The following is a 72,089-nucleotide window of genomic DNA, read 5'->3' on the forward strand; positions in this document are numbered from 1 at the left end:
AAAGGATCTGTTGAATATGCTTTACATATGACATTGACTAGCTAAAATCAAGTAAAACTTGAAATCAGTTGTACAGTTGCTTCAATATCACATTTATTTACAAATGGAACAAAACATTACAAAGTGGGTAACTCACAAGGAAGTCTTGTATTCCTTCTTTGGTTTCACTGTTAGTGCCCCTTTGTTTAAACATCGTTTACTTCTCCTTTTTACTGTTTATGGGAATTTATGTGAGTTTCATTTCAAGTAATGCTTTTATGTCTCCTTGTGCACATAGCTCTATGGTTAGCTTGATAGATTGATGGATATGTTTTTATTTATTTAGTGTTAACACACTTTGTCAAAATTGTTCCCCAGGTGATTAACCAAATACATGTGCTACGGTCTTACTTGTGTCCCCTCCCGAGCCCCTTTATTTTACATAGTGAAGCTCACAATGGGCTTGATGTCCTTGTAAGAAGAGGCAGAAACACCAGCGTCCTCTCTGTCATGTTGCCATGTGAGGACAGATGGACAAGCCAGGAAGAGAACCCTCCCCTGGCACCTGAGCTTAGACTTCCCAGGTTCCAAAAGTGAGCGAAACAAATGTTGAAGCCACTCAATCAATATCATTTTGTCGTGGCAGCCCAATGTGACCAATATGGTAAACACCAGCTTTGAAGACACGGAGGCACTCATCTTGTCTTAGTTTACAGTAATAGGGATTGTTTTTTTCTTCTCTATTACTTTCTATGATTATTTTTATAATAAAGTAATTGTAGTTCCAGAAAATGATCTCAGAAATATGCTCATCTTTCTTTCCACTGAATTAATTTATGCAATGATTAAATTATATTACTATTGTAGTGGGACATCTTCAGTTATTGTTACCTTTAGTAGTCTTAATATTTTTTAAACTCCTGTATCTTATTGGTATAACATAGATAATGTGGATCTGGAACCATCACGTAACTTCAATGATGTTCTCATCTTATTTATCTTCAGTTCCTTCTATTGTGTAAATATTTATTATCAAATCTAATCACCCAGATAATCTATTTTGCATTCCCTGTCTTATTCTGTCTTACACTCAGTGACTGATGGAAGTAGAAATTTAAAGCCTTTCTCTAATATCTTTCAGTCTTATATCGGGTGGTTTTAAAATGGCTGATTTGAAAGGAGAAGCTGAGATAGGTATATTTAGTTTTAGTTGATAGAATATGTTTGTGTAGTTTATAGTCAAGTTCATTTATGTGACATGTTATCGACCATAGTGTACTAGTATATGGTGATTATGCCAAAGATCTTTTCTCTCTGATTTGAGGGAGCAAGTCCATGTGTGGTTCTAATGTGAATATTTTCTTCAGCGAATCTATGGATGGTACGTTGACCAAGAGAGAAAGCAATGTTTGAAACTGCAGAGGAAAAAGTTGATGTTAAGGAAATTCTCATCATGTTTAGAAATGTATAGTTTGAGAACCAATATTGTAACACTGTGAGTTAAACTGTACTTGCAACATTGGCTTCCCATATATTGGAATCCCAGTTAATGTCTCATTGCGCCACTATCGATCTAGCTCCTTGCTGATGTGCCTGGAAAAATTACAAAAGATGGTTCAAGTGCTCAAGCCTCTGCAACCCAAATAGGAAATAAAATTGTTTTCCAGGCTTTGGTTTGCATCAGCCAAAGCCATTACAGCCATTTCAGGAAAGTGATTTTTCTTTTTCTTCTTGTCACTTTCTGTTCTCTCATCACTCTATCAAATAAACAAAAAATAAATCTTAAAAATGAAACATTTTAAATTTTATTTATAAGTATAATTGGTCTTTTGAGCATTTATGAAGAAATGAGTATCATTGTGATAAAAATGTATAATGTATTTCTGAAAGCAATTAAACAAAATAATACTTTTTGCTGCTGGGAAGGACACAAAATTGAATTTATTAATCTGTATGCTTAGTGCCCAAATGTGTAGTAAGACTGTAAATATAGAGACTGGTGTGATAGCCTAGTGGCAGAGATCTTCCACCTTGTATGCACCAGGATTCCCTATGGGATCCTGGCGGCCCCACTTCCCATCCAACTCCCTGCTTGTGGCCTGGGAAAGCAGTAGAGGATGGCCCAAAGCCTTGGGACCCTGCATGCACATGAGAAACCCTGAGGAAACTCCTGACTTATGGCTTAGGATCAGCTCAGCTTCAGCTGTTTTAGCCACATAGAAGTGAATCAATGGAGAGAATATCTTCCCTCTGTCTCTCCTTCTCTATGTAAAATCTGACTTTCCAATGGAAATAAATAAATCTTTAAAAAGACTGTAAACTATAGGATTTATGTATGATAGCGTGTGTATTTAATATACTAAAATATTAGATTGTGCTTTATCATATAAGACCTTTTATGTCCTGTTGAAGTCTGGTGCAAATGAGTTACATGGATTGCAAGATGCAAACATCAACTGGTATGCAAAGAAATTATAGCCAGTGACAAAAATGTTCAAATATATTTATTAGTGAGTCAGTGTAATAAAAGAGAGCCAGGATATTAACTGGCACTTGCAAGGTGAGGATTTAGCCACCACGCCAGGTCCTATCTAATTTTCTTGTGCTTGATTAGCTTAGCCTTGCTTAACCTCGCTCAGCTCTACCCTACAATTTAGAATCAATTATTTACAAAGGTAAGTAAGAGAAACAGGAAAAGGAAAGGTGTCATCAGGCTGAATTCCTTTCCTTAACTTTCTGAGATGGAGTAATCTTTAGGTTCCCCCAATCTTCTCACCATTGCACTCTATTAATTACTATGCTCATTCTTTATTATCTATTTCCACTGACCAGCATATTGCATATACTAAGACAATACTTACTATTTTGCTGTTGTTCATGGCTTTATTCCAAAGAGATTTAGAAAGGGAAGTATTTGCTTGTACTTGAGGATCAAGAATGGTTTCTCCAACCCACAATTATGAAAAAAAAGAATGACTGCAACATTGTAAATCCTCTTGGGATAGAGAAAAATGATCTATTCAAAATTAAGAAAAACATGAATGATTCAATCTTGATTGGCTTGGTGTTTTTCTTTCTTTTCTACTAAAGTGATCTCTCCTAACATATCTTCTTCAATGGCTTATAAAATAAAAGAAGCATAACTCTTTTGTAGAATAATCTCTATTATGAAATCATTTCAACATAAGATCCAGAAAAAGAACTGGATTTTATCTCCTTCAATGATCTATTCTTTGTTACACACTCCTAATTATCTTCTGTCAGGAGGATGGCACCTCGTAAAGAGGAGGCTGTTCAAGAAGAAAAAATGGAAGCTGAATGGTAATTGATCATAAAGAAATATTACATTACGCCTTATAGTTAAAAACAAGATGGATTAATTATGTACACCATTGTTCCAAATGAGTATTGAAGTTGGGAACCATTATTGGGATTATACTATGGATGTACTCAGGGATCCGTTATTGAAAATTAGCTTTGTTTTGAGCATTGTTCTATGTCTTACAGATATATCATAAGATAAGACGTGTTCGATGTGAAAAGAGCTCTATCCAGTAGGGAAATCAGTCAGCATATGAAGAATTACTTTGCAATGTGATAAATGCTTGTAAAAATGTGTCAGGATTCTGGGGAACTCAAGATTCATTTATCCTCTTAGCTCACTGGTATTATTAAGCCTGGAGGAAAGATACGCAGGTGCTGCAAGATTTTATCTTGTCATCACCGCTATTGAGTAGCAGGAAGGATTTCTTCCGTGATACCACCAACAGTTTCATGTGAATTATTTATAGACAAATATCAGAATTTACTGGAGGGTGACATTTAGGGATGCGGTTAATGATTTTTGGCCAATGAATGAAGATAATGAGTCAGTCAAAAACAGGATGAACTGCTAATCATAACAAGCTTTGGAAATTTTCACAATTATACAAATCCTTTTCAGTCTGCAAGCTTTGGATTAGCGTTTTCCCTGTTTGCACATATGTGAAAAACCTGTCTCAAGCTCAATATTTTTAATGCAAATGATATATGTCAAAGTGGTGGTGCTTAAAGGAAGTATTTTGAAACATGTTTCTTTTTTAAGTGGTTTTATCTTGTAAAGGTAATTGAGGAAATAGCTTTTCCATTTTCCTCTAATTCTTAGGAATAATATACATTCTGGGAATAAATTGTTTCTAATTTTAGCTTCACTAGATGGGAATAGAAAAAAAAAGTTGCTGATGTTTGTCACAACAAAGTTTCATGTAACACTTTTTTGTTCCTTCAATTTGGAGAATTAATTCAGTGGAAGAAAAGATCTGTGTTAAAAATTCCAACAATATAGAGCAAGCATTGAAGATAAATTGACAAAGGAGACACTAAAAGTCAAAATCAAAAAGCAAATTCTTGGCTGTGCTTATGCATGCTTCCTTTTTAGATCATGTAACATATGCATAAAAACACAAATACGTATGTTTATGTAATCAAGTGTGATTTAGCTCCAACAATTTCCTAATTGTGGCTATGTAGGTAACTTTGCTATGATCACAAAAACTCATTAAAAATTATCCATTCATTCCTTTATTCACGTGTTTAAGTGTATCAATTCACACTATATTTAGAACTAGAAGTACAATAGAGAATTGAATAGACATGGTAATATAATCATGGGGTTTAAAATTTTGTAGGTAAGGCTAAAAAAATGAACCTGATTGCAAGTGTGATAAGCATAAGTGCCTTTATAAGGAACAGCCGGATACCATGGGTAGGAAGTGATATCAGAACCACCAAAGTTGGTCTGTGGTAAGGATTTGTAAGCACACATTCATCTGCATGTGTGTGTGAAGATCTTTTCCAGGAGGAAGGATGCTTAAAATGAAAGGGACACTAGTGGTGTGGCACAGTAGGTTGTCATCGCACTTCAGCTTAGCCATTAAGGGACTGAACCAGCAGATGGAAGATCTCTCTCCCTGTCTCTGCACTTCTTTTTTTATTCTTAAATTTTTACATTTAAGTAAGTCTTTAAAGTACAAACAGGACGCATAATCAAAGAATATAAGCTCTGTCCCCTACAATGTTAGAAAATGTTAGGAAGCCTTCCATAAAATGATGACATTGAAGGCAATAATTTCTTTTGTGTTCTCAGGTTAATAATTTAAACATTCATGTTACTTGTAGCTTAAGCATCTATTTTGTTGTTGTTGGAAATTCAGTGACTGTTGAATAATTCTTTAGTAGTTACACTGTGTGTGTGCTTTATAATTTTTATGACTCTAGAATACCCAGACAGTTCATAGCTATGACTTACTCATTAAAATTTTGAAGTGTATCCAGCTTAACAAAAGCCTTTATCTGGGGAAATTGGGAATTGTGGATGAGTGTAAAGCTAGAATGCAATAAAATGAGACTTTTGACTTCTGAAGGATGTGTTGATGGAAAAAATGTAGTTCTGTCATTTGTATTTCTTTTGTGCAGGAGAACAGAGAGCACGAGTCCTAGGATAGCAGGTGCATTGGTTTCTTTCAAGGTCTGAGGTGGAGATGAGTTCAGCAGGAGAGCAAACGCTTGTGACGCGGGGAACTGATCACTCCAGTAAGCCAACTGACAAAGGCTTCATATCTGTCATGGTGTGAGAAGCAGAGTCATGGATAAAAAGGGGAAATTATATTGAAACATGTGGCTTATGCAATATTTGTTCCACAAATATTTTGTCATGAAAAGATATAATGCCAATATGGGTTCCAAAGTCTAGGAGAACTGGCAGATGTGAAAAATCAATTAGTTCATCAATATGGATAGTTATAGTTAATGGAAAGTAAGTGTTCATTAAGAGAAACTGAGCACTTGGACTCTAATGTAATCCTTATCTGAAGTTAGAGATGACTACTGCTATTAGCCTAATGTTTTAGAACGTTACAATGAGATTAGAGAAAAACAAAACCAATATTGCACATAGTTCACTTACGTAGTAACTGCTATGAGTCAAGAAAATGTGTTTGGTTTTTATTGAAAAATTTTAAATAGGTAATTTATTTAGTATATGTTTAGATAACAGAGTTTCAATCTCGCAAACCATTTAGGAGATCCTTGTGGGGCTACTGTTTCCTTGTGTTGAGTGACACATTTGTCAAGACTAAGAAACACAAGGAAGTCCATCGCTGTTAGCTAACCTCTGGATTATTTTTGAATTTTGGCTCTTTCCTTTCTGAATGTTTCATAATACACTTCAAAGTATCATCTTATTTCAGGTTATGTATGGCATCTTAAGATGGAGTACAAAAATATTCAATTCACTAAGTAGTATGGTGGTGGAAAGAAGGATGAGATGGAAAAAGCATTAAGGTAGAGTTTTAAAGATATGATCTTCATATTTGGTCTCGAACATTCAGATAAAATTATTGACACAAAAAGTAAGAGGAGAGCATTGAAGACCAACAGAAAAAACACAGTAATATAAGTTGCAGTTGGGTGAGTTCTGAGTGCTCCAACATGTTTGAAGTACATCACATATTTACAACAATGAAGTAAGGTAGGAGGAAACGGTGAAAAGCGAAGGGCATATTTATGGACATTTAACGTATGTTACTGTTTTCAAAGCATTTAAAATATTTAAGCAGATGAATAGTGGTCAGCTTATAAATTTAAATTATATATATATACATGTATTTATATATATGTATTTAAAAATCAGTTACCAATAGATAGATTGATAAATTGAAAGATAGGTAAGTATATAGATAGATATCTTGCATCTTTTGGCTCATTCCCCAAATGTCAAAGCTTATGCAATTAGAAGCCTGGACCAAGGAGCTTCTTTCAGGTCTCCCATATGGATACAGGGGCCCTGCAATTGAGCCATCCTCCGATGCTTCCCTAGGCACAATAACAAGGAGCTGGATCAGAAGTGGGTCCTCTGGAACATGTACAGCACCCTATGGGATGCTGGCATAACAAGGTGTAGGCTTTACCAAATACATTACAGCCCCTGATCTTCATATTATCGTCTTTGAAAATTAAACTTATGGTATATTCAAATACAAAATTTGGATTTAGCCTAAAGAGAATATTTAGGATTAGAATTTAGGTCACAGTCTTAGAAAAAATAATGAAAACATTGAAGAACTGAACCAAATGTATCCTAATAGGTATCAAAAAGTAATAATTGAATGACATAAATGAATTTAAGTTAACAGTATTTAAAATAGATTGCAATTTCAAGTTATTTATTTAGTCACTAAGTAAGTGTCATCAATCAAAATGGAAAATGAAGAAAGTTAAATAGAAAAGGGAATAGAATTGTAATTTCCATTTTTTCTTGTCTGAAAGGTTTTTTTTTTTTTTTTAACAACTATCAACAGGATCCCAAGAGATAATTGACAAAAGTGACATAGGGGTGATATCTGATATGATGAAATAGAATGGCAATTTCCTCCATTGCCTTTATAGTTTTAAAGTCAGAGAATGAAAGAGTAATAAGACATTGTATCATGGAAAGAAATGAGATTGAAATGTAAACCGATGCTGAGAGGCAATGGATAGAGGAAGACTGAGGAAGGCTGCAATGAATGACAGATAAAGAAAAGAGAAAATTTCAAAAGGGAAAGATTGCAAATTTTGCCAAATATTTCACAGCTATTGCCTAAAAGAGTGGAAAACATTTCAGCTTTAGCTTCATCATACAAATATTGTGGAGGCCATCAATCCAACTCTCAGAAAGAAAGGCCTGGGACACCGAAAATCAGCAGCACTTCCTGAGAGCAGCGCAGTTTGGAGGTGATACGCCACATGGCCACCCCACAATCTGGGACGTTCGGAGAGTGACCAAAGTGAAAACTGATATCTAATGCATGGAGTGGAATCTAAGGGGGGTAATAAACTAATAGTAAGACTCAACTGGTCATGTTGACAAATGATGGAGAGGGAGCATGGATTAGCCTGGGAATAAAAAACTCTTGGGATATCTCAATCTTATTGGTTTTACCTCCCATAACATCACCTAAAAGGCTCTCGTAGGGAAATAAAAGTGTAACCGGTGAGATATAAGCCTAGAGAATGTTTCAATGCAAAGGCCTTCCTAACAGGAAAATATCAGAACTTTATCCCACTTGAGGCATTTTTGAATTCCAATCCAGTGTAGTTCTTTTTTGTTTGTTTGCTTTCTTTTTTTGCTGCCACATTAGGGTAAAAAAGGCTAAAAAATTATTGTGAAAGCCACAGCCCAAAGATACAAGCCCACCATAAGAACTATATTTAATCATAAGATTACGGAAAGTGTTCCCAGTTGCCCTGTCAACATCCACAGGCTACAACAAACAATAAGGGATTGTGGTTGAATGTTCTGCATATAACAGGTCTCCGATAACCAGTCCAGAGAGAAGCCCCAAAGTTAAACAGGACAAAAGTAAGCAAAGTGAAGAGACGTAGAAAAATTTGGCACCTACAGGTATAACAGACATTGAATAAAGTACAAACCCTAGACGCATTCACATATTATCTTACACTAAAGAAAATTTCTGAATTTCTATTCTCTAATACATCACATACAGATTTCCACAAAAAAGTTACATGGCAAGGTAAAATATAATGAACAAATAAGAAGAAATAATTAAACTCACAGTGTAAAGAAACAAAAAAGCATCAACACAAGACTGAGATCTTTTTTTAAGATTATCAGGCAGAGATTTAAAACAACTGTGGCTAACATGTGGATCTGTCACAGAAAAAACAGACAACCTGCAAGAACAGATAGAAAATATAAAAGAAAGGAAGAAACACACTATGGAAAACCTTGGAAACAATATAAAACAAGTTACAAAAATGAAGAGTGCCTTTGATGGGGTTTTTGGAGGGCGGAACATAAGCAAGGAAGAGTCAGAGAACCCGAGGCTTTAAACAAGAAGATGTGAAACACAACTGAAACCCAAAAGAAAAGAAAAAGAAGGACATGACAAGGGAGGGAGAAGGGGTGAAAGAGAAGGGAAAATAAAACATCTAAGAAATAGGAGAAAATGTCAAAGTTGTAACTGCATGTTTGGAGTGCCAGAATGAGAAAAAGAAAAGAATAAAAGAAAGATTTGAGCTAATAATGGTTCAAAAATGAAATGACAGATACCAAATCCCAGATCCACACATGCCAGGAATTGTGTATAGTCAAATAGGGAGCAAAATAAAATAATTATAAAGAGCTCCTCATTAGAAATCCTGCATCGAAAAAAGAAAAAGGTAATGGCATGAATATTTACACTACGGAAAAAGATTTGAAAAATAAGCTAAATCTGGAATTTTATATTCATGGAAATTATTCCCAGAAGTGAAGGAATAATCAAAAGAGCTGAGAGTTTTCAACACAGTAGACCTATCTTGCGAGAAATGTCAAGGAGAAAGAAAATAACTTATAAGATAAAAAAAAAAAAAACTCAGTAAGAAAAGAAAGAATTAATAAAGATAACAGAATACCATATTTTTCCTACCCTTAATGGACCCAGTAACCATTAAAAGCACCAGTTGTGACAAAGAACTGGGAGATTATGGACTTCGAATGTGTAGATGGCAAGACTTCATAAGGGGTGGGGACAAAAATGGAGACTACTCTGCTGTATCTTTCTTATCCTACATGTGAAGTGATACAGAGTGCATTACAAACCACGGAAATCATAAAAAATGATGAATTGTACAATTGATATGTTAAGAGAGAAAATAAAAGGAGTCCTAGAAAATGCTCTCTTACAACCAGAAAAGGCAGAAACAAGTGGAAGAGTAAATACCTTGAAAATTAATGACAGCCAATAATAGATACTTATTCCATCTCAGCAATAATTGCCTTAATTGTGAAGAGTCTAAGCATATGAATTATATGAATCAAAAGATCCAGTTCTATGCTGTCTCCAATTTCCTTTTCTTCAGATAGGATAAACTCAAATGCTTATTATACCAAGGGATGTTGGACTGGTGCTGTGTACTGTGTTAAGTTGTTGCTTGCATCGTTAACATCAACGTGCTCGTTTGAGTTCTGCCTATTCCCATTCAATTTGCTGTTAATGCTCCTAGTTGCCTGCCACTCCTGGTGGGGAGCATGGATGGATGTCTTGGCTCCTAGATTCAGCAGGCCACCCTCTTGGCTGTTGTGCACCTTTAGAGATCAGTGCAAACCTTCATCTGGATCTGATCAGCGTTAAAGGATGGCTCAACCTGATAGCTGACGATGCTTTCTTTTGTAGCTCCTCTGATGCAAAGGCAGGAAGCCTTTTGGCCAATACCACATCCTTAACCAAATTTATGAAAACAGAAATCACACAAAGTAGCTACTTAAATCACAATGAAATTAAATGAGAAGGAAACAATATAAAGAAAGATGGAAAATTCTCAAATATTTGGAAAGTAAATAACATGCCTCTAGATTACACAAAAACTTAAAAGTCTCAAGAGAAATTATAAAATATTTTGAGCCAAATGGCAGTGAAAATATAATTTGTTGAAACATACAGGATGCTGTGAAGGCAGTGTTTAGAGAGAAATGTATAGTGTTATATGCATATATTAGGAAAACAAAGATTTAAGGTCATAAATGACTTTAGGTAGGGAGCTTTCATCAAACAGTTGAGCTTGCCAATGATTGCAGTGCAGTGAGGAAACTGTAAGTGGAAAGGAATATACCCGTGAGTATAAACCAATGTTTCAAGAAATACGTCCATGGAGTATTCCTTATGGTTAGCAATATTAAACATCCCGTCATGGAAATTTGATCCAAATGCCTTAATGGGATATAATATTTAGGCATTGGTTTCTGCTAACACCTTTGTATTTTCATCAGTATCACTCTTATCCTGTTATCATACTACTCATATGATAACAGGACAGACCCAGAAAATCACTGTGTATTTCAGTGTAAAGGCAGAACAATTAGAGTATGGAGTACATAGCATGGAAAGAAAATGCTCAAGATGATAGCACAAAGAGTCAGAGTTGATTCCACGTGCCCTTATTTCTTCAAAATACAGTGCCTGCCAATTGTGTCTTTATAGGTCTTGACACATTGGACTCACTGCTACTATCCCTGTCAAGTTACACTCAGGAGTCATGCCTCCTTCCTCTCCTATCTAATTGCTCTCAATTCAACAGTGGGACTTATGATTGGAGAAGTTTCCATTCAAAGTCCTTTACTTCTTGCAACATTCTTACTAATTAATATTGAGAAAGAATTGTGGGGAGCGGGGTGCTGAAGCTGTTCCTGGATTTGGTAGGGGCCATTGCAAGATGGCGGCTGGCCTAGAGCCAGTAGGTCTCACCAGCAGGTAAACAGGAAGTAACAGGGATTGGCTAATGCCCCCCCACCCGCTGCGATTATATCATTGCTACTGGCCTATCAGATAGTGCCAAGTGGACCCACAGGGAGAAGTGATTGGTGGAGAATGATATAAAAGTAGCTGGTAAAAGCTAGGGAGAGATGATGGATGGACAGAGGGACAGAACAGACGGATGGGTGACTAAGAGAGATAGACGGATGGATGGACAAATGATGACGACGATGATGAGGAGAAGGACTGGGGCGACCAGGAGAAAGACTGGGGAAAGAACGACAGACGGAACGGGAAGTATGGGGCAGCAGAGAGGGGAAGGAGGGTTTAGATCTTCGGGTGGAAAATTTAAGGCGTGCGGGGAGGAAAAGCAGCAGAGAGGGATACAGAAGTGGTACAGGAGTAGAAAAGCAGGACAGAGAGATGGGGAGATAAAGTACAGGAAGAAGAACGGGAAGGAGGGTGGTGGAAAGAGGGCTGGAGAAGCAGAGAGGAAAGCTTAGACCAATGGGGACAGGAGAGGCACAGATAAGGATTTAAACATGGCCGCTTTTGGCAGTGAGGGGTCCAGTTGCAGTTCCGGCTTTTTCCAGACCCTCAAGAGCGTGCCTCATCAAGAATAAAATCTGGCTGCTGTGTCCCTTAGTGGATTACAAGGCCACCTGTAATGCCTGCATCTCATTTGGGCACTGGTTGGTGTATTGGCTGCCCCACAACTAATTTAATTCCCTGGCAATAAACCTGGTAAAGCAACAGAAGGTTACCAAAATGCTTCAGACCCTGCACCCATTTGAGGAGCCTGGATGAATCTCCTGGCTTCTGGCTTTGGTCCAATTCAGTTTCTGTCTTTGAGCTGATTTGGAAGGTGAATCAGCTGATAGAAGATTCTTTTCTTCTCTCTCTTTGTCTCCCTCTGCTTTTTTCCTGTCTGTAACGTTACATTTCAAATAATTTTGTTTTTGAAAAAGAATATCTACAGTGTGTTGGAGTATTTAGGTTTGAAAACAACAATAAGAAAATTAACACGTCATTTCATATCCATGGGGGATTAATTTCGGGATGTCTTGTCTACCCCAAAATGCAAGGATAAATCCCTATTACAAAAGGCATGCAAGCTATGCCTTTATCCCAAATAGTTTAAATCATTGCTAGATAGTTTTAAGTGTGCAATACAACATGGATGTTATATAAGCAAGTAGTTGTTGTAGTACAGTATTGTTTAGGGAATTACAAAAAGAAAACAAAGACTGTGCCTGTTAGAACAGATGTAATTTTTCCCTAGTGCTTTTATTCATGATAGTGAATATAGGATGCTATGTCTAATTACATTGGCCTACCAAGTTCTGAGTCAACTGAAGAGTTTTACAACTTCATTTTCATCTACTCTGCTTATTATTCAAGCTTGGTGTGACGTTCTCCTCACTTTGCATTTCTCAGACTTGGTTTCCCTAAAATAGTTCACAATATTTGTAATAACACCTTTAATTTTTCATTTGTCTTTTTTTTTTTTTTTACTATCTCTCTTTCTACATTCATCAATAAGCTTCTGGAGGTTATGGATTATGTTTGTAGCCCCAACAATGTCCAATAATTATATTTTAAACACATGTAGAGCACCTGATATCAATGGGCTTGGAGTATGTGGAAACGGAGGAGTGACATTTGTAATATGACAATTCACTGATGTCCTTCTGAAAGCACCAAGGTCTTCTAGAACTTTATAAAATGCATAACAAAGGTTAGTTTAAATAGAAATTATAAATATTATTTTCTGCTTTCCCATGTCATCACTACAAAATTCTGAAGTGCAACTACCCATGTATCCTGTTTTTTCATTGATTATTCATATATGAAATGCAGGACATCTCTAACCTCCTTTGAATTACACCACTGTCTATATTTTTGTTAATGCCTTATTAACATGGCCATTAATCATTATGACTTATTTAATGTCTTTCATAATAAGGGCAGTCTTCATGGCAAATTTATCTTGATTGTCCCAACAGCATTTAGCTGTCAGTGCTATTATTCCAAATATCTATAGAGACAACTTGTATTTTGGTAATCTGCTGAAAATCACAGTCAGTAGATGAGGCAGCCAAGGCTTAAGCTCAGGACTATTCATTTTCAAGATTTAGTTTTCTTTTTGCAGAACCTGGCAATCCAAGCCAGTGCTTTTGCACAGAACTGATCATGCATTTTTGAACTGATTAATCCCCTTTCATTTTACCAATTGAGCTTTTCTTTAATAATAAATAGTAACAATATAAATATGGATACTAAACGTAAAAATCAAGCATTGCAATTCACTTGACATTTTAATTTGAATGCTGAGAAATGTCAGCATAACTTCTTTCTTTGAAAAGCTGGAACACATAATTGATTCAGTCATATAATTCCCATTAAAAAAAAGAAAACTATCGGAATAAAAACATTTACTCCACTGAAATGAAGTCTTTGTTTTGGTTAGTATCATGGCTATGTATTTTAGTCACAAAAAAATATCTTCCCAATTTTCCCAGTTTTGGCTGCTCTTTACGTAGAGCCCAGTTCTGTCCCTCTCCCCACTTTCTTGCCTTGTTTACCATCCGTCTGGTCCATTGCCAGCTTCGCGGAAGTTGAACACTGTCTTTTGAAAGCTCATGTCCTGCCTCTATGGAATGCGGTACTCGGCTCCTTGATGCTGAGACTGCTTTCTGTCCTAACAAAACCTACATTCAGACACTCCTTCCGAGAGTGGCCTTTGTATTTTCACACGTCGTGGCACTCACTCCAGGACATTTAGCTGTTCTGGTTTCCATTTATGTGAAGTGACCTGAAGTACCGCTGGGAATCCTAAGGGCCAGGTCAGGACACAATGGGCGCTGATCCCTCAGGGTTCCCTGGAAGACAGGGCTGTCTCTCTTATGGTTTCATTCTCATTCATTTCAGTGATCATCAGCAGGCGCTGTAATTCCTACTCCAAAGAGAATTGTTTATCTCAATCCTTAATAAAAATTTAATAGCAAATAGAGTGCTTTGGTGAGAATTCACGTTAGAGATATTTTATGTCTCTGAATATACCAGTATATTATGCACTTGAGTAATCTATGGTCTGTTGTAAATAAAATAAACAGCATATATTTACAGAGCTGAGCAGGGAGCATTTTATGACGGTGTTCTTGAAACTTTCACACTCTGATCAGTAATAGCTCTTCCTCTTATTAGGGTGCATCAGTAAGTTGCTTCTCTAATTAGCTACAAACTTTTTGTTAAATAACAATCATTTCAGGTACCATTCATGACTAAAACAAATGCCTGGGAAATGATTCTATTAGTACAGAGGTAAATTAATCCAGTTTTAAGCCTAAAATTAAAGCAAAATTAATACCCTGACCCACACAATGTAGCATGCTGTCAGCAAGTTTGATTTGTATTTAAATCCCAACAAACTGGAATCCACTAAAAACACACATAGAACTAAAAACCAAAGATGTTTCTCAGATTTTATACTTGCTTGGCAAGCCATGATTGAAAGCAGTTTTGGGAGAGATGAAAATACCAACCTCAGTATCCTTTCTTGGATTCAGTTGATCTGAGCAGAGGATGTTTCGAAGGCTTGCTCTGTATAGCACTGAAGTCACTGACTAGGTTTGGATGACATATAGAGAATTGTTTGTATAATAGTAATGCATCATCATCGGGGAAACTGGCAGTACAGGAAACCAGGAGTGTTTGTGAATGTAGATTAAGAGAAAAAGGCTCAAGAAAGAGAATGTTAAGGTATAATAGATTTACTGTAACTAATATAATGGATCAAATTTAATAGGAAGCCTAGGACAATTTAAAGACAATGGGAGTGAACCTTCAGTTTTAGTCTCAACTCTACCATTTGCTAGCTGTGTAACCATTTAGCAGGGGGATGACCATGTGGCTTCCTCTGAGATTTCTTAATATCAGTGATGGTGTGAGTAATCAAATGTAAATAGAACCTCAATTCCAGCAGCTGACGCGACAGGTTCCCGCGAGCTTCTCACTTCCCTTCCCTCTTCTACCTCTCTCTTCCACCTCCCCTGTTCTTGATGCAATGCATCCTGCTCTTGTATTCCAGGTCTTTACACTGTCCTGCAGCCACATCACTTGGTGTTCACTTTCCAAGTGTGGGTTATGTCTATTTTATTGGTCCCTGTCACTTTATGTTGTCTGTTGTAGTTAGCTAGAAGAATAATGTGGTTCTTTTAAGTACCCTAAGGATTGCCTTTAATTTACCTGACAAAGATGTAAATTCTACACCTACTGCAGTGTTATTAATATGGAAAAGCTATTACACACTCATTTTAAAACTAGTGTGAGTCCCTCAGTGAGTAGAAGTTACATGAAGTCTGAGATGTTCTTGGATTTGAAGCATTTTTATATAAAATTTCCAAGCAAGGTAGTTAGTATGAAAAATCAGAAGAACAAACATGGAAGTGTGCATTGAATTACTGTACTACTGTACTAGACAAATGACGAAAGGTCTTTGTTGAGAATCATGTTCTGATTACACAAAGAGCTCATTATATTCATGCCATATAGTTGTCTTTGCTTTAGGAGAGCTTCTCTAAATAAATAAATAAATAAATAAATAAATAAATAAATAAAGGGTTGACAGGGAAAGTGAAAGAAAAGAAATTTATCATGCAATTGGGCACTCTTAGCCTCTTCGAAACTAGATTTTTGAAAGGAACCTTGGATGATGCCGTGAAATACTCATATGGAATATTGAATAAAAGGTGCAGGATACCAAACATCAATTTTAGTATATGATTTAAATTGTATAGCAGACAAAATGAAATGTATCAGCATGTAACCACATGTTTACATAATTGTGTATAGTAAAATGCCGGTGACTCTTATCTTGGTGTTCTATGATTGTAATAGTGTTTTCAATAAATTCTTAATTACTTTTATAACCAACCAAACAAGCAAACAAACAAAAACAAATGGAGTGTATTTTTTTAAAGATTTATTTTTATTATTTTTTTATTGGAAAGGCGGATATACAGAGAGGAGAGACAGAGAGGAAGATCTTCTGTCCGATGATTCACTCCCCAAGTGAGCACAACGGCCGATGCTATGCCGGTCAGAAGCCAGGAGCCTCTTCCAGGTCTCCCACGTGGGTGCAGGGTCCCAAAGCTTTGGGCCATCCTCGACTGCTTTCCCAGGCCACAGGCAGGGAGCTGGAAGGGAAGCAGGGCTGCTGGGCTAGAACCAGCGCCCATATGGGATCCCGGGCGTGCAAGGCGAGGACCTTAACCACTGCGCCACCATGCCGGGCCCCATGGAGTGTATTTTTAATACAAAAACATTTTCTCCCTTACAGGTGATTCTTTTCTTATGGGACTATTTGGTAATTTCTGGAGATACTTTGTTGTAACAAAAGTGTATGTGGTAAGCATCTAGCCAGTAGGAGCCCAGGCATTTTGTTAAACGTCCTACAACGCACAGGACAGTCCCCATTAGGACAGGATTATTTAGCCTCAGTGTCAGTAATGCTGAAGTTGAGAGTGGCAGTGATGGAGGGAAACATCCTGGGTACGGTATCAGCTTATCTAACCATGTTACCTCAGCTGGTGGAAGGGAGTATTGTGCAGGTGTTCGAGCTTACACTGGAAAATGTTTACTGAGATGACAATGTCACTAGTGGTTACTAACCAAGGCTTCCTTACACAGAAGCTCTTCCATATATTCCAAATCATGTTCTTCTTTGTTACATGAGAGTTTATCTTACATTCTTATGAAGAAGAAAGATTCTTTGGATATAAGATCAGCATTTGGAAAAAACTCATTTGTAAGTACTGAATCTAAATGTTGTTTTACTTGTATCTGCCTACATTCAGTTTTGCTTAATACTGTGTCAATCTGCACATATGTTCACTAGCTCTGTCATTTATCTGTCAGCTATTACTTGCACATTTCTCTAAAGTACCACAGTGTTTGCGTTTTGTTTACAAGCCAAGAGGAAAGTTGCTCCTGGGATCTTAGGAACTCAGAGGATCACAGAAGCAACCTGGCTGTGTCTTACCTCTGTCGTTCCCTGCACGTGGGTTTATTTCTGTCTAACTTCCATACATAATGAGGCTGTGGCTTTTGTAAGTTGTTGAGTGACATGTTTTATAATTTCATATTTGCATTCATGACTGGTTAACCTTACAGCAGCAAGGTCTGTGGAATGCCATTCATTCATCTTTAGACAAAATAGCAGATAGTGATATGGGTTCATTGTATTAATGGCTCAGCCAACACCAATGCTTGTGATATGGTGAAGTGTAACTTGTAGTGAGAAGAAAGGAATGGTAGTGAGCAATCAAAGACAACAGCTGGTATGCAATTGTGCCTGAGATATTTAAGAAAATCATAGCTCACTTAGGATCATCATGGCTCTATGAACTTTTGAGATCAATGCCAATCTAATAGATTGTGATTCTCTTGAAGGTTACATTTAATATTTTGAGGCAGCCTTGCTTTTTTGTTTAATTATAAACATTTTGGGGGGGTGGAAAATTAGATTCATTCTCTATGAATGCAACAATAATAAGGCACGTATTAATGTTTCAAGATTCTTTATTTATTAAACAGGATGTACGATCAATACAATACATTTGAATGGGAAGTCAGTCAGTTTTACACCAACATATTATAATATCAATCTCAAAAAGTGTACCTGTCTCTTGATATTTCAAGAAAGTGTGTGTATGTGCTGTGCAGTCCCCATATGATCAAAAAATCGTGAGGACAAAGCCACTTCACCTGGATAAATTCAAACAGCACCAAGATTGGCATTTTGTGAGGTATTTTCTTGGCATTCTTCCAAATTATATTTGGAGTAAAATCACAACCAAGACAAGTGAGAAATTATTCTGCATTGATGCAGTCCTTGTAATGATGCATTTTTTTTTCTTTTTAAGATTTATTTGACTTTTATTGGAGTATCAGATATACAGATGACAGAGACAGAGAGGAAGATCTGCTGTCCGATGATTCATTCCTCAAGTGGCCGCAACAGCGGAAGCTGTGTGGATCTGAACCCAGGAGCCAGGAGCTTCTTCCAGGTCTCCAATGCGGGTGCAGGATCCCAAAGCTTTGGGCTGTCCTTGATTGCTTTCCCAGGCCACAAGCAGGGAGCTGGATGGGAATCGGGGCTGCTGGGATGAGAATCGGCATCCATACGGGATCCTGGCATTAGGTCATGGTGCTGGTCGCCTTAGTGATGAAGTTTTGAGTGGCGGAGGTCACGGACAGTAATGACAGGAGACCTAGATGATGCTACACTGAAATGAAGGGCCAGTTCTTACTGTGGATGGGATTCCTTTCATTCTTGAGGAAGAAGTACTAAGCAAGACAAGCAGGAATCAGATCCCTCTGGCGGAGAGTGACAGGGTAGATGAGGCCAGCAGGTGATTCCTGCGGAAGGGCACTGGGTAGAACGTGTCAGCTTTTCTCTGTGAGCCCAGCAGCACACTCAGGCCTGTGTTCTCCAGGACAAGCGAGGCTGGGCCTAAGGAGTGCCCCTTCCTCCCACCAGAACATTGCATCTGCTTACCTGTGGCTGCAACAATTCTTTTCTCCCGTTTAATTTTTAGCTTTATTTTCATGTAACTCACCCAGCATAAAGGTCACCCATTTAAAGTTTAGAAATCACCATTTTAAGTGTATTGAAAGAGGACTGTAGCCTTCACCACAATTAACTTTCAGAATACTTTTGTTAACCCATAAGAAAGTCTATATATATATTAGATTCCCCCCCTCCCCTTTTTTTCCCCACATTTGATGTCAGGCAAAATGCAAATCTATTCAATGTTTTCATTCTGGGCATTCTATTGTAGTGGAATTATATTTTATCTGACCATATAGACTAACCTCTTTCACTCAGATTAATATCTTCAAGGTTCCACTACGTAACATTCAGCAGAACTTTATTATGGCTGAATAGCATCACTTTTCTGATACGATGTTGAACACATTTGACTATTATAAACATTGCACTGTGAATGTTGACACAGCATGTTTGTGTGGATGTATGTTTTAATCCTCTTGTGTTAGGGAATAAAATCATAGGTCATACATTGCATTTAACCTTTGACAGAAATTCTTATTTTCAGGTTTATTTAAGCATTGTTACATTCCTTCCAAGAGAATGCAGGAGTTCCAGTTTCTTCCGTATATGTCACATCACATTTCATTAGCTGTTGTTTAACTTCTAATTGCCCTCATAGGTGTGATTAGTACATGGCTTCCATCTGCATTTCCCTGAAGAGCTTTAATTTTATTTAATACACTTAAACCACTTGTAAATCACCTTTAGGGAAGGAATCTTATTGTTATATTTTAACTGGGTTAATTACCTTTGTTTTTGAAATACAGGGGATCTTTATATAGTCTCAATACATGTCTTTGTACACATTTCTCCTTCTAGAAATATGATTTGCCATATTTCTTCCTATTTGAGTGGCTGCTTTTTTGTTTTCTTGAAATCAATCTTAACTAATTAATCTTTTCCAATAACTGGGGTGTTTTCAATACCTATATACTTTTGTCAAAAAATTTATTTTAAGGACATAGCATTAGAGAAAAGATGGAAGAAAGAGAGAAGACAATGAGAGCGAGAGTGAGAGCGAGAGAGAGAGAGAGAAAGAGAGAAAGCATCTTCCATTTACTGGTTCACTCTTCAAACACCTAAAAAACCCAGATTGAGCCAGGCTAAAACAAAAGCCAAGAATGCCATCCAGGTCTGCCACGTTGGTGGAAGGGCCTCGGTGAGGAGGCCGTCATTGGTTTCCTCAGTTGCATTATCAAGAGGCTGGGGCAGATTAGCCGGGTCTTAAACATGCACTGTTACAGGCTGTCTGTGTCACAACCTCAACTCACTGCAGCACAGTACAGACCCTATTTATTTATTTTAATATTTTGGACTTCTTCCTCTTTAGTTTCTCATTCTGAAGTTCCCATAATGTGTGCTTCACTAAGGCCTTGCATACTTCTCTCCATTCTTTTCGTTTTTCATCTTCAGATTACATAAGCTTTTTGGATCTCTTTGTAAATAAGGTGATTCTTTTGCCAACTCCCATCTTTTGTAGTGTCTTTGCAGTGGATTTTTTCACATGAGCCACACCTCTGTACTCCAGAACTTTTGCTTGTAAAAAATTGCTCTTCTTTATTTGACAAGACACTGGTTTCATATGCATTCCTAGTTCTTTAGTCATACTTTCCTTACATCTGTAAACAGTTCCTAGAACGGCTGCCTTGAAGTCTTCGACCACTAAAGTCACTATTTCCAAGTCTTTTTCTATTGAATGATTTTATACCCCTGAGTATAGCCCACACTTTCCTTTTTGTTTTTATCATTTTTTTATTATTAGATTTTTGACAATCTTTACATAGTTAATTAGGGTAAAGATGTTCAAGGGCTATAGGAAAGTGGGTAAGACCATTATTTCCATATTGCTTCCTTCATGTTTAAAGGGGGGTATTAAGGGAGAAGGACCACCCAATTTCCCACCCTCCCCAGGTCCCGGATGTAGGGCATGCTCCAAGGTTCTTGCTCAAGTGGTTTTGAGAGTTCACCAGTTATGAATCGCTGCCAATCTTGCCACTCCAAGCATGATGAGGTCACCGAAGAGCCCACTGATTGACATAGTCCATCATAGAACCTACGTTTGCCCTTTATTTCGCTGCCAACATATAGCTGAGATGGTTGATTGACCTGTTCTGTCTTCTCTCTTTTCTTGGTTAGGGTTCTGAGTCCAGCATTTCGATTGGGGAGAGCTCCAAAGAAACTTTGTCTGAAGTGTTCTTGGACCAGATTCTTGTTTGTACTAGCACAGTCTATTGCCCTGATCAGCTGGTGGTTGCGATCACTGGGTTGGTTCTGTTTTCAGCCCCAACTTCCACTGGAACCAATGAGTGTTACGGTCCAGCCTGGTTCTGCCCAGCACCTACTTGGCCCTCACATAAACAAATGGGAGCTACAGCCTAGTTGGAGTGACCTGCAATAACCCCACCAGGCACACCCCCTACCCTGGTTTGCCAGTATGTGTAGCAGTAGTCCAGTCTGTCCCAAGTCTTTTTCCATTTCCCCTGCAGCCCCTGTCCTAGTTTTCGTGCCCTCCCGTGGAAGTGGTCACCCAAGAGGGATGAGCCCACTATTTCCCTCCCAGGACTCTCCCACTCCCAGATTATGCACTCTCCAGGTATTTCTGTGGTTTGACTTGACAGAACTAGCTCCCAGTGCCAGCTTCTGCCAACTGATGCAGTGGCTAAGCCCAAACAGCCCTCACCCACTCTGATTCTGTTTGCACCAGTAGGAATAATCAGCCCAGCCTGGCTTTTGCCTGATGTTGTCCACATGAGGCCCACAGGTGTTGTAGCCCTGCTTAGTCTGGTCTGCCCCCATCCCAGCTCATGCTCTCCAGTGGGAGTAGCTGTCCAGCAAAGGAACTACTCCTTATTCCCCTGCTGGCTCCGCCCCCTCCCATCTTGGTTCTCACGCATGCTGGTTGGGCACTGCATTCACATCCAGTACAGGCTACCTCACCTTGGCATTCCATGTTGTGCACTGGTCTTTATCATGACCAAACCTGGCTCAACCCACACTGTCCTGGTGTTTGGATTTGCCAGTGGATGACGTGGACAGAATCAGCCTGGTCTTCCCCTGACCCATGCCAAATGTATGCCAGTGGGAAACTTTCCATGGCCTGTTCTGGGCTGTTTTCCTATCATGTTTCTTGTGCTTACCTGCAGGGTCTATGTCCTGCCACAGGAGTTGCCCAGGCTCCTCCATCAGAACCTCTCCCAATGCCAGATTTTATGCTTACCAGTGGGTCCACGAGCCAGCCCTACTCAGTTCACCTCCTGTCCTAGCAGGAACAGTGGCTTTTCCTGACTGGCCTTCAACCCAAACTGGTTCTTGCTGTTGGATGGTTCAGCCAAGCCATGGTTCGTCCATACCCACATATGGCTCACACATGGCTCAGTAGGGGTTGAGATCTTGCCTATTTCGTCCCACATCTACCTTGGTCCTCCAGGATACCAGATGGTGTTGGAGTCTGACCTGGCTCAGTGCATCCAATCCCAGTCCACACTTTTGCCAAAGGGAGACAACAAACATTTACCGTTCAGAATGCAGCCCCCATTCCAGGCCACGTGCCCCTTGGTGGGGACCTGAATCCAGCTGGGGTTGTCCCCTTAGCTCCCCTACCAGGTCTGTTCCCAGCCATAGATCACATGCATGCCAGTGGTTGCTCTTACTCAGCTTAGCTCAGCCCCTCACCTCTCCGGACCTCTGCCTTAGACATTGTGGCTTAGCATTCCTGGCTCATGCAGACCAGTAGGTGCAAGAGCCTAACTTGGCATGACCTGTGCTTCATCCTGGTCTCTAGTTTAGCTTGTGGGCTAAGGTTTGCTCAGTCCTGCCTTGTCCACCCTGTTCCATTGCTGATTGACTAGTATTTAGAGGTCAGCATTGTTCAGTGATTGCAGGTTTTTAAAGGAAGAGTTACTGTCATTGGGAATCTTTACGAGTGCTTCACGTCCTAGAAGCACAATGGGTTCAACCTGGAGCTACGTAAACAATGATTCAAAGAACCAAAACCCCAGAGTGCTCCAGCCGGGTAGCCAGCAGGCAGAGCCTGACACTAACTGGCGCACTGGCCGCCCAGGGCCAGCTCACCACGTGCACGTGGTGGCTGTCGTCTGGGATCCAGGCATGAGACATCCCATCCTGAGACCCACCACCCACACTTTTCAAAAAGATTAATTTTATTTTTGTTGGAAAGTCAGACATACAGAGAGAAAGAGAGACAAAGAGGAAAATCTTTCATCCTATGATTCACTCTGCAAGTGACCTCAACAGCCAGAGCTGTACTGATCCAAAGCCAGGAGCCAGGAGGCTTTTCCTGGTCTCCCATGTGGGTGCAGGGTCCCAATGCTTCAGTCCATCCTCGACTGTTTTCCCAGGCCACAAGTAGGGAGCTGGATAGGAAGCAGGGTGGGAAGTGGGCATATGGGATTCTGGCACATGCAAGGCAAAGACTTTAGTAGCTTGTTTATCACACTGGGTTTCCTGGCCACACTTTTTTTTTTTTTGTAATGTCTTGTAATTATTTCCTGAAACCTGAATATTTCTATATCCTTTTAAAACTCTGAATGTTCGAGATTTTCATGGTTACTGCTTGTTTATTGATAATTTGTTTAGTGACTTGTTTAGACTTGCTTAGTGTTATCTATCTACCCACAGTAAACACAGTAAAACTGTTAAAGTTTTCAGTTTTAGATTTGCATAACTTTTCCTCATTATTAGGAATGACAGATGTTTTCGCCAGCTTCCTAACTGTCCTTTACCTCAGTCTTCCTTTCAACTGCTGATTGGTCAGCAATTGGCATCATACTGTGTTGGGGGCCTCTTTCCATTGCTGGATGATCGCTCTGTTCATTTGGACATTTCTGTGGCATGTGCATTGATTATACTCTGAATCCCACTGCAGGCAGTTTCCTTGGCAGAAGAAGACAGTTGCCAAGTGTTTCAAACTACTTTACGCTCACTTAGACAGATCGCCTTGGTGATGGGGCAGAAGTTATGCATGGTGAGAAAAGGTTTTCTCTGGCTGCCCTACTTGGATCCTTCCTATGGAGCAGAAGCTTTGTGTTAAGACTAGATTGAGAAACAGAGCTGTTGTCCAATGGCTGTAACTATCCAGAATCTTCCTCAGTTCCGATGCTGATTTTGCTGGCTGTTTACTCTAGTGTAATAAGCCTCCTACTCTAGGAATTTGAAGAATATAGGACTGTCAGGTTAGATATTGAGTTCACCAAGAAGCTTTGTGCAATAGAGTGATATGGGAACACCTAGGTATAGTTTTTTAAGCAGTTGGCTTCCCCTATCATGTAGCAGGAGATTATGGGAAAGCTGAGAGCTAGCTCACTTCAAACATACCAAAGCGCAAATGCAGCCCCAAATGCACGTACCAGGTTTTGCGTCATTCATACAAAAATAGAGTCATCTTCATTAAATAAATACTGCTTAATTTTTGTTAAGTCTGTTTAACAATCCCAGAACTTTTCAATATACATCTTGATAATGTGAATAGTTTTCACTGCTTAATAGATACCTCTCCAGAAGAAGTGTGTCCTGGTTCCTTAGACCATTATTCTGGACGTTGGACTCCACTCCATGATTTTTGACATCTTATTCAGATTACTCGTTCAGGTTATCAGTGATTTTTTTTCCTGTTTCATCTATTAATTGCAGTAAGGAAATATTAATATCTTTAGCTCAGATGTAGTATCTATTTTTCTTTGCAATTCTATTTGTTTGTGCCTGTCACATTTTGGTGATTGTGGTGAGGTACATACGTTAATGAATATTATGTCTTTAAGAAGTCACCATGTTAGAGGCAGGCATCTAGCACAGCAGTAAAGATGCTGCTTCGGATGTCATCTGCTGTCTTAGCTTATATGGGTCTGAGTGCTGACTTAATTCCAATTCTAGCTGCTTGTTAATTTGTACACTTGGAAGCAAGAGGCGATGGATTCAGTTATTTATGCTCCTGCCACCCACAAAAGATACCAGCACTAAATTCCAAGCTCCTGGCTTCAGCCAGGGCCAGTTCTGGTTACTGTGGACAACTGGGAAGTGAATCAAAGGACTGAAGATCTATATAGATCTGTCTTTGTCTCTTGCACTTTCTGACAAATAAAAAGTAACAAATAAGAACAATTCAGTACTTTATCACTACTTGGTAGCTTTCTTTAGTCCTGATTTTTTTTTTCCTGGTCTGTCTTGATGGACAGTAACATTGTTGCCCAAGTTTTCTTTTGATAATGGTTGCCATGGTATGTTTTTCTACATTTGCTTACCTGATGGTGTTTTATTTTTAAAAATGTTTTGTTGAAATGGATATATAATATATAATTGCAAAAGACAATGCATGATGTGTGAATCTTGTGTTTTTAGAACCTCTTTTATAATCCATATTTTTAACTGGTTTAGACTGAATCATTGAAATAATGACTGATATAGTAGGATAAGTAGCTTTATGTTTATAGTAGTCTTTTGTTTGTTACACTTAGTTTCCAGTTTATTTTCTTTTCTACTGCCTTTTTTATGTCCCATCTGGTTTTAGTCACAATGCATATGGCTTTGTTTGTTTTTCTCTTTTAAAATATCACTCATGCTTCTTAAGATATTTTAATGGTTTATTTAGAATTTGAAACATATATTTGTTAGAAATCTATTTGAAAAATGTTATACTTTCTTACGTAGAGAGCAGTTACTGAATAGCAAAGCATGTATCAGCCTCTACCTCATGCGCCTTAGAATATTTCTGTCTTTCAATTCGTTTATCCGCATTCTCATTGCTCAGTGCATGGTTATTACTTTGGACAAACGGTTAACTAGGATTATTAGAAGCAAGAATAACAATGTTGTTTTGTCTTCATTTATTTCTGCTTTGATGTTCTTTCATCACATACATTTTACTTCCAATTATATCCTTTTTTCCCTTCTTGTAAAGAATGTAAAACATTTAAGGTGCAATCCACTGTGATGAAAATTCTCAGTTTTTCCCCGAGTTAAACTTCATCATTCTTGGCCTGTTGAAGGAAATCTCACTGAATGTAGTCTTCTAGGTTGATCACATTTCTAACATTGACATGTTTCACATCATTAACTTTTTTGCTTGCCTGGTTTTGGATGAGATGCCTGTAACAATGTGATTTTTATTCTCGCCCTGTTGTATTCAACATTTTATTCCTCTGGATTCTTTCAAGCTATTTTTAAAAACTCTGTGCTCATTTTTGGTAGTTTGAGTATGATAAGCCTGAGTTCAGATATTTTAGTATCTGATTGCTGACTCCCAGCTTTCTGGGCCTTTGTCTTGGTGTCTGTCGTTAATTTTGGGAAGTTCTCAGGCAAAATCCGTGGAGTAATAAGAATTGAGGTCATCAGGCATTTAGTGTGAGCTGTTATGTTAATATGGTCAGGAATTTGGCTGTGTTTAATGTTTACTGTAGCTGTGAATGCCAAAGTTTTCAAATTCCTCTGCAGTCTTTATTTTTGTCTCTACTTTTAACATTGTGGTTTCTCATGAACAATATTCCTGAGAGAGTATGTGCTGCCAACATACCTTTTATATGTGATCCACTAATTCCTGGGTATGTACTGATACAATCTACTGATGCAACAGTACGGTGCGGGAGAGAGGAATCAGTCTATAGTTTTGCAGTTGAATCTTAATGTTCTGCTGGGCCTGTGTTTCTGGCCTACAACCTTCAGAAGTGTTTCTTATTGTTAATTCTACTTTCAGATAGATGAGCTAGGAAGCTCAACGTATGCAGTGCTCATTCTTTAGGATGGATAGAGCTCTGGTAAAGTCTTTGCTCTTGAAAGAAGGTGTGCATCAACTCATGTAGAATGCCAGGGGTCTGTTTCAAAACAATGACTTTTACCTCTTTTGTCATAAGAAACAAGGATTGCTCTTCACTGTGACTTTTGGTGTTGCTGTGATTTAAATCTAAAACAGTATGATGTTCCCCCAAGTCCAAAATCCTAGGAACCTTTTCAGTTTTATGCTACTCTGTGTTCACAAAATTGCCCCTCCGTGTCACTTCCCAGCTTCTGCCTCCGTCCTTGTAGTTCTACTGCCGAAGGTGCTATCTGGGAGGACTCACTGGACTCCTGACCCTCCAGACACGGGGTGTTAATCTGCATTGGCACCTCATTTTCTAATTAATTCAAACCAAGTGATTGGTTTGTTCAATATGATGCTTGCTTCCCAGTTCTTTTTAAGCGAGAATAAAAGCTGGAAGTCCTAAATAAGCATCTAATGGCATTGCAATGACTGCTAGATTCTACTTTAAAGTTTGTTGGAATACATATCAAATATTGCACTCATGGTGATTCTCATCCTCTTCTCAAAATTTTTTAAATATCCAACAAAGTGTTGCCTAATAACAATGTTTATTTCCCTGTATGTAATCTCTGGAGAGCTATCGTAGTCTTTTTGTGAATATTGTACCCATGGTAACACTTATTCTATTCTCAAAAATCCTTAAGTATTCAAGAAAATGTTACTTAATAATAACTTGTGTTCCTCCATATAAAATCTCCAGGGAGCCATCAGCCTTTTTTAAAATAAAAATTTGATCACTGTTTATACCAAGGAGGAAATTAGTAAAGAAGAATCCTCTTATTACTTGAGACTCTGAAATTCGAATCTTTCCGTAGCTGAAGATAACTGCTAAATCATGAAGCTTCTGAAAGTAATGTGCCACAGCTCTCATCAGGGTATCTGCTCTTCAGGCTTGTTTTCCTTGCAAATTTTCATTAGTATTTTTCTCTTTTCAGAATCAAATTTAATGGAAAATAGAAAAAAAAAAACCCATTTCGTTTTCTCTATTACATACTTAAGATACCATCCACTTTTCTATTTTTAAGGTACCATAAACTTTCTTATTGGTCCAATGCATTTTTTCTATATTCAATAAAAATTGTAAATAGTTGATCATACATTTGATTTTGAGAGAAATCCTAATAAATGTATAGGCTAAGATTTAAACAAATAAGATAAACAATTAAAATAGATTTTTAAAAAAACATATAAATTACATAATTTATTTAATAGTTTCTTTTTTTCTCTGTTGGTCTTTCTTTTTAATTTTTATTTTTGGTGATGTTTAAATAGATGATCAGGGTGGGTATGACCAAGGGTTAGGGAAAGTGGGTGTAGTCATTGTTTGCAAATATTCCTTTTCTTCTTTCTGTATCTGGAGGAAGGGGAGAGATTAGCAGGAGAGCCACACACCCAGCCTCCCATCTGCCCCAGTACCAGGGATGGGGAATGGCCACCCGATATCAGCCCACGACTCCTGTTGTGGAACATGATCTGAGGGTTCTGTTTAAGTGGTTTTGATAGTTCTGAATGCTATTAATCTGTTTGATTCAAGAATGAGGAAGTCCTTCTGAAGTCCATTGACTGACATACTCTACCTTTAGAATTAGCCTAGATATTTGCTGTCATCACTTGCTTGGGGTAGTTGTCCAATTTGTTCTGCCAGCTTTCCCACTGCTATAGTACCAGATGTCCTCTGCAGGCCGGTACTGGCTGTCATATCTTTTATGTGCATCTGGGTCTGCCAACCTTTTCTCTGTCTTTTCCACCAAGGAGATCCAGTTCTGATACCTGCACTCTACAGTCAGGTCACCAATCCTGGACCTTTGTCCTCATGTCCCCATATGTGCCCACCTGTGCCAACCCCCAAGCCCTCTGGAAAGCCACACAGCAAGCTCCCACCAACATTCTGCCAGGTGGCCAGTGGGCATAACCTGGCACCATTGGCACCCCAATCTGCCCAACCCGGGATATGCCAGGACCTCCACCCGGGAGATTATGGACTGGCATTGACTGCACAGGTTGGCCAAAGGATGTAGGCAAGGCAACCTAGGTCCTGTGGCTTTTGTCCTGGCACCCACCATGCAGGCAGGCCTGAGGACCCAGGCTAGGTGACCTTGGCCCTGCTGGATCCTCCACAGGGCTCATGGACATGGCAATCACCATGTAGGCAGACCTAAGGAGCCAGGCCTAGTGATCTGGGACCTAGGGCTCATGGACCTGGCACCCAGTGTGCAGGCAGGCCTACGAACTCAGGCCAGGTAACCAAGGCCCTGCTCACTCCGCAGTCCCAGGGTTCATGGACCTGGTACCAACAACATCAGGCAATCCAGGCCCCACTGGACCACCACCCCTAGTGCTCATGCATTTGGGACAAACTCACACACATTTTTAGAAGTAAAAAAGAGATAGAATGGGATATGTGACTACCCTGGGACGCTGGCACACTGTCATGGTCAACACAGACTTGGCAGTAACCAAACCCAGCGTGCCCACCAGCTAATATTCACTCCCAGCAGTATGATACTTGCCTAGTCACAATGTAACCTAGGCCATTGCCCACGGATCTTAACTTAGAAACTGAGACTATAATTTTATAATGTTTTATTGAAATGGAAAAAAGTATTAAAGCATATAAAAATAAAAATTGGGGACATTTTATAGCAAACCTTGTGAGACACAGCAGGAGCAATGGATGAAGAAAAACAGGACTATGTAAAAGATACAATAAAACATGTAGTATGACTTCTTTAAAAAAGATGATACATTAAAAATATACTCCTAAAAAATGGAAAAAATTAAATATTTAATTATAAAGGATAGGGTTGAGAAACACAGACCAATAAGATTAACAAAATACAGTTTGTTTGAAGATGATAAAGTGTAAGAAATTGAAATTATAATAAATAAGAGAAAATTATGCTTAATTATAAGAAATCACAATGTGACTCTTAGCACATTTTCATCTTGATAGAAAGGGGTGACTTCCTATTGTAATAACCTTTCTCTTTTAGAAAAATATTTATTTATTTGTTTTATTATTCCATGACAGAGTTCTTTAGGCTCCCGGTTTTTCCTTTCCCCCTCCGTAAATCCCTGCAAAATACAATAACCATCGTGCAAAATACAAGATCAATAGCTCTTTCAATATTATTTTTGCTACATCTCAGGGGGTGTGATATCTTTTGCTTTCATTTTTGTTCAATCAGCGGTAAAGTTTTCATTTTTCTTAGTAAGTTTTTCACTGACTCATAGGTTACTCTGTAGCATCATTTGCTTTGGGAAAGTCTTCGATTTTCTTTATCAGTTCTTCAGCGACACATTGGTCGTTTAGTAGCATGTTATTTAACTTCGTGTAGTTGTAAAGTTTCTATTTTTCTCTCTGTTGTTGGTTTTGTTTTGCGGTTTTTCATTTAAGGAGCTGTATAGTAACTGTGCAGTACAGAATGTCAGACACAGGCATGAAGACACAATGCAGTATTCGTCTTTATGACCAAATCAAAGATGGACTCCCAATGAAACTGTTAAATATGTCTCGACAATAGGATGCTGGGCTCTGCCATTCTCCATTCCTGCAATGTCAGGATACACTTAAACAGAAGAATGATGGACTTATGACTCATTGTGAATGTCTAGATTACAGTAATTTCATGAGACAAATTAATTTTATATTAATAGTTTGTATTTTTATTTCATCTAAACAAAGTGTAATTTTTAAAAAGTCAAACATAGCATTAAAAAAAGGGAGGAGAGCCTCATACAATAGCCTAGTGGTTACAGTCTTCGCCTTGCAAGTACTGGGATCCCATATGTGTACTGGTTCATATCCCTGCTGTTCCAAGTCCCCTCTGGCTCCCGGATTGTGACCTGGGAAAGCAGTCGAGGATGACTAAAAGCTTGGGGCCTAGCACCTGTGTGGGAGACCTGCAGGAGGTTCCTGGCTCCTGGCTTCGGATTGGCTCAGCTTTGGCCATTGTGGACACTTGGAGAGTGAGTCAGCAGATGGAAGATCTTTCTCTCTGTATCTCCTTTTCTCTGTAGGTCTGCCTTTGTAATAATAAATAAATAAATCTTAAAAATAGAAGGCATGGAGGAAGGAATGGAAAATAATTTCTTAGTCTATCTGAAGTTTAACATTGATAAAATTTGTTTCCAATGTAACATGGCTATTATATTCTTATTATTTCCGTAATAGGTACAATTATGAGATAAAAAAATATATTGCTTTTTTTCTAATATTTGCACATAATAAGAGTATGTGGCAATAGGATCAAGTTGATTCTATTTTGCAATATTTTCATAAAGTGACCATATGTGTCCACTCTTCATTTGTCCTCTATGACCTTATTTACATGTTCTCAATATAATGTATAGATATAATAGTTACAGTAATGACTAACCTATTTTTCTGCCATTTCTAGTTTAAACGTGATGTAAATATTTGAAAGACAGTGTGATGGAGTTGAAGAGACAGAAAGAGGTTCCCGCAGCTCCTGGTTTACTTCTCCAACATCTGCAAAAGCGTGGGCTGGGCCATGTTGAAATCAGGTGTCAGGAGAGTCGCTCAGGACTCCTCATGGCTGCAGGGGAACAAGCACCGTGTCACCCTCTGCTTCCTCTCAAGCACCTTAGTACAAAGCTGGATGGGCAGTTTGGCAGACTTGCTTCAGCTCTCATGAGGGATACCAGCCGAGCAGGCAGTGCCGAGCCTGCTGCATCACAATGCCAGTGCTGCCTTTACGTTTTTAAGCAAATATTACCAAATCATAATTAAATGCAATATATGAAACTATCATATTTCATTGACTTGTTCCCTTACTGTTACTTTCATTTTGATTAGAATTTCTTCTCTCCCAGTTTACTGCAGAAACAGCTATCAACACAGATGTCATACATTTTTCCAGTATGCTGTAGACTTTTATTGAAAATAATCTTCCTTAAATGTTACATGCGTGCCATATCATAAATTTTGATGTGTTGTGTCTTCCTTTTCACTAGTAAAACATACTGTGCTTTTCTCCTTTGAACTACCTGTTTGATCAAATCTTAATATAAGGCTCGCAAATATTTTTGGATTTCTTAAATATTTTTCTGTTATCGATGTAGAACTTAATACTGTATATGGGATTCAACAAAAGGAAAATGGACGGAAAAACAGCTATTATGAGGAAAGAGTGAGGTGACATATATACAAATTATTATCTCTTAAATGGATAATAATGGGATATTTAAACAACTGCATGAAAATAAAGTCAACACCTTAATTGAAATGGAAAAATTTTTGAGATAGTCAAAATCCCAGTCTTCATAAAATGGATATAAGTTTCTCAAAGTTTTTAGATAATCTGTAGGACTCTGTATCTTTTAAATTGAATTTATGGTGGCACATGTTCTTACACAGGAAACCCCAGGCCAGATCATTTTATGTGGAATTTCCCCAAAAATTTCAGGAATAAATGATACCTGAGTAAATTCCTTCATAAAGCTTAAGATAGTGCCTGGCGCCGTAGCCTTGTGGCCAAAGTCATTGCCTTGCATGTGCCAGGATAGTATATGGGTGTCAATTCGTGTCCTGGCTGCTCCACTTCCCATACAGTTCCCTGCTAGGGACCTGAGAAAGCTGTACAGGTTGTCTCAAAGTCTTGAGACCCTGAGCCCTAGTGGGAGACCTAGAAGAAGCTCCTGGCTCCTGGCTTTGGATCAGTTTAGGCCATTGTGGCCTCTTGTGGAGTTAACCAATGGACAAAAAAATCTCTCTCTGTTTCTCCTTTCTGTAAATATGCTTTTCCAGTAAAAATAAATAAATCTTAAAAAATAAGAAAGCGTAAGTGGATTATTAGTATTATTTTTAAAGGTGTATTTATTTGATTGAAAAGGAATATCAGATTTATGGAGAAAAGAGAGACCAAGAAAGATCTTCCATCTGCTAGTTCCTTCCCAAATGGCTGCAGTGGCTGGAGCTGAGCTTATCTGAAAACTGGAGCCCTGGGATTTCTTCTGGATCTCCCATGCAGGTACAGGTCCCCAAGGTTTGGACAATCCTCTACTGCTTTCTCAGGCCACAAGCAGGGAGCTGGATGGAAAGCAGACAGCCAGGGCATGAACCAGAACCCATGTGGGTTCTTAGTTCTTGGGATTTAGCCATTGATTCATAGCATCAGACCCATCTCAATTTAAGAAAGACATTACAATGAAAGGATATTACAAACCAATATCCTTCTTAAATACAGTTGCAATAATTCTTAACTGACATTGTGATTCCAGTAAGCCATGTTAAAATTAAAAAGGGAAAAATATGATCATTGTGACAGAAATAGAAAGTTTTTAATGCAATCCAAAATACATAGCAAACAAAAATCATGGCAAACTAGAAGGGCTTTTCCTCAACCTGCTAAAAATAATTAAAAACAAACAAACAACAACAACAACAACCAAAACAAAACCTGTATGTAACACAACTGATGTTGAAAATCTTGAGTTGGAAGGGCTGATGTTGTCACAATGTCAGTTCTCCTCAACTTGAAAACTGTGTGATCCCAATTAAAATTAGTAGAAATTTAAAATTTCTAGAAGTACTATAAAAATACAAGGAACCTATAATGATCAAAATTGATTTTTAAAAGAACAAAACTCTATCGCTAATACCACCTGACTTTAAGACTATATGGTACCATAGCATCAACACCTTTGAGTACTGGTTAAACAAGTGGTATTAGATCATGGATCAGATAGGATAGTGATTCTAGTTATAAATTGGATGGATGATGGATTTTTGTTCATTGTGTAAAACTGGTTCACGGGAGAAATGACACTTTTCTCGGTAAATGGTTCTGGAACAATTAAGTAGATGTCCATGTGACAAATGAAAACAAGAAAAACCCACATGCAGCAACCAACTAAATGAGATCATAGGCCAAAATACAAAGTCTAAATGCATCAACCTCATAACAGAAAACCTTTATGAACACAAATTGGACAATACGTTTCTTAGAAAAGAGCTCAATATTATGATACATAAAACACAAGACTATTCAATATGAAACCACTACTTGTTAAGAAACATTGTGATTAAAATGAAAACATAGGGCAACAATGAGAAAATATACTTACTAAAGCCTGTGTAATAAATATCTCCATCTAGGACGTAGCAGAAATTCTTTTTGGAAATAATAAAACTGGGAAAAATAATTGAGGAGTCACAATGTTACAGAAGATATATTTATTGGCAAAATGTACATGAAAAACAGTATCATTAGTATTAGGGAAATCAAGATTAAAAGTATAAGATAGCACTACTTGTATTAAGATGAGAAAATCAACAAAGACTGTCCAAATCAAATTTGGCAAGGATGTATCCACTACAACTCTCTTACAACATGAATATGGAAGATGGTACAATGAGTTTGGGAAACAGTGTCACAGTTTTTAAAGCATTCAAAATGTGCAAATAAATGAATAGGATTCTGAGATTGGAAAGAAGTTAGATTTCCAGTAATTAGATATTTTGAATAGCATTGGTTTATGTCTTTGGTCCTGGTCACAGTCAACTTCAGCTGCTATAACTAATGCAGTGCAGGGGATGCCTTGCACAACTTCACTATTGTGGAGGCTGAGAAGTTTATTGGTGTGACAGATCTGACACTTGTCCAATGTGAGCTGTAAAATCTAAAGTCACACTTACATATATCCTAAATCAGTAGTTGCTCAAAATACAATCTATTTTCAGACATAATTACTCTTCCACTATGAATCTGTAAAACTAAGTTAGTTGATGGTAGAATAGACATATTATAGTCCATTCCCATTTCAAACAGGAGAAACAGGAAACAGCAGGGAGTGAATGACTGGTCTCAAGTACATTCAAAACCTGGTAAGAAAGTTCCATGTAGTCTGACGTCTCTGTAACAAGCCTCGTTGACTGAATGCTGTTTTCTAATCCCACTAGAGTGACAATATCAGTCCCAGTACTGGATAAAGTACTGCCCAAGCCAGGGCTGTCACTGTTCTGTCAGCAGGGGTGATATAGCCATGGCCTCAGGTACTCTAGTCCACATAATCTTTGTTGGGGCTATCTTTCCTACTTATGCCTACCCTGCAGCCATGTTACTTGAATTACCTACAGGGTTCTTGTAGCCTTTCATCTTTTTGAAAACAATGGGAATTAGGGTACTAGGGGAGACTTAAGGGGAAGACAGCTTCTGTAAGCATGCTAAAATTTGAAGTGCTTTCCCTGGGATTGATGGATTTCTTCTTATCATAATATGTTCGAGAAGGGTCCTTTATCAGAGAGCCGCTCGAAGTTGACCTGTGTCTTTTATTAGATGATGTGATTTCTAAGAATTCTGTTGATCTCATTGACTTTTGGCTTAAATAAAAGCTCTAATAGCACTCAGAGTGAAGCACATATATGGGCCCAGAAATGACTGTCAGTATCGTATTACTTTGGTAGGGTTGCCGTAGAAAAAACACAGAAGCTAGGTGGCGCATACAACAGAACATTATTTAATTCACAGTTCTGAAGGCTAGAATTCTGAGATCAGATGCTCAGGCAGTTTGACTTTTTTTTTTTTTTTCCCTGAGGTTTCTCTTTGCTTGCAGATTGATGCCTTCCTGCTGGGTGCTCATTTGGTAATCTTTATGCATGCACTTTTCTGTTGTCTCTCTGCCTCTTAATATCACTATCTCTAAAGTTATCAATCATATTGTATAGAGGGAAACCCTCTTTCATCGCATTTTTAAAGGCATTGTTGCAGAATAATTTATGAGGTATGGTGGATCTTCAGAAAGTTCATGCGAAGAAGGCCACTGACCACAGCTCCCAAAACACTGGCTTGGGTGCTTGCATTCCATACGAGAATGTCTACATTCCAATCCTGGTGCAAGTTGATCCTGGGAGGCAACAACGGATCATCAGCTCATGTTAGCTGGTTTCCTGTTGCCCACCTTAGAGGACTCATTGAATTCTTGCCTTCAGCTTTGTCCAGTCCCAGTTTTTATGCCATTTGGGTAGTGAATAAGGGTCAAAACTTTCTCTCTCTTTCTCTCTCTCTCCCTCTTTCCCCTCTTCTCTCTCTCTCTTTCTCGTCCTGCCTTTTGATTAAATTGCAGTTAATAGTAAGTAGATAAAAGAAAATATAGCACATACAAGGATGAACTCAATGCTTGAAGTGTTATGGATGACAATTATTTGTTAAGCTACTTTTCATCATCTATCACAGTTATATTATCGGTATATCCTCATTTCTTCTGAAAAGCCTATCCACATTTATAGACCAAATATATATATATATGAAACACCCAGGAGCTTACAACAATGAAATCCATTTGCTGTTTTCCTGGATGTTAAAGAGAGACATTTGTGGGTGTGCGTTGTGGTATATCATTACGTTAGTCATATCAAAATGCTATACATGCCTTGAACCTTTGCTATTAATTCTGGAACTGTGGTTGTCAGGGATTTTATGATGTGCTATGTTAATCATCTTTCATTGTGATAAATTAACAAAAAGTAAAGAGGCAAAAGTAAGCTCATTTACTCTGAAAATATCCTGAGCTCTGGCAGTGACAACTGCTTGTGGTCAGTGCTCCTGCTGAGTTGAGGCATTTGGGCATTTGGGATGTGGAGCATGTCATGCCAGCACACTCCAAACCAACCGCAATCACCTTTCTCTGCACATGGGGTTTTTTCCCCCTCTGGATGATGTGTGTCTTAAAGCCTTTGTTAATTTTTTTTTGTGAAAAATATTATTTCTATCTTTGTCATATAGCCTCAGAGTGCATTAGGCAGTATTTTATGCATTTTTATGCAACTGAAAATTGTTTGGATGGGTATTCATAGCTTAATTAACCTCATTTAGAAATTCTTTCTCTTACTATCTCATTCTCCCTTTCTTTCTCTCTCCCTCCACTTTCTCTGTTTCTTCCTATCTTTTTATCTTTATCTCTCGTAACAATAGAATGTGGATGAAATTTATAATGAGTTATTCCAAATTATAAAAAAAATAGGATATTCCCTCTCCAATTTTTCAGCCAAACTCAGACAATACAAAAATTATAGAAACAAAATGTAGTATACTTTAGATGCTTAACAAATGACCAGAATTTTGTGATGATCTTTTTTCCAAATAATAACCTTTTGCATAAATTTTTGTTGAAGAGTATCAACCAAAACAATGATAAAACTGGTAAAAAAAAAATACCAATAAAAATAAGAGCTCTTTTTTGCCTTTCAGCCATTTTCAATATTCTGAATATTGGTCATGGAATATGTAGCCGGCCGGTTCATCTGAAGTCGGTGTGATTGTCTATCCTCCTTGTTCTTAATCTGCTGCAGACTCCGTGTGCTAAGAGGCTTGTCTGTGCTCTTGTGAGAAGACTATGCAACTTTAAAACTATTTAAAATTTGGGGTTCACAAATCAGTGCATTACAATTTAGATACTGCTCTTTCCCAGCAAATGTAACTTGCATCTTAACTAAACATTTACTCAGTTTTGAAGTTTTTATTTACTGAGATAACTAACAAAATGGAAAATGCATAATGGCTCATTTGCAGAGCATTTTACATCCTGTAATTAAAACTCTATGAGTCAAATTATATAGTGTCAGCTATATTGCTTTTAGCAGATATCGCTGGAGACGAAGCACTTAGCATCTGCCACTGACAACCACTTGGGAGCAGCTGTATTAGCCTTATGTGTTTACAGCGATCTGATTGGTTAAAAATTATTGATACTTTGGGTTCCCAGTGTGATAGCCTAGCAGCTAAAGTCCTCACCTTACACGTACAAGGATCCCATATGGGCTCCAGTTCTAATCCCGGTGGCCCCGCTTCTCATCTAGCTCCTTGCTTGTGAACTGGAAAAGCAATCCAGAACGGCCTAAAGCCTTGGGAACCTGAACCCACGTGAGAGACCTGGAAGAGACTCCAGGCTCCGACTTCGGATCAGATCTTCCTCTCTGTCTCTCCTACTCTCTGTGTATCTGACTTTTCAATAAAAAATAAAATAAATCTTAAAAAAATTATTGGTACTTTTATATAGACTGCATTTAGTTGTATAGTGTAATATACAATCACATTATTTTTTTAGGCACTTGGTTCTTTTGAGATTCAGTAACTGGTGAACCTAATTGTCTCCTACTTATAGATACGCTGGGAAATATATAGTTCCAAATTACTCAAGTCGTCTTAGCAGCATGCCTAATTTCCTATACTTTATTAACTGTTCTCACTTTGCCACTGGTGTTAAATCGTGAGCAAACTCTAGTACCAGGGTCATGCCATTACAAAAATGTACAAATTAGGTCTGGGACAAGGACGAATGTAAGGATACAGAATGGACTAAGCCGAAGAGTTTAGGCATACCCATTGAAAGTTTAATTCAATGTTTCCTTTGAAATTTGCCAGCTTGACAGAGCACCTATGGAATAGGAGCTGTGTGCCTGGTACCCAGTAATAACAATTGAAATACATTTCTATTCTAGTCACTTGAAAAATTTGTACTATTATGTTTGCCTAATTTTAAGCTTAAATTGGAAGAAATTGCATCATTCTTACAAAACGCCATTAATGTAGAAAAACCCCAATCACGCATTAGGCAATAGATTCAGATGCATATTCTGCTCAGCCTGTATAATTTGTATGAATTTAAATGATAGCAGAGATGTGATTTAAGGAAAAAAAGAAAGTGAGGATAAAAGTGCAAAGGTGCATATCATAATTTGTCATAATTTCTGTGGACCAAGATTCTCTTCTTCACTAATTCAAATGTGTCGGCGTGTTTCAATGAATTTGTATCAATAAGTGTATGTCCGTGACATTGAAGACTGACTGGTTTCTAGATGTTAGTGACAATGCCTCAGCAGTTCAGAGTGGGAAGCAGTACTAACCTGTGCACTGACCATGATGCTCGCCAATTGTGCATTCCTATGTAGTTCTCATTTAGTACCAAGATGTCTCTCAAGTACTTGCTGGCCCTTTAGCACTTCTGTAGTCGGGAAAGCAGAACAGCTGGCATTCAGTTTAACTATAGGGATGAGTAAGTATGGATTCAGAAGGATGAAGGCCGTTATCTAACATCACACAACAAGCACAAATTGTATAAGCTTTCCTTATGCAATCCTTGAATCACCCGCTGCTTTTGGATAGAGTGGACATCGATTTATCTTGATGCATCATTGATCAAAGGAAACAGGATTAGCTGTGTTGGAGAGAAGCCCTCTCGCCTCTTCATGTGCCCTTTCTTCAGCTAGCCATCCTTGCGCTGGGAGACTCGCCTCACTTGCCTTGGCTTCTGACTTTTCATGTAAGGATCCATTTTGCTTGGTGTGGATGTCACCTTCATTAACAGCGTTGGGCTCTCTAACCCCACTTAGATTGCATTTCTTAGGCGCCTTTTTCATCCACTTCGATGTCAATCCTTACTCTGAGTATTTCACCTTCATTGAAGCCCTTCCCAACTTAATTAACTGAGGTCCTTAGAAATTGGCCTTTTTTTAAAAGTTACTTTATTTATTTGAAAGTCAGTGTTATGAAGCAGGAGAGAGAGAGCTCTTCCATAAGAGACACAGAGAGAGACAGAGAGAGAGATCTTCCATATGACATATCATTCCCTAAATGACTGCAGTACCTGTGATTTAGCTGTGTTGAGCCAAGAGCTAGGGGCTTTTTCCTGGTCTCCCATATGTGTGCAGGGACCCAAACACCTGGCTAAGCTCTACCGATTTCCCAGGCTCTTTTAACAAGGAACTTGAGTGGCAGTGGCACCATCAGAACTTGAACCAGCTGCACGTATCTGAAGCTAGAATCAGTGGAGTGGAGGCTTTCCGCCTCAGTGGTATAGCCAGCCCTCACAGAGACTCCTTACCTTCTTGGTCTCCACTTCTCAGGCCAGAACATTTCCCAGTTCTCATCATGCTTGGACTCTGACCCTGCTTCTGTTACTGGCAGTTACCTCTCCCGCTCTCACTTCCGAAAATAGACAGTGATCTTTTGTACAGCACTGTTGCCTTTCAACAGAAATTACCTAGCAAAGGAAGCAACAAGGGAGGGATATGATCAAAAGAATTGGGGTAAGAGAAAGAAAGAGGAAGCTGACAAACGATTTTTGAAGTACTTGTTCAGATCATTGTGAATGCCAGTATCTTATCTGTCAGTTAAAACGTTACAGAAGCTTGACTGTGGACTCAGGGCTGGTCAAATATTTGTTCAGGTGTTTCAGTCCCACATTCAGCATTTGGAAAGCCAAAGACCAAATGTATAATCCACTTTCATTTTGGTGTCCCTGAGGTTGTTGGTGAATGATGATTGTACATTTATACTAGGCCTTGCTTCCTCATCATGAAAACACTGGTCACAGATACATGCAATGTGTGTTTCTGTTAAAATATTATATGCTAATGAGGGTGGACATTTGAGCCAGGCATGTCAGTATTCCACATGGTAGAGCTTGAGTTCAAATTCCGCCCACCTTTCCTTTTGCTTCCTGATTCTTCCCTGATGCTAATGTAGAACCAGCTGGACAGCAGTGATTGTCAGACAACTGGGCTCGACCCACCCTGGTGGGATACTGGATCCAATTTCTGTTCCCGGCTTCAATTCCTAGCTGCTGGTTATTATGTACCCTTGTGAAGTAAGCCAGAAGATGAGAGCTTTGTCTGTTGGTCTTTCTTTTCCTCAAAAAAATGTTATGTTAATATTTTATGCTTTAAGGTTTAGAAGAGAATTTTTCTTAAATACACAATAAATTGGTCCTGACTGCTTTACATAGTCAAACTATTTGCATAAAGCATTTATGCTTACAAATAATATTTTGAAAGGTGACAGTTTATATCTGAATGGTTTTATTAACTATTTTTTTAAAAAAGATTTATTTATTTTTATTGGAAAGGCAAATATACAGACAGGAGGAGAGACACAGAGGAAGATCTTCTGTCTGTTGGTTCACTCCCTAAGCAGCTGCAACAGCTGGAGCTGAGCCAATCCGAAGCCAGGAGCCAGGAGCTTTTTCTGGGTCTCCCACGTGCGTGTTGGGTCCCAAGGCCTTGGGCCATCCTCAATTGCTTTACCAGGCTACAGGAAGGGAGCTGGATGGGAAGTAGAGCTGCTGGAGTAGAACCGGTGCCCAGATGGGACCCTGGCACGTTCAAGGCGAAGACTTCAGCTGCTATACTATCACGGCAGGCCCATGTGATAATAGTTTTTCAAGTAAATAAATAAGACATGATTTCACAATCAGTAATATGCATTTTATTGATAAAATACGTAGTGATTATGTATTTTGGGGCATCTCCTACATTAAATGTTCATAAACATCAAAAATATTAATCAAATTTGAGTAAGATCTCTAAGCTATATTCACAGAGTTTATCCTCTGTTCTTTTTCTGTTTTTGTGCTAACATTTATAGCATTGAACAGAATAACATTTAGCAAAATGCAGAAGTTTCATTTAAAATTTTTAATTTAATTCCACTAACATCTGAAGCAAGAAGAAAAAACACGATGTGGACATACTTCAAATGATATGATAATATGAGCTGATATCTTCAAAATTTGTAACAAACCCTTCCGAGTCAGGCACAATGACACTCAAATCAGTATTGATCAAGATAGGAGCTGTAGTTGCAGCTCAGTGTGTTAAGCTACTGCTCTTAATGTCAACATTTCTGCTCCACTTCAGATCCAGCTGCCTATCGATTGCATGGGAAGGCGGTGGAAGATGGCCTGGATTGTTCAGGCTCCTGGGCTCCATGTGGAAGACTAGAACAAAGTTTCTGGCACTGTATTTAATCTGATCAGACCTCGTTGTTTTAGCCACCTTGGGAGTAGAAACAAGATCTTTCCCTTTTCCTCTGTCTCTACCTTTCTCTTTGTCACTGCCTTTCCAATACATGAGCACAACTTTAAAAAAAAATCATTGATCAACATTTAGTCAAGATTGTACATGATTCTGAGATTTTAGAAAATGAAAATATTATATAAAAGCAAGGTATGCTTCACATATTGGACACTTTTAGTCCCTAGAATGAAACACTTTCTGGTTTCATTTTGTACTCAAATTCACATGACATACACAGGGCAATCCGACAGCCACACGGGGAACGGAATCACAGCTGCTTCACTAACAACATGATAAAATTCAAAATCTTTTTCTGATTAATACTGTACCTTTAAAATAAAAATTCACGTCTATTGTTGCATATAAAATGTATGCTTATAATAATAACTGGCTTCTCTCCTCACTTATTATTTAATGTTCACCTAAGCTGTATATAATTAGAGGTACCTCACTCATTATTTAATATTCACCTAAAATGTGTGATTACCTTTCAGGTTTACCTTTTTTTGAACCCAAATTTACTTCAGAATAGAGACAAAGGCAAATGATTTTCTTACGTTAAAATCTGTCCCTAGCTCCAGCTATAGACACATGCCTAGGTTGTTTTGTACCTAGGCAAGTGTTAACACTGCTGGGAGAAAAGCAGCTTACAGCTGGTGAGCATTCTGAGCCTGGTTAATGCCAAATGTGTGTTAACTATACCAGTGTGCCGGAATCGTTACCTAATCTATTTTGTTTTGCAAAGATATTTTGGCAAGCAGATTTTGATATGCTGGCAGATGGGGACTGGGTCCTGTGAATGAGTGTGTGTGGGCTTCGGGGAAGGCTGGCAGGGTCTCAGGCCAGCATGCAGAACCACCAGAAGAGGGCTTGGGTCGTGCTTATAGACATGAGGGCTGTGAATGGCTCATGGAAAGGGTATGGGGATCTGAGGAAGGGAGGCCCACAGAGAAAGGACATTACAGGTGATAAATGACTTATGGGGGGCTTTTTCTGACCAGGCTATGCACCTGCAGGAAAGTGAGGGGACTGTGACGGGGTAGCTTGGAGGAGGAAACCTGGAGGAGCTTTTGAGGCCAAACCAATGCACCCACCCACATGACAGACCTAAACTGGGCTAGTTGGTAGTGGTCACTGCTTGCTAGTGCACATGAAAGCTAGGGTTGAGGGACTGCTAGGCAGGACTGGATCACAGTATTCACCAAATAGTATCAGGGCAGGCTGCGGGCCAGGTCAAACTTGGCCATAGCACTAACCAGCATGCAAGAGTGGTGGCAATTCTTTGGCGGGGATTTGTGGGCTGACTGCTGTGGAACTGCAATAACTGCTGGTTTGTTCAAGAGCTATGCATGGCGACAAGCTGAGCTAGGCTGACGATGGAACTCACTGACATTCTTGGCAACTGGGATTGGGAGCAGGCCGGGCTGGTCCATGCTGCAGCACCTGTAGGCATGCCCAAGAGCTGGGTATGGGGTAGGCTGGGATGCAGTATCCTCTAGCACACGCAAAGGTCAAGACTGGGGCAGGGATATTCTGGGTGGGGACAAGCATCTGCTGATACTCATGTGATCTGGGTCTTGGAGTGGACCTAGTGGGGGAATTTGGGGAACTCCTCTAGTGGGCTATAGCTCCTGCTAGTGAGCACAAGAGTTTGGATTGGGTGTAGGCCAGACCAGGCAAGGTACTCCACTTGTCGACATGTGTGTGGGCTGGCTTGGAGGGTAGACAGGAGGAAGCTAAGTCAAATTGTAGCACACTGGGATGCGCAGGAGCCAGGAGAGGAAGTGGGCTATGCCAGGCACTGGTTTGCATTAGAGCTGAGGATGAGGGTATGTTGGGCAAGCTTAGACTGTAGCACCCACCACCAAGAGTTGGAACCATGGGCTGGCCAGGTCAGGGTAGGTTGTAACATTTATTACAAGACCAAGAAGGCAGTTAGGGGTTGCCAGGCTTGGTCAGAACAACCACTGTCACTTGCGAGATCTGTGGTTGGGAGTGAGCATGGTAGGGGAGCTAAGGGAATGACCCTGCTGTGCTGTGGTTCCCACTGGTGAGCATAAGAGCCTGGAATGCAGGCGGACCTAGCTGAACACGGCTGCAACATCCCTTGGCATATGTGTGGACTGGGTCTGGGGATGGGTCTTGCCTAGGCTCCAGCACCCACTAGCACTTGGAAGAATCAGAGTGGGTATGGGACAGGCTGGGCTAGGTCATGCCATCCACTAATCCACATGAGAGCCAGGTCTAGAGGTGGGCCAGACAGGGCTGGACTTTAGTATCCACCAGTGAGAGAATGGATATGGGCTGGTCTGGAAAGGCTTCAGTACTTGCCAGTGAAGGTCATGACTGGATGTGGTCCAGGTCAGGCTTAGCCAAAACCTACTGGTGTGGATGAGATCCACAACTTGGAGCTTGTCTGACAAAAGAACTTAGGGAATTCCCTTATTAAGACTAAGTCCCAGTTGGTGAGAGCAAGAACAGAAGCTGTTGGTAATCCAGTCCAGGACAGGCTATAGGACCCACTGGCATACGTGCAAGTCAGGTCTGGGAGTGGGCCAGGCTTATCTAGTCTGAAACACCTACTGGTAAGTACAAGAGTCAGGACAGCATGCAGGCCAGTCCAGATTGGCATGCAACAAATGCCAGTTCACATTGAAGCTGGGACTGGGAGCTGGTTGGGTTGGGCTAGGCTGAAGCACCGCCAGCATGGGCTGGGACCAAGGGCAAGCCAGGCAAGTCCAGGATGCAGCACCTACTGGTAAATGCCAAGATGATACAAGTCATTCCAGTTTGGGCTGTAGCACCTACCAGCACATGCAAAACTCCTGGCCTGAAATGAATCTTGTGGAGAGGCTATGAGGGCTCCCCTACTGGGATACTTCTCTCACTGATGAATGTGTGAGCTGGAACTGGAGGCAAACTGGACTGAAACAGAACATATGCAGGGCTACAAAACCCTGTTGGCCTGCCTGTGGCTGGGTTTGGGGGAGGACTGGGCTAGGCCAGGCCACTGCAAAAGCTGGTACGTAAAAGGATCAGGATAAGTGCTGACTGAATGGGCTTTGACACAGCTTGCACTATCAAGTGCTGGGACTGGGGTGCAAGTCATGTCAGACAGGATTGCAATGCTCCCTGGAAAATGCAAGAGCTGGGATCAGGGATGTACCCAGTAAGTGAAACTGTGGGCACTTGTCTGCTGGCTATATCTCCAGCTATGAGAGCCAGGGCTGGGGTAGGCCAGGGTGGACATGGCAGCATCACCCATCAGCATATATATGGACTGGTTCGTGAGTTGGGCTTAGCTAAGCTAAGCTGCGACATCCATAAGTATATACGAGAGCCCTGCCTGGGATGTGGTACTAATCAGCCTAGTCTGCTACACATGCTGACATGCACAAGAATAGGGGTTGGGGCAGGCCTAATGGGTGTTAATGGAGATCACCCCAACTAGACCTCATTTCTGCTGGTGTGTACCAGGATCAGGTCTGTGGCACACTGTGCTGTACTGGGCCACAACACTTGGTTTGTATAGGATGTGGGGCTGGGGAAAGCACTGACAAGGCAACCGCAATAACCAGTGTATGGGTAAGCTGTTTTGGGTGATGGACTGAACCAGGTCCTGTACTAGCTGGCACATGCAAGAGTCAAGTTCTTGGGGGACTCCCTGACTGGACCACTGGATTCAAAACTCCAATCACTGGGAGAATCATTTAATTTGTGGTCTGGCCTTGGGATGCATGTATTAGGACTGGACTGATACCTGTGCAGTGAGCACTAGTGTGGACTGTATCAACCAATGGACCATGGAAGGATTTTCTGAGCTTTAGAGCAATGAAACTGGGGACTCTCAAAATTACAGGAGCAATACCCTCAGAACATTCTTTTCCACATTTTTCTAGGATGACGTCAAGTGGATATCCCCATCTCTGGCTACTGATAAGGTTTGGCAGCTGGGAGCAACCCCCAAACCCTTCCCCTCCCTTCTCTACCACCCCATACAGGAAAAAAAGGAAGAAAAGGAAAATTGGAAGCATTTGCCCCACCCATCTTCTCCCATACCACAACCCTTTCCACTATTCTTGTCAACTGTGTGAATATAATAATAAAAAAAAAGTTAAAAAAAAAAATGTCCCTGACTTATTTCATGCCTTTTCAATGGTGAATATTGCATTGGATCCGTTTGGCTATGCGGTGCAAATGTTGATACATTCCATGTGTTTTGCAAGTTTTGTAAATACAAGTATTGTCACAGGATTTGTGCTAGGTTTTGCTTCTTATTCCTTCCTAGAGCATTTGTAAATGCTGTAGAGTGTCCTGTTTTATGTTTTCATTTAAGCTTCATCAGAACTATAGGGCAGAGTCAGGGCGATGTTGATTCAGTAACTCTGCTTTCCTTACTACTTTATATGAATCACTTTATTTTCATTGCATTTGATATCTTTGAACTTCCACCAATTTCTCTTGAGCTTTCCTGAATATATTAAAATGTATAAAACACTAAAGTACGATGTCAGAAACCTAACAAATGAGAAAGCCATACTGACTTCCAATAATAAATATGCTCTAGACGAGTGTAAGCGTTTAGTTTGCATATAGTAAAAAATTTAAATAGTAAATCAATTTAATGTGAATTATTTTCTGAAATCTTTGTCATTGTGTAATCTTGACAAATCTTTGAGCACTTGCAACCCTGAACTATCCATTTTTCAAAGTGTAGGGCATTTAATGAGTCACATAAAATTTATTGAGCTTCTTTTTGTATGTTATCTAATTTATTCATCACAAGTGTGGTGTCAGTACTATTAATACCACTAACTTAGAAGAGAAAAGTGATACTTTGTGAGGGCATTATGCTGTGAATTATGCTATAATAAGTAGTCTAAAGTTTGAACTTGAAGAAGCTGTCTCCAACACACAAGCCTTTATTTACATGATACTCAGATGTATTCAGAGAAATCAATAAATATATTGGTTTACATAATGATAAATCTTACCTTGGAACCATTAGGCCCCTAATAACAAGCAATCCCCAGATAGAATCTGTGCTGTTAAGATGAATCTGCATCCTATGTGTACGTGATAGCTCAATTTTGCCTGCTTTTGCTACTGATTACTAGAATACCCACAGAAATTCAAAGTGAGGATGAAAACAATAGAATCCTGAATACGGATTCTGAAGTCCAATGATCTGAATATAGTCTGTGACTCTTGCACTGCCAAATTATATATTTGGCAAATTACATAATGGTTCTTTGCTTGGTATACTCTGCTGTGAATTGAGATGATGATAGAACTATACCATAGGATACTTTGAAAAGTAAATGAAGTTAATTCATGAAAAATATTAAGGTTGATATTTACCCCATGCGGAGAGAATCTATCCACTGGCTCACTGCTCAAATGCCCCCAAATAGCCAGGGATAGATTAGGTTAACACCAGGAGCCAGGAACTCTGTCCTGGTCACTGTGTAGGTGGTAAGAGTCCAAGCATGTGATATGTCTTTTATTGCATTTTGCAGGATGAACTAACAGATAGCTGGATTGAAAGAATTGAGAAGCCAGGACTCAGTCCCAGTACTTTTGACATGGGATACAAGTGTCTTAAGTGATGACCTTTTTTTTTTATTAGTATTATTATTACACCAGAAGTTCAAATTAAAATCCTCATGGTTAGGTATTTGCTCAGCAAAATGGAAGCATGCATGCTCAAGCAGGGCATTTCCTCACCTCTGTGAACACCTGTGCCAACCGAAAGATACACATTTTTTTCAAGTGCAGTCAGAGATGATATCAGGTCGCTAAGGTTCAAAACAGAGTGGGGAAAATACAATTTCTTGGAAAGAGAAATTTGTTGATTACACAACTGATTCTGGATTGCCAAGTAAAACATGGGGACTTTACAATTGAGTATAAGGTGGCTATGGAATCTGATGAAGATGTATAGCTAATTCTACTGATGGATGTCTTAGGTCAGAAGATGTAGAGAAATTTAACCAGGATGAGAAACCTCAGAGCATAAAATATAAACTGGGCATTTGTACACAAGTGTGGACTTGGGGTGGTATGCAAAAATATACAAATGCCAAATTATCTCTCAGACAGACAATTCAATATTTCAATTTTTTTTTTTGCTCTTATTAACAAAAGCATTTAGGTGTAATAGATCTGCATGCTTTTAAATGCATTATTCATTTTTTGAAATCTTCACCTTGCATCAGCCACAGTTACTTATGGGCACTGTTTCTTGTTCCAGCTGCTCCACTTCCCATCTGACTCCCTGCTTCTGACCTGGAAAAGCAGCAGAGGATGGCCCAAAGCCAGGGGACTCTCACCCACTTGGGAGACCCAGAGAAATCTCCTGGCTCCTGGCTTCAGACCAGCTCAACTCTGACTACTGCAGCCACTTGGGGAGTGAACTGTGGAACAGAAGACATTTCTTTTTGCCTCTTTTTCTGTTTGTAAATTTGACTTTTCAGTAAAAATAAGCAAATAAATAATAATTTAAAAAAGGGCCTGACATGGTAGACTTGTAGTTGAAGTTCTCGCCTTGCATGATTTGGCATACCATATGGGTGCCATTGCATGTTCCAGCTGCTCCACTTTCCTCCCAGTTCCCTGCTTACGTCCTAGGAAATCAGTCAAGGATGGCCAAAAGCCTTGAATCCCTGTACGTGTGTGGGAGACCTGGAAGAAGCTCCTGGCTTCTGGCTTTGCATCAGCTCAGCTCTGGCCACTGATGCCACTTGGGTAGTAAACCAAAGGATGAAAAATCTTTCTTTCTGCCTCGCTTTCTCTCTGTAAAATATGTCTTTCCAATAAAAATAATAAATCTTCAAAAAAGCAATCAATTATATATAAAAAAAAAGAAAAGGGGAGGGGAGAGAAAGAGAGAGAGAGAGAATCAGAGAGAGAGCTCATTCCATCGGGTTCACAACCCAAATCCCTGTTGCAGTTGAAGATGGGCCAGACTAAAGCCAGAAGGCACAAAATCATCTGATTTTTTAATGTGAATGTCAGAGAGCCAAGTATTTGAGCCATCACATCACCTGAAGCTTCGCAGGGTGCGTGTTAGCAGGAAACTGCATTGGAAGGGAACAGGGACTTGATAATAAGACCTCAGCTATGACATAGATGCAGGCATCCCAAGCGGTGTTCTAACTGTGGCACCAAAGGCCACTTATGGGTTTAATTTGGAAGTCTGCTTGGAGCACTCCCACAATTTTTGGTATATGGTATTTTTACTTATATTGACCTAAAATCATTTAAAATTTTCATTCAAATTATGTTGCTGACTACCGACTTATGAAAGAATGTTCTAAAATATCAAAACATGCCGTGTCTTCAAGATTTGTCAGTACTTTTAAAAAAAACCAGTGTAGATACATTTTGCTTTAATTCCTCTGTCAGATATCATTAGCTGATGGTTAGCTACTGTGGATTGGGCTGAAATAAACATGAATGTACGAATGACTCTCTCATATGCTGACTTCAATCCTTTTATTTAAATTCCCAGGAGTGGGATGACTGGTCATGCAGTGGATCTATTCTCAGATATCTGAATAATCTACATGCTGTCTTTCATAATGATTATACTAGCTCACCTTCTCACAGAGTGGAATGGGATGGTTTTTCTCACATTGTCGCAAACATTGAGTGTTTTGATTTGGGGGTGGCAGTCATTCGAGCAAGAGTGAGGTGAAACCTCTTTGTGGTTCTTATTCACATTTTCAAGATGACTAGTTATCAGAAGTCATTTTTCATGTTCTGATTATCTTTTATGCCTCATCCTTTGAAAACCGCTTGTTCATGTCCTTTGCTCATTTCTTAACTAGAATGTTCTATTGAGTTCCTTGAGGTTTTTATGTATCCTGGATACTAACCCTCTATTACTGCATAATTTACAAATATTTACTCCCTTTCTGTCAGCTGCCTCTTCGTTTTTTCAGTGTTGTTCTACTAACTCACGTATTCCATTGTCATTATTGAGAACTCATCTGCCATTCTGATTTGTGTGTCTCTATAATCATCTGTGTTATTCTTTTCCTGTCTGTACTGAAGATTTCTTCATCATTTTCGTGGTTTCTGAAATGTCTCTGCATTATTTCTTTTTAAGAGGGGATTATTTGTGATGTGATTTATTCTCTTTGATATATATATGATGTGTATATATATGTATTATGTAATGATAGGAAGACATTCTTAGAAAAGCTTCATGAGGTTTTATTATTATCACAGAGTATTTTTACGCAGATGAAGTTGACTCACATTTTGAATTACATTATCAGGCAGCATAATCATATGTCGTCATTGAATCGTCTTTCACAATGTGTTGCATGATTTTTTTTTGCATGATTGTTAATTATATATTGTGTTGGAGATCTTTTTGTCTTCAGTCTGGATATCATTTCTTTAAAAATTTAGTTCATTTTGTCTGTTAGCAAGGAAGAAGCAGAGAGGCGGAGAGAATAAGAGAGCATACCCAGGTGCACATGGAGGATATGGCAGTCTATTGGAACCTGCAGAGGATACCCGGCATCACAACACGGGTAAGAAAAATCAATCAACCACCTCAGCCACATGTTGGCAGTGAAAGACTGGGCAAACAGGGACTCCAAGATGGACTATGTCAATTAGCGAATTCTGCAGTGACCTCATCGTGCTTGGAATGGCGAGACTGACAACAATTCACAACTGTTGAACTATCAAAACCACTTGAGCAAGACCCTTAGAGCCATGACCCACATCAGGGACCTGGGATGGGTGGGAGACTGAGTGGACTGAGTGGGGATTCTCCCTTTATCTTCTCCTTTATCCCAGATACAGGAAAAACAATCAATGTGGTAATAATAGTCTTTCCCACTTTCCTTAGCCCTTGAAACTTTGTGCAATAATTAACTATGTAAAGATTGTTAAAAAAGAAAAAAAAGAGAGAGAACAAATGTTAAAAAAAAAAGTGAGAACACCATATGGTTGTTCACCGCCCCCCCCCCCAAAAAAAAGCATTGCACCAGTGTGGATTGGACTAAGTCAAAACCAGCAGTAAAGAACTCAAGAGATGTTCATATGGATGGTATGAACTCAGTCAACTGAGCCATCATCCGCTGTCACCCAGACTGTGCATTAACAGCGAGCTGAAATTGGCGGTAGAGCCAGGACTTGAATACAGGCAATCTGAAATAGGTTGTTGGAATCCCAAGCTGCTTGTAACTGCTGTGTTAAGAACATCACCCCATTTCCTTCTTTCCTTCCTTCCTTCCTCCCCTTTTCCTCCCTCTCTTCCTCCCTCCTTTTCTTTCCTTCTTTCATTTTTTTCCTCCTTCTCTTCCTTCCTCTCTTCCTTCCTTCCTCCTTCCTTTCCTTTCTTTCTTCCTTCCTTCCTTCCTCCCTTCCTCCCTCCCTCCCTCCCTCCCTCCCTTCCTTCCTTCCTCCCTCCCTCCCTCCCTCCCTCCCTCCCTTCCTTCCTTCCTTCCTTCCTTCCTTCCTTCTTTCCTCCTTCCCTCCTCCTTTCTTCCTGTTTTCCTTCCTTTCCCTCTCTCATTCTTCACAAGGGAACTCTCTTTGAAAACAAAACCTATTCTCCATCACCACGGTACTCTGACTAGGTTTCTGAATAGATGTATGCCACATGTTTCCATTATCCTCTGAAGTTTTAAAACTTTACTATTTTCCTGTCTGCTACAGTTTATATCATTCTGGTTGCTCCTCCTTTTGGATTACCAATTGTCTATTTTTGTGTCAAATTTCCAGTTTAACCTTATGATCAATGTGTAACATGACTTTTAATTATCTAACAGTAATTAAATTCTCTTAATCTTTGTACATTTATGCCTAAATTGAGTTCATCAACACTATAATTATGGCACATACATATATTAAATCACTACACATTAATAAAAGCTAATGTGTTATGGCTGTAAATGTGAACATAAATGGATTCCAAATGTGACAATTTTGAACAAAATAAAATAATCAAATGACTATATAATGTGAAAATCTATAAATCTGGAATTTAGACACAAGCAAAACAACATGCTTTGTTATCTAATGAAAGCAAGTGAAGCCAGGAGAGTTGATCTGTTTCAAGGTCAGTGCAGTGATTTTGCAGTGAAGAGAGAAGCTTCTTGATTGATAAGAATCAGAAAGAGGCCATCCTCTTGGAGGATAGCTACCTAGACAGAGACAAATATTTTATACATTCTTATACAAGAGTTAGAGTTGTAGTTCAGTCAATTAAGCCTCTACCTGCAATGGCAGCATCTCATATGAGTACTGGTTCCAGTTCTGGCTGTACCACTTCTGCTCCAGCTGCTTACTAATATGCCTGGGAGGCAGAGGAAGTAGCCCCAAGAACTTCCATGCAGAAGGCCACATGAAGTTCCAGGCTTCTAGATTCAGCTTGTCATAGCTTCAGCTGTGGTGACCATCTGGGGAGTGACTAAGTGGATGGAAGATATATTTCTTTGTCTCTCCCTCTCTCTGTTATTATGCATCATAAATAAATAAATAAATAAATAAATAAATCTTTAAAAAAATCCAATACAGGTATTCTACTGCATTCTTTTTTTTTTTTTTGAAGATTGATTTGTATTTTTATTGGAAAGGCAGATATACAGAGAGAAGGAGATACAGAGAGAAAGATCTTCTATCCACTGGTTCACTCCACAAATTGTTGTGATGGCTGGAGCTGAGCCAATCTACAGCCTGGAGACAGGAGCTTCTTCCAGGTCTCCCAGTGGCTGCAAGGTGAGGATTTATTCACTGAGCCATTCACCCGGGGACTGGGTCTACTCTTGCACATGCCAACATGATTCTTTTTTGTATTATCAGTTCATGCTCAGTCAAGAATTTTTTATTGTAGTGTGAAGGAAAGCCATGACTCACAGAAGGAAAATAAAATAAAATTTCTTAAAATTCTACCCTAAAAATGTGTGATTTGGGCTTACCTTCACGTTGGGATGAAAGCCACCCAATATCTCTTGTAAACAGAAAGTTGTCACGTCGCCTTTCTTAGGTGGTTATTCTCTACTGCATCTTCATGATAATGTTGAATGCTTTTCTGTGTCTTTATTCACTGATTGCTCTTGTCTTCTACATTTGGAATATGATGTCTTAAATTTCTTTCCTGATTTCTGTTTTAACAATAAAAATTTAAGATGATTGGAAACCATGAGCACTCTAAGACTATTGTTAACTTAAATGTTACATTCCCATTTGACATTCGTAACAACCTTTAATCTCACAATACAGTTATTGAGACTATTCTTTTTCTTCTCTGTATTTAAAATGCAATTTATTTTACCAAGTAATTCTGATGTTTTGTACAAAAAAGGTAGTTAACATCTGGTGCCAAATAAAATCAGACAAGTAAAACAAGATCACCGTATCCCAAGCAGTAAACTTTAGCATTAAAAAGCCAAGGGCTATAGGTTTGTACAGAGAGTTGGGTGAACATAGTATATGGCCCAAATTGAGTAAAAATTAAATCCATGACAAATTATAATCTCCATGTTACTGAGGTGCAGCTAGATTTTAGAGGGTCTTTACTGCATCAAATCCTAGCCTTAATTAGTTCTCAACACTCACGGTATTAATGTCAGTAGGGCCTTTCTTGATGTCTATGCAACTGTGATAATGATATTATATATATTATACATACATAATATATATATGTACACATTATATATATATACACACACACATAACACTTTGTATTGGTATCTTTACAGTAGTCCATTTTTAAAGAATATTAAATTAGACTTTTAGTTCTATGATATAACTTTTTAAAAATAAAATAACCTATTCTAGTCTGGCAGCATCTTGCCTCTTTTTGCTTGAGTATTGAGGGTACTGAATGATTGACAGAGTCTTGTTTGGGAGAGATTTAAAGACATGATGCAACTAAAACTTTAGAACCTGAAGAATGGTCCATGAGGTGGGGGAGACAAACTGAAGAATCTCATCGGGCCAGCATCTATAAGGAACAGAGCCTATTCCACAGCGATGGCCATTGATTAGCAGAGCCCCATATCTGGCGAATCACAGTAGCACTGTTGCAGCTTCAGCATCTGACTCCACCTTTACTTCACCCAGAGTGTTTGTTAAAAGCACACACTGCACTGTTGCACCTCAGCACTTTGATGGGACAGATGAATTGTTTATCTAACATTTTTTGATCCTTTACTGATTTGGATTTACTGACGGGGTAGAATATCTCTTATGAGTCTTTAGACTACCAGAACTTACTATTTCAATACGATAAGTTCACAGTAATTTTTTTTTAAAGATTTATTTTTATTATTTTTTCATTGGAAAGGCAGATATACAGAGAGGAGAGACAGAGAGGAAGATCTTCCATCCGATGATTCACTCCCCAAGTGAGCGCAACGGGCGGGGCTGCCGGGATTAGAACCGGCGCCCATATGGGATCCCGGGCGTGCAAGGCGAGGACTTAACCACTTGCGCCACCGCGCCGGGCCCAAGTTCACAGTAATTTAGAACTCCTGAGAAGATGAGCAATCTCTGGTAATCGTGAGCACAAAAGGTACTAATAGCTTCAGGGACTGTCACTAACTGGCACTACTTGGTATTGCCGTAATCCGGTATTTATGCATCCATTACATCATGAATTAGAGCTTGTCTTGGTCAGTATGAACCCTTGTTCTTTTCCCATCTTTGGAACTTGTAGAGTACAGCATTTTCAGGTCTTGTTAAAATTGTAATCCCCCCTATGAATTGGAAAAGAAACAGAAAACACTTCATGAGCTGAATTGGATGGTGATTTCCGCTGTATCCCTAAGTCCCTTCACCTCATGCCCTGATTGGTCGTTTACAATAGTAACATATTACAGTTGTAGACTCCGTTTCACAAGTTACACCATTTACTATTTCTTTGATGCTTCTACAGGCTTTATGGAGTGGCATTGTGTTACTTTAGTTATGCTGACAGCATATGCTGTAATGGTTCATTTAGGATAGATTTTTATGAGGCTTGTCAAGTTTTAGCTGTGTTTTGCTTAGTAAACCCAGTATTAAATGACAAAATGCACCATAGCAGATACTTCACAACCATCAAGGTGGAAGCACTGAACATGCAGATTACTACACATTGTGAATTGTGGAATAGCTAAGATAATAAGTAAAGTATAATTGAAATCCAAAAGGCTTTGAATATTGGTGTGTGACAACACTCTGATCTCTCATCTGTGTGAGATTGGCTGGGACGTTTATAAGCTGGTCTCTTTGCACAGCAGGTGACGCGCTGAACTTAATAATCCACTGTTCAATTTTGTATTTTTTAAAAAAATAAGATGGAAGCAAAGTCACAATTGCTTTGGGCAAGTGTCTTATAAAAATGTTTGTGTTTAGAATGAACTAATTTGATTAGAGAGCCGTGAAATGTGTTCAACAGTGTAATGGAGCATCAGCGAAATCTAAGCTGGCAAAAACCCAGCACTTTGAAAATTAATGAATATTCAATATTGACATGCACTGAAAATAGTGCCTTAAAAATAAAGAGAAAAAGAGGACACAGACGAGAGAGAAAGATCTTCTACAGTACTTGAGATGTTTTAATTTGTTATACAGCACTGTAGCTAAAGAATCACATTTGCAAATTACCATAACATTCTGTGAGGTAATGAACAATGTTTTATTAATTTATTTCTACGTCCTCTAATTCTAAAACTCCATATATCATACTTTTCATCTAAAAACATTTTAGACACTTGGTAATTTTTTATGCAAAATGATGAATGAAAGAATCGATCAGGATGTATTTCCTATTTACTGAGTCCAGAGCCAACTGTCTACAGAAGAGGTAATTAGGTTTCATGGGCCTGACAGACAAAAAGAGGGGCTCTACTGTAAACAAATAAAATGAATGGAGAAGTCATGACTTAAATCCATGAAACCAATTTTTAAAATCATGATAATACCGGACAGCTGAGATATACTTGCTTGGCTATCAATCAAACGTTAATCTGGGATATCAAAATGCTGGAAATACATAGCAAAATTCCTCCATTTATCTTACTAAAATGAACAAATGACAATATTTCCCATAATGTCAAAACCACTTCCTCAAAATAAATTCAAAAGATATTTAAAAGGGGAAAAATATGAAAGAGGCATGACAAAATGAGAAATGGAAGTATGGTTATTTTCTCGGTATGGCTATTTTCTCAGAATTGTCTTGGAAATATAAGAAATCTTCTATGTGTATTAGTTAAATTTAAAAAAAGCTTCAAGAAGGAAAAAATATGTAGTGCACATAAGTAATGCTGATATTTTGGGATTTGATTATTATTATTATTATTTTTGGCAACCTTTCTCTATATCCCAGAAGAACATTTTTTTCTCCAGGTTGCTAATGATTGGCTTCTGTGTCTAATGAAATGTTAAACCATTGTAAAAAAGAAAAAATAAAAAAATAAAACAAAATAAATAATGAAGAGGGTGCGTGGGGTGTGTAGGCACAGAGGAGGACAGAGGATCGTGTCCCTATGCTGCTAGATCTATGTTGTGAAATACATGAAATGTGCTCACATAATATAAATAAATTGACTTAAATTATGTTTTTAAAAATTTGTTTTATGTTTATTTGGAAGGCGAGAGAAGCAGAGACAGAGAGAGACCTTCCATCCACTGGTTTAGTCTCCACATGGCCGCAAGGGCTGCAGCTGGGCTGATCTGAAACCAGAACCCAAGAGCTTCTTCCAGAACACTCGAGCTCTGCTTCTACTGCTTTCCCAGACTGTTAGTAGGGAGCTGGATTGTAAATGCAGCAGCTGGGACACAACAGCCCTTGTTTCTTGTTTAAGAAAGGAAAATTTAAACATGGACCAAGGTGTATTATGGTTGAACACTTGGGCAATTTTGTTTTTGGTTTATTCATCTTCTATAGCAATCATCTTAGGATGTCAGAGGGAAGGAAGAGATTTAAGGAGAAAGGCTCTCTTTAAAGAAGCAGCATTATTTGATCAGCAGCCTAACTGCCCACGTAGTTTCCTAAGCAAGATAGAGACTTTCATGTTTAGCACAGCTAATGTATGTGCTGACTCATTTTCAAGCAACACAGGGACCTACCTGTAGCTCAGAGCTTGGCCAGATACTGATTCTTAGCTACCTGTTAGTTTCAACTTGGCAAGCTGTATTGAGCATCAGGATCTGTTTAGGTGAAGGATGAGGCAAGGTGAAGCTGTGACAGGGCAACAACAGTTACAGATGTGTAATTTAGCTGATCCGAGTAAAACAAATCCTTAACAACTAGTTATTAGCATCTATAAGATGGAAAACACTGAGCTAAATGTGGTGGTTTACAACAGCGAATCAAGGACTGGCACTGTCTCTCAGGATCTTAGACTTCAGTGAAGAAAATAATTTATAGACATAAGGAAGAAAACTTTCTTGCCAAAGTTTCTCTTGGTAGAACAGACCACTTTCTTTGTGTTGATATGATTTCAATTCATATTTTCCTTCTTGTGTTGTCCCTTGAGTATCAATACAATATTGAAAAAATAGAATGTTCTTTATGCTCCAAACTTAGAACATCCTATGTATCCCATGATCATTTTTGTATGTGCATGGCTCAGGCTTACTAGAGTACATATCCTGTCTGGTGTCTTTAAGAACATTTGCAGTTTCTTTCAATCGTTTCAATGATCTTATCATTGCTAATCTATCATAAGCAAAAGAAGGTATATTATCAAATGGTGTTTTTCTAATAGGACCTGTTCATAGTTTTAAGAATAACATTTCTATGGATAGGCATGCAGTTTAATTATTTAGTTGCTTGCTCCTAGCTTTGGTATGCTGTGGCGGATACTTAGTGAGTCAAGGAAGGAGGGTATGCTTTCTCTTCTGTGTGTGTGTGTGTGTGAGAGAGAGAGAGAGAGAGAGAGAGAGAGAGAGAGAGAGAGAATGGGAGAGAGAGAGAGAATGGGAGTGTGCTGTGGGCCTCTGGAATAAAACAAGCAAAAACATTTTAGGATTCCTTGTTCTTTACAAAAGGCCTAAGTCCTCTGGAAGTAAAGCACTTGGCAGCTGCCCTCACAGGGTGATCCTTCATTTTTCACCTTAGTATTTCTATTTAATCCAGTTAAGTCATTCTTAGTTTTGGCTAAGAACATCTTATTTTGTTTCAAAATGCTGCTTTTGTAGAATTGATTCTGGTATGACTTAAGGTCCTAGTAGGAAATATATGTCACTTCTCTAGGTAGGTTATGTTGCTTGAGCTGTTGGAATATGAAATATGCCCATAAGTTAAATAATAAAACACTGCAACCCTTGGACTGGCCATGGTGGAAAGCACTTCGCATCCATTGGTCAGAAAGGATAAGGAATTCCTGGAACAAGAGGATAGCTGTTCAGGGAAGGCCTTTTAACAAAAAACAGGGACAATGTATGGGGGAATATAGTTGATCTATAGTGATTTATTAGAAGAGAAAAAGCTGGGGGAAACATTTGTAATATTCTCTCCACCGCCCTCCTTCTTTCTCCTGCTAGTGTGCTTTTACAGCCAAACTAATCGGAAATCAAAAGGTAGGTGAATAGGTTCAGTCTATACAGGTTAGTTGCTGGAGCACAAGCCAGGAAGAAGGGCAGAACATGGAAGAACAAATAGATGTCAACACAGTCCTACTTAAGCAATAACTTCTTCCAAATAAAGGGAACCTCATCATAAATGATTTCTACATGGAGAATCTGACGTGAAAAGCGTCCTAAGTGAAGTTAATCATTTACATAAGTTCATCTCCAGGTGTAGTGTACTTCTTCACCTGCTTACATATGGCTTCAGGTTAGTAGGATCAGGGATCCAATCATAAGACTCTAAACTATGGTTTAATAAATAGAGAGATGCTATGCATGTTTATCTACTCTGACGTTTGAGAAGAAGGCACTCAAATTTCATATAGGTGGGGTTGACAGTGTAGCACAGTGAGTTAAGTGACCACCTGTGATGCCAATATCCCATGTAAGTGTCCATTCAAAATTCTGGCTGCTGTAGTTCGGAACCAGCTCCTGCTCATGTAACTATTAAGGCAACAGAAGGTTACACAGGTACCTGGAAACTTGCTGCTTAAACAGGAGATCCAGATGGAGTTCCAGGCCCTGGATTCTGCCTGGCTTAGCCCTAGCTGCTGTGACCGTGTGTGTGTGTGTGTGTGTGTGTGTGTGTGTGTGTGTGTGTGTGTGCTAAGTCAGCAGAAGATGGAAGATCTCTCTCGTTCTCATTTCTCCTTATCTCTATGTGACATTTGCTTTGCAACACATACATAAATCATTTTAATTTTTTTTTGTAAAAATTACTTCCTAGCATTTGTTATCAACACAATCATGTTGCGCTACTTGCTGATTCATTTTCCATCAATGTTGCAAGACTGAGGAAGAGAGGAGACACTTCCTTGGAAAAACACACTTGGTGGTGGAGCTATAATTCTGAAGAATGGCAATAGCTTGTTCCCTAGTTTTGGAGCCTTTTGTCATTAGGCAAGAGTTTTTTTCTATTATTATTCAAAATGAAAAAGTAGGTCAGTGAGCATTTCAAGATGTATAAACTAAGCTTTATCTATATTTTCTGCTGAGAAGTTAATGCCCCATACTCTTTCCTGTTTTTTAAACATGTAAAAAATTTTATTTTATTTTTCGACAGGCAGAGTGAAAGAGAAAGGTTGTGTGTGTGTGTATGTGTGTGTGAGAGAGAGAGAAAGAGAGAGAGAGAGAGAGAGAGAGAGAGGGAAAGAAAGAGATCTTCCATCCTCTGGTTCACTCTCCAATGGTCATGAGCACTGAATGTGAGACAGACTGAAGTCAGGAGTCAGGAAACGCATGCAGATTTCATACATGGGTGGCAGGGCCCAAGTACTTGCCCAATTTCTAGTGCTTCACCTGGCATTCAAATACAGGATACTGGCATCATAGGTAATGTCTTAAAACACCGTGTGGCAATGCTGTCCCCACCACCTTATTCTTAAAATAGCATCCTATGTTTCTGGAAGTTTTGTCATTCCCCACACAGCTGGTACATTTCAAACTGAGCTGAAGCCCTCCCTCACTGTCGACATAAAGCCTCATTTCATGAAGATATTTTGTTACTTCCTTTCCTCTGACTAGAGCAATTTATTTAGGGCCTTTGTCTCATAGTCAAGCAAGGATTGAGGGAAGTAAAATTTCCTGCAATTTCTGGAAAACGTACTTTATAAATATTATTTTGAGTAGAGATATTTACTCTAGTCTGTGTGACTTGAACAAGAAATAGATCTGGGAAGACACCGTGAACCAACAGGGACCATGTGAGCAGAGAGTTGTAAAGAATCAACATCAGTAAAGAGGCAGGTCTGAGAACAAGAGACAGTGGGTATCCACCTGCCACGTCTGGACTGCCAAACTGGGCTTTCTCTGTACGTAGAAAGATAGTTCAGAACATTTTGGTGATGTGAACCAAAGTATTTCTGCTAGAGTTTCTGCTATGTTGGCTTGAGTTTTCTTTGGTAGCAATTAAACAATAATATATCTACATAAATTTGCAGATATATATACCATGAACTTAATGTCTAGTATCATTCTTCATGCCAACCTAGTGGTTTTTAATATGATCATTTTTGTTCCTGTGAATTCATTAATTCTATTCTGCCTTTTAAAATACTGAGATGTATCAGATTTTGAAGAGAAGAACCATTTTTAATTTTGCCTAGGTCTCATACTAATCTTTCTATTATCTCTAGATTCGTAAATACTGGGGCAGAATGGATTAAGATCCTGAAAAGATAATATGAAATGAGGCTTCATCTAATCCTGGTTACTTTGCAACATCAATGCCATCTCAATTGGGCAAGAGTTGCCACTTCGGAATTTTAGAGGGAAAAGAACATTTAGTCCATGAGAATAAGCCTATAGTTTTTGTTTTCAATGAATTGATAAGAAGTTCATGTTATTTTTATTTTATTTATTTATTTCATTTCATTTTAATGGTATTTACATGATTGAGAAGGATGTATTCCAGTGTGGACCACTGATCAGGGTTGGGAGTATTGAGGCATGGGGGAAGGAAGGTAGAACAAATGCTTCCAAAACGCTACATTTTCTTCTGTATTTACTGGGAGTTGTAGATAAGGGGAGGGAGCCAGTCCGTGCTGCCAAGCTACATCAGCACCAGGTTATAGGCGACAGCCACTACATGCCATCTAAGTGACTCCAATGTGCAGAAGAATGTTCAAGGTTGTTATGTGAGGTTTTGACAGTTCTGAGGCATTGTTGATTTCACTTCTCCAGGGTTGAGGGAATCTTTTTAAGGTCTGTTTTGTTTTCCATCTTCTGATGAGGCACTTGACTTTCTCTGCTGGCCTGTCTGATGATCTGGGTGTCACGTCCCCTTTTGCATCTGGGCATACTGTCCACTGCACAGGCATCAGCAACTGAAGAAGCCGAGTCCCAATAGAGCTTCAGTGATCTAGTTGGACAGTCCCCCAAGAAAGTTGTCTGGGGTGACCTCAGCTCTAACTCTTGTTTCTATACCAACTAGTGTGGGTTATAATTCAGTCCAGCATATGCATCAGCACACACACACACACACACACACACACACACACACACGCACGCACACGCACACGCACACACACACGTGAATGCAGTTTTCTAGTTAGTTTGTCCCCTATCTGTACCTCCCTTTCAAGCTAGTTGGTGTTATGGGCTAGCACAATCCAACCCACCACAAACCAACCTTTATGCACATCAGTAGGAAATCCAGTCTGGTTAGGATGGCCCTCCAAAACCCCCCATCAGGCCCATCAATAGCCCTGGTTCCTGCATGTGCTGGCATATGTAGAAGACTAATCTGGCCTTTTCTCTACCCACCCAGATGTTGTACATACCCATGGATGCTTTAGCTTAGCTCAGTCTGACTCATCTCCAGATTTAGCTCACACACATGCCAGTGGAGTCTTCCACTTTGTCCAACCTGGCCTGTCTCCAGCCCTGGCTCTTATACTCAACAGTGGGAGTTTCAGCCTAGCAAAGGAGTGCCCACATTTTTCCTGGATCTTGTAATTACCAGGATATACTGCAGCAGTCCAACCTGACATGACTTGCATCCAGTCCTTGCACTTTGCCAGCAGATGTTCAGCCAGTCTGCACTTATTCTATTATATATACCAACGGATGCAGTGGCATAACCTAGCCCTTCCCCAATCCCACCTGATATGTAGGCTGAGAATGTTACAACCCTGCTCAGCCTGGTCTGCCTCTAGTCATAGCTCATGTGCTCACCAGTGGGAACAGTGGCATAACATGGGAATCACTGAAGATCCCCTGCCAGGCTCACCCCCAGCCCTCGGTCCTGCATGTACTGGTGGGTGCAGTGGCCCAGTCTGGCATAACCTACCTTGCCTTGGCATTTGCCAGTGGGTGGTAGAGCCTTACTCCTCTGGGCCTGCACCCAGTCCCAGCTCTTGCTTGTGGGTTCTGCAGCTTAGCGCATCCCTGCCAGCCTCTGTACCTCTCATGTGAATTGGCAGGTGTTACAATGCACCCAAGCCTGCGTTGCACCCCATCATGACTTTTATATTTGCCACAGGGTGCTGCAGATTGGCCTAGCCAGCCCTGCTTCCAGACTCGTTCCACATATATGCCAACAGATACTATCGGATGGTCTGTCCTGGCTTGGGCTTCTCCAGCCTCAGATCCCATGCTCACCAACGGGAGCTGTGTCTTAACAAGGCCATTTACTCTTAGCATTTTTATCACAACAAAGCTGGGGAAAACGATGTGTGTGATTAGTGTTCTTACAAGAAAAGGCACCAGAATGCTTGCTCTGTGTCTTGCTGCATGAAGTCATGTTCAGAAAGCTAAAATCCACAAGGCCGGAATAGAGATCTTGCCAGGAACTGAGCACAACAGAGCCTTGCTCTTAGACTTCATGGCCACCGCAATTGTGAACTAAAGTCATTCAGTGTACAGTGTTTTGCAGTGATTATTAGAGCAGAATGGGTTATCTTCCTCTCTGAATGCACATTTGGTAATAACTTTCCATGGAATTACTACTTTCATATTTTAAAAATCACTTTGATTTTTTTTTCAAATAAGTGACAATACATTTTTTTTGGAAAGGAATGGAGAATATATTGATGCTAATTGCTGTACAAAATACATTAGTTTTCATTAGGCATTATACTCATTTAAGAGTTTGACACATTAAAGTATAACCTTACAATGAAAACCACATCTATGGGATTTATGTGGAAAAAGAAAATAAAACTATTTATTTGTGCGCTCCACTAACTTCCTACAAATCATAACTGATTATCAGGATGTATTCAGTACTTAATTTGAGGAAAGCATATTGCTGGGGTGAATAATAATCAGTAATTCTCTGTTGCTATGATAGACATTTTAAAAATATTAATTTTCTTCAGATAGTTGGGCAGTTACACATCAAGTATAATCATATGAATTTTAACAAATTTAATATAAATACTTATTGACTTAAACTGCATAATAAAATTTTCATTTCACAATGCAGATAATCTTAATTTCTTAAATATAATTAATAATGCTAAGCATAATAATATATGCTGCTTAAAAACCAACAATTAGGAAAAATATTTCTGAATGTTTGGTCAATTACTTGCTAATCTATGAAGTTCAGTAATATAGCCTCCTGGCATAGTAAATTGAAGTTTCAATGTAAAATAGATGATGCATTCTTTTGGAAATTCCTTTTACAACACAATTAACCTCTTCACCTTTTAGAAAACACATTGTTAGCATATTGGGAAGCTATTTAATTTGCTATGCTGTATAGCTGGTATAGATCAGTGCCAAGAAAACACATTAAATCCCCCTAAATTTTATTTTGCATTTGTTAGTTAAGCTTGCAACTACTAATTACACCATATTTCCATTTTTATGAAATCCTTTGATCCAGTATGTAATAATAATGTGATAACTTTAACTGCAGGGCTTTCTGGTGCTGGAATCAGTTATATCAGATGGTGAAGGACTTTTTAATGAAAAACTGGACGAAAGTTACTGGAAGCAACTGCAGAATATATCTTGGGTGGAATTCCCATTGCAAAGAACATAATAGGCTATTTTTTGTGCGGAAAAATTTTCATTCAAGAAGTTATACAAATGTTTCAGAAACTTCTATGAACGATGAATAAAGAAAATGTTAAGTAGGGAAAAATAGTAACACAACAACAACCAAAGGCTTGAGAAAGGCCTTGTTTATAGTTTTACTTAACAAACCATGGTATTACAGAGCTTATGGTAAAACTGGAAATGCTGTTAGAAATGACCCACATCTTGCTGTGGATCAGTCTGTGTTATAATACAGCCGCTGGAGAGAACACCATATCCCAGAACACCTCCAGGGAGAGGAAATCATGACCTTGAAATGCAGTTCATTACCTTGGCCATGACATAGTCTCCCAAATATCTGGTTAGCTGACATGGAAGTGTGTAAGCTGCTTTTCTTTGATCATTGGCTGAAGATGGAGACAACATCTATTCATGGTTATCTTCTCATGTTGTATAGCACAGGGTAATGCACATGAATGGTGCTCAATTAATATAACCAAGAGTGAACTAGCAAAGATGTCTGTGTCATTAGCTCTTGTTTAAAATTCCAGTTGTGACCCCTTCTATGAATTCTTTTAAAAAACCCACAATTATATACTAGCATGAGGCATACATATGAGTAAAAACAATGAATGCCCAGCATTTATTTATGCTTTACTTTATTGTTGCTGCTGGTGTCTTTTCATTACATGGATTCTCATTTCATTGCTGATTGTTTTGTTGTTACTACTATTAAATGCATCTGAGTTACATGAATTGATTAAGGAAAATTTTTTTTTGCTATGTTTTGGGGAAAAGCACTAACTGGTCATAAACATATATTGTTTCAACAGCTGTTGGGCTATAAAATTATTATACTAAAAGCTTACAAGTACATATTGCACACTCATTTAGAGAGACAGTAATCACTTTATGAGATTTAATTATGTTTGGACCTTTCAGTAACAATATTAAAGTTTTCAAAAAAACTGCTGTTATGAGTTAGCTCCAGAATCATGCTATGTTGCTACAGTCGGAGCAGAGGTGGGTGAGGAAAGAGGAGAGGCAAGGGGCATGACCTATCATTCTAGATCTGAGCCTTGGAGACTAGCTATTGTTTTTCATTCACTGTGTGATGTTGGAAGATCGTTTAGCTTTATAAAGACTCGGTTTCCTCATGTCTAAAATGATGACATTTTAGGGATTACTGTGTATCCTCCTTACCTCAAAGGCTAATAGTAGGCTTGAATAAAACATTGTGCTGAAAAGTGCCTTCAAATGAGGGATTGTAATCCTCAGAGTGATGAATGTCCTTGCTTCACATTTGAGCACTATTTGTCAGATGAGCAGATTTATCAAGAGATATCAAAAAGGCATTTTCCCATTCTTACTAGACTTGGCACAGGCCAATGCTTAGGTGGTTTGAAGCAAGATAGGGAAGGTAGGGCAGTTTAATGACTATACTCAACTGAATATATTTCCAAAACAGCATCAATTAATTTTAAGGCTCATAAGAGTTATATTTGCATCAACATCTATTTTAGTATTTTTTTTAAATGAGCTATAAGTACCTAATTCTTTTGTTAGAATTATTTAACCAATGATTTCAATGTGACCCAAGTTAAGAATTAAAACTACAGAACTCTTAGGAGAAAACAGACAGACAAGTTTTCACAACCTTGGATTTGATTGAGTTGTTAGATGTTACAACCAAAGCACAAACAAGTAACAACAACAAAAAAAGAAGGTGAAACTCATCTTCATCAAAGTTAAAACCTCTGAGTCACAGGACAATATCAGGGAATTATAAAGAAAAATCTAAAGAATGAAAGAAAATTATTTTGAACCATATATTTAATGAGCGTCTAGTGTGTACAAATGTAGAACACTCTTTCAGGGCAAAGCACTTGAACATGAAATCCTTCAAACAAGTTATGCAAGTGTCCAACAAACACATGCAAATATATTTGACATCACAGATCATTAAAAATATGCTTAATAAAACTAAATGGGATGCTATTGCAATCACTAGTGTTAATCACCAATATGGATATAATTATCAGAACTTTCATTAAAAAATAATTGTTTGGAAGGATGTGGAGAAATTAAGACTCTCATATATTGTTAATAGGAACACAGATGGGTGCAGATGCGGTAGATACCGTTTTGTTAGTTCCTGCAGTAAGTACAAGATTGATTATGTATCATGTTAATTGTGATGTTGTGAATAATTCTCAGGCTACTAAAAACATAGCATTCAAGCAAACATGAATGATTCTCAAGAACTGATTTATGATATTTTGACTTTATGATGGCTTAAAGGTGATATGAGTCAATAAAATGCCACTTGAAATCATGTTTTGTAGCCTTTTTCTGGGCTGCTAATATAAGATAGGGTAACCTCTTGACAGTACTGGGAAGAGGCAGGGAGTCACAGAACCAGAAAGTAGCAATCAACACCATACAGCGAGCTGTGTAGTAAGACTATGATGTTGGGTAGGGTGGATAGGTTAAACGCTTATTTATAATACCATCACAATTTTCCAATTCATGTGATCAGAATGTAACCACACTGGAAGCCTGAGAGTATTTATCCTTTTATATGAGTGTTCACAGTAGCTCTCTTCACCACAGTTAAAAAGAACAACTGGCATGTCTAATCCATACAAAAGAATGTTATTCATACAATAGAATATTACTGAGCCAAATTAACGATACACATTACAACATGGGTAGACCTTGAAAACATTAGGCTAAATGACTCAAGAAGTTAAATATTACATGGCTTCATTCATGTGAAAAATCCAGAAGAATGAAATATAAACAGCAAAGAAGTAATTGTCAGAAACTGAGGCAGTGAAAAAGGAGAATTCATTGCTAACAATGGGTAAAGGGTTGTCTTTTGGGGTGATAAACTTGCTTTAGAATGGATATAAGTAGTAATTATAAAACATAAATGTATTGAATGCCACTTAGTGTGTGCTTTCAAATGGTTGATTTGATCCACAGTGCTATTTTCAAAATGCATCCTTCCACCTGCTCTCTCTCTTCTCCCATTATTGGGCATCATGGTATGTACTTAAACTTTCTTCAAATATTGTTTAACAAGACTTTCAGAATCAAGAAATTCCTGGCCATTCTCAACGGATTTGTCAAAACCTGCAACAAAATCAGGTACAACTCCAGGAAAAGATGCTGCAGAGTTAACAAGGCAAGTTTGTAAGAACTACACGTGAGCTGGCACATGTATTTATACTGCCTCAAAGTCAACACATTATTTTTTAGAATACTGATTGATTAATGTATTTTGAAAGAGTTAGAGAAAGGGAGAGACAGAGAAGAAATTGCCCACTTGCCGTTTGACTTCTCAGAAGGAACATCAACCAGCTATAGGACAGGTAGAGCTAGGAGCCAGGAAACACTTGGGGCATTAGCAGGAACCTGGATCAGAAATGGAGCAGCCAGGATACCAAGATATGTCCATATAGGACGCCAGTATGTCAGGGGACAATGCTATCCGCAGCATCACAATGCTAACCCCTCAGTAACTTCTTAACCTGAAACTAAACATATCATAATTTTCTGTATATCTGGACATGTTTAACTGGTTATGTGATTAGCATGATGGTTCAGTAATAAATACATGATACATGCTGAAAAAAAGAAACAATATGGTTAAGTTGGTTGGTAAAGAAGATGGAAAGACACTGTAACAACCACCTCATCATGGAAACATTATTTTGAACAGCTACTCACACACTCACTAAGTCATCTTTACAGGAACTATGGAAGTCAAGTGTAAGACACAGTGCCTCATCTGATCTTTGAGATAATATGAAAAATTGCAGTGATGAAAGCAGGAAGGGAACAGGAGCCTGCACCATCCCTCGCTCAGTTCCAAAGAGCACTGCATATGAGAAATAACTTCTCTTCTTGCTTGGAACAGGGATAGGATGAACTTGAGTCATGGTTTCAAGCCCACTGTGAGAAGGTTCAGTCACAGTGTGACCGAAGGCTAGTTCCCAATGCTGAGCTGACACACTTGCCAGGTATCAGGAAGGACTGTTGCTGGTGTGTGTTACTGCTGGCATCAAGCAAGCCTGGGCTAAGGTGGGGCATTAATCTGGACTTTGTGTGACTCGATGACAGGGAAACTTAGGTCTCAACACTCTGGACACAGCATGGGCGCTGAAAGGCCGCCTTGATTGCTTTCATATAACACTGACTAGACAGCAAGGGTCCATGGGACTGTGTCTTGTGATAAAGCACTGAGGTGATAAATATCCAGTCCTGGGCAGATCCTAAAGGCTTCCACCCTTGAGCAAGCAGAGGCTCTGGATTTGCCCCCATATTAAGCAAAGATGTGCTGTCTGGTGAAAGGAATTTCTTTTGGAGCGTCTCTTTCCTTCAGACTCACGTTGGACAGAAGTTCACTGTTTCATTACTTAGGGCTAGGGACTATAAGACCCACGGATGAGCCACTTAGTGTCTGCCTGTGCAGGTAAGACCTTGCCTCTATCACCCTCAACAAGCTTTAGCAGACAGCAAGTAAACTCCCTTTAACAGCAGACAAAATACCGCAGAGCTGAATAATCCTATCAATCAGCTACTCTAGTCTTGGTGGGATGTAGGCTCCAGGTGGGATGTACCATTTTTCTGCTGACAGAAATTGGACAAGAAACCTACCAATGCCAAGGAAGGCGATTGAAAGGAAAACCTACCTTTTGTAGGCACCTCTATAGTTCATGCTGTATAACACACGAACTGAACTTTTGGAATAAATTTGACTTTGAAAAATAATGTCTAAAAGAATAAGCAGATTAGCAATAGTGCACCTGGGATAAAACCGAATGTGCTGTGCGGTTTGGATACAGCAGAAATAGTCTTAGGTCCAGAGAAAATAGAATACTAGAATTTCTAGAATAGGCACAATAGCTGATTCTTCATTGTGCAGATGACAGACATTGTATAAAAAATTCATCAAGAACTTCAGTGGATTTATGGTCTGACATAAAGAGAAAAAATAAGGTATCAGAAAATAACTATCTAGGGAGGGAAATTTTCAAAAGCTCGAAGATTTACAAATTGCTGCTTTAAGAAAAATCATTTAAGTTCAAGGGAACACAGAATACTGATTTAACATTTTGGCACATATGAAATGAAAATGAGTTGTTCATTCCAACACTATAAAACAAAACCTTCTCAGCTAAACAGTGTACTATGTGAAATTAAAAATGTGGTTGGGCTGGTGCCATAGCCTCCTAGTTAAATCCTCACCTTGCATGCACCAGGATTCCATATGGGTGCTGATTTATGTCCCAAGGCCTTGGGACCCTGAATCCACATGGGTGACCTAAAAGGAGCTCCTGCCTCCTGACTCCAGACAGACTCAGCTCTGGCCATTACAACCACTTCAGGAGTGAATCAACACACTAAAAATCTTTCTCTGTTTCTCCTTCTCTTTGTAAATCTGACTGTCCAATTAAAATAGATTTTGAAAACTTGGTCAAAATTATTAATAGTGGAAGTTACTCGTTTGGGTGTAAAACATAAGGAAATGAAATTATTCCACTGTAAAGAAGCATCCTTTTTCTCATGTTTGTTGCACCATCCTTCACAATATCCACAAAACAGAAGCAACCTTCCCGTCCATTGAGTAATGAATGGATAAAGGATATGGTACCTGTACACAGCGACATCACTCAGCGATAAAGATGGATGGGATCTTGTCATTAAACACAATGTGAATGGTGATGGATGCCATTAAGTGAAACAAGTCAGAGAAAAATAAAATGTATGGTAAGCCCACTCATGCAGCCCTAAGAAATTAACCTAAGAGGTAACCCTAAAGAAATTAAATGCATAATCTAAACTAGGCAGAGTTGATAGGTGTTAGGTACCAGCCCTCTAGGAATAAGTTCAGATGCTCTTTTGTACAGTAGGATACAGTAGGGATCATATTTTTGTGCTGTTTTTCCATAAAAGAAATCAGAAGATAGGCTGTTGAATGTTTTCACTAAAAAGACATGTTAAATATTTTAAGAGATAAAAATATATACCTTTGATTGGACATTACACAACATTAACATGTACCAAAGCCTCATATAATACCACATAAATTTATGAATTTTTGTCATTTAACTGAATATTTCCATATTTCTTTAGATTCTTATTTTCTGTTTGCAAAGGGTAAAGTCTCTAAACAAAATCTCTAAACAAAACTGAGGAAGCTCCAGAATATGCAATTTAATCATAAGATGTTATGGATTCAAAAAACAAAAGAGATAAAAATCTGGCATGGTAGCCTAGTGGCTCTAGTCCTCATCTTGCATGTGCCAGGATCCCACATGGGTGCCAGTACAACTTCTGGCCGCCATGCTTCTCATCCAGCTCCCTGCTTGAGGCCTTGAAAGCAGTTAAGGACAGCCCAAAGCCTTGGGACCCTATGCCTGTGTGAGAGAACTGGAAGAAGCTCCTGGCTCCTGGCTTTGGATTGGCTCAGCTCAGACTATTGTGGCCTTTTCAGTAGTGATTCAGCCCATAGAGGACTTTTTCTCTGTCTCTCCTCCTCTCCATAATTCTCACTTTCCAATAAAAATAAATAAATCTTTTTTAAAAAATCAGAAAATGCTCCATTTTTGAGATAATATCTACATTTAGGGGTTGTTTTTCTCAGAACAAATGAAAATAAGCCCAACGAATGTTGTCTCAATATTTTATAATTATACCTTTATTGGGAGTTCGACATTTCCTGTGTATAAAACACAAAATGTTCTGTTAAAATTATGCTGTATTTAATTTCTTCATAGGTTGACAGATGCTGGAAAAATTAAAGTTAAAATGCTGTTTTGTTGCAGAGGGATCAGATGAAATCAAAATACATCCACAATATAATGGGGGACTTAAGGAGATGTTTTCGCAATTCTTTTAAAGAAGTAAATTCTTCTCATCAAAACATCATGTGACAACTGTTACTGTCACTTAGATTCTCAGTTTTATTTATATTGACATTCCTGTTGCTAGCATGCGCATGTAATGAAAGGGGAAAATGTCTGAATTATACCTTGTTTCACATCTCATAACCCGCAGACAGTATTTTGGAAATTTTTCTTTATAAATACACATATCATTGTCAGTCCCAGGAAAAAGGTAACCTAACATTTTTGTGGGAGGAGGCAGGCGGAAGCTACCAAATGTGTAAGCAAGCAGCTAATAAATACGTACTGACTACAATTAAGCTTAGCTATCTAATTAAGCCACATGGAATTCCACCTTTTGTAGGTGAATAACAGTCACATATCCGAAATTTATGTATTGAGATTTATGTATTTAACTTCATCTTATCCAGTCTTTCAAGTCACTTATATATGAGAGTTATAGACATCTCTTTATAAACTTAGCTGTACCTTAAAAACTGTATCTTGGTAAATAATAAATATGCTTTAAAGACAAATTTAGCTTCTGCATTTATTTAATAATTAGAATAAATGAAAAATATTTCTCAATACATTATAAAATCTTGGATTTTAGGTTGACAGATGCTAATTTAAAGTAAAACATAAAGAAAACAAATCAAAGGATTCTTTTTTTCAAATTGTTTTCTTAAAGATTTATATTCACTGAAAAGATTGAAGCTCTATCATTTGTAGCAAATGGCTCCAACTGGAGACCATTATACTCAGTGAAATCATCCAATCCCAAAAGGACAAATATATGTTCTCCCTGATCTAAGGCAATCTTCATGCAAAATACAAGATCAAATAGGTAAATCTGTGTTGATATATGTTTGTTGACTTATCTAAAGGAATGCATAATGGAGATAAGTATATCGTGGAGTGAAAATGCTTTGCATCTCCATTTCCGAGTCAAAGATGGACTCCCAATGAAACTCTTAAATGTATTTTGACAATAAGATACTGGTCTTTCTACCAGTGTCTATACCTGGAATATTATGATACAGTTAAATAGAAGAATGATAGATTTTGTGATTGTTTTTGATGGATCATACTATCATAATATAGGGGAAAACGGTAAAGTGGTGATGATTAGGGTGGAAAGTGAAATCCCTGAGCCTAAGAAACTATGGGGTATCATAAAAAATGAAAATTTAAAAAAATTATTCATCTTGTGTTTGAAAGGCAATTTTACAGAAAGAAGAGGAGACAGAAAGAGACACCTTCCATTCACAATTCACTCCCTAGATGGCCACAGTGGACAGAGCTGAGCTAATCTGAAGCAGGAGCCAGAAGCCAGGAGCCTTCTCTAGGTCTCCCATGTAGGTACAGCTGCCTGAAGACTTGAGACATCCTTCACTGGTTTCCCAGGCCAAAGTCAGGGAGCTAGATTGAAAGCAGTGCATCCAGGACTAGAATCGGTGCCTATACGTGATGTGGTGCTACAAGGTGGAGGATAACATGTTGAACCCCGTGTCAGACCCAATCAAGGGATTCTTTGAGCCTTGAATGATGTTATCTTTTAAGCTTAATTCTCAGGTGACCCTTCTCCATGTAATCAGAAACTCTAAATGAATAAACAAATAGTAAA

Source organism: Ochotona curzoniae, unplaced genomic scaffold (genome assembly GCF_017591425.1).
Source record: "Ochotona curzoniae isolate NIBS_2020 unplaced genomic scaffold, NIBS_Ocur_1.0 scaffold_3890, whole genome shotgun sequence".
Taxonomy (NCBI): Eukaryota; Metazoa; Chordata; class Mammalia; order Lagomorpha; family Ochotonidae; genus Ochotona; species Ochotona curzoniae.